The 71,329-nt window shown below is 46.9% G+C and overlaps 3 protein-coding genes across 4 annotated transcripts; 2 read left to right on the forward strand and 1 right to left on the reverse strand.

Annotated features, from left to right (window-relative positions):
* The first annotated feature begins 20,229 nt into the window (after positions 1 to 20,229).
* Positions 20,230 to 38,079, forward strand: LOC123091046 (vacuolar protein sorting-associated protein 51 homolog). The gene is made up of 20 exons (XM_044512437.1): positions 20,230 to 20,556; positions 21,305 to 21,444; positions 21,567 to 21,621; positions 21,692 to 21,799; positions 22,894 to 22,992; positions 23,074 to 23,151; positions 23,785 to 23,862; positions 25,812 to 25,886; positions 26,109 to 26,209; positions 32,673 to 32,740; positions 33,420 to 33,493; positions 34,293 to 34,359; positions 34,534 to 34,646; positions 34,815 to 35,081; positions 35,177 to 35,293; positions 35,975 to 36,046; positions 36,148 to 36,198; positions 36,415 to 36,642; positions 37,354 to 37,530; positions 37,780 to 38,079. The coding sequence occupies exons 1-20, from the start codon at positions 20,344 to 20,346 to the stop codon at positions 37,894 to 37,896; spliced, it is 2,298 nt and encodes a 765-aa protein (XP_044368372.1). The 5' UTR covers positions 20,230 to 20,343; the 3' UTR covers positions 37,897 to 38,079.
* Positions 38,080 to 39,017: 938 nt separating this feature from the next.
* Positions 39,018 to 42,293, reverse strand: LOC123091047 (uncharacterized). Its single transcript, XM_044512439.1, has 9 exons — positions 42,103 to 42,293; positions 41,816 to 41,995; positions 41,610 to 41,707; positions 40,933 to 41,023; positions 40,640 to 40,843; positions 40,290 to 40,546; positions 39,866 to 39,956; positions 39,583 to 39,793; positions 39,018 to 39,496 (listed from the first exon to the last, which is right to left on the reverse strand). Exons 1-9 carry the CDS (start codon positions 42,211 to 42,213, stop codon positions 39,285 to 39,287), a joined length of 1,455 nt encoding a protein of 484 aa, XP_044368374.1. The 5' UTR covers positions 42,214 to 42,293; the 3' UTR covers positions 39,018 to 39,284.
* A 159-nt stretch (positions 42,294 to 42,452) lies between these two features.
* On the forward strand, positions 42,453 to 45,874 carry LOC123091048 (telomerase Cajal body protein 1). Of its 2 annotated transcripts, XM_044512441.1 has the most exons (13): positions 42,453 to 42,798; positions 42,880 to 42,941; positions 43,021 to 43,101; positions 43,194 to 43,267; positions 43,353 to 43,435; positions 43,588 to 43,691; positions 44,316 to 44,455; positions 44,526 to 44,573; positions 44,677 to 44,729; positions 44,917 to 45,001; positions 45,085 to 45,151; positions 45,252 to 45,362; positions 45,463 to 45,874. In XM_044512441.1, exons 1-13 carry the CDS (start codon positions 42,491 to 42,493, stop codon positions 45,513 to 45,515), a joined length of 1,269 nt encoding a protein of 422 aa, XP_044368376.1. In that variant the 5' UTR covers positions 42,453 to 42,490; the 3' UTR covers positions 45,516 to 45,874. The 2 variants fall into 2 exon arrangements, with proteins under 2 accessions (XP_044368376.1, XP_044368375.1); XM_044512440.1 differs by having other exon boundaries at positions 42,455 to 42,941.
* The last annotated feature ends 25,455 nt before the right edge of the window (positions 45,875 to 71,329 follow it).

Consider the following 71,329-nt stretch of genomic DNA (forward strand, 5'->3'; position numbering starts at 1 on the left):
CCTCGCCGTCGTCCACCACCGTGGTGCTCTCGACGCGGCGTGGTCAATGTGGTCAATGACCGACTTCCATCGGAAGAGTACTGTGCGTGGAGAGGCTGACAGTTGGGTCCACAGCCGCAGCAAGGAAGTGCCTCCTTATTACGCGCAAAATAATTATTCCTCCACCTGACAGCGGGGACCCACCAGACGGACCATCGTATTTCATGAAAAAAACCTTTCCCCCTGACTGCTGGGACCCACCAGCTACACCTTCGCACGCAAGGAAGTGTGTCCGGGCAAAAAAACGATTCGCCCCCCTGACTGTTGGGACCCACCAGCTACATCTTTGCACGCAAGGAAGTGCGTCTGGGCAAAAAAACGATTCACCCCCTGACTGCTGGGACCCACCAGCTACATCTTCGCACGCAAGGAAGTGCGTCCGGGTAAAAAAATGATTCGCCCCCCTAACTGCTGGGACCCACCAGCTACATCTTTGCAGGCAAGGAAGTGCCTGACAGTCGGGACCCACCTGGTCGAAGCGTATGTAGCGTTGTCATTCTGGTCGCGAACGTGTACGTACATACTGGTCGATGTAGAGGCGCGCACGTGTCGTAGTAGAGGCGCGCACGTGTCGTAGTAGAGGCGCGCACGTAGCATGTACACGTACGTATAACGGGGAGGGTGCAAGAAATAAAATGCGGCCACGTACGTACATACGGGCAGGGTCTCGAACACCTACCCGCACATACGTACATGGCTGGGTCAGAACGGAGAAACAGAGTCATCGTCGTGTTCATGGGGAGGCAACGGAATGCGTCGTGTTCATGGGGAGGCAACGGAATGTGTCGTGTTCATCGGGAGGCAACGGGACGCGTGGGAGCCAACCGGCTTGGACGGAATAGGCGATGGAAACGAGGCCTGGCGTACCGCAGAACGAAGGAAACGGCCTTGTGTTTGACCGGCCACATTCGGAACAGGGTCCTATTGATCGGGAGGGGTGTGGCGTACCGCAAAACGGAGGAAACGGACCTCCTACGGTCAAAACGGTGGTCCTGTTGATCGGGAGGGGTGTGGCGTACCGCAAAACGGAGGAAACGGACCTCCTACAGTCGAAACGGGGGTCCTGTTAATCTGGAGGGGTGTGGCGTACCGCAAAACGGACGAAACAGACTTGTGTTGGAGCGCTACGGTTGAAACGGGGGTCCTGTTCATCGGGAGGGGTGTGGCGTACTACAAAACGGGACTCCACGGGATACTGTTCATCTCCACCGTCGACCTCCTCCAGCCTCCACGGGCTACCGTTGACCTCCTCCAGCCTCCACGGGCTCCTGTTCATCCAGCCTCCACCACACGCTACTCCACCGGCTACTGTTCAACCACCCCTCCACCGTCTACTGTTCATCCAGCCCTCCATCGTCTACTGTTCATCCGGACCTCCACACCACGGGGTCCTGTTCAACCACCCCTCCACGGCCACCCCTCCATCGTATACTGTTCATCCAGCCCTCCACACCACAGGGTCCTATTCATCCAGAGGCAACGCCACCGCTCACTGTTCATCCACCCCCCCCCCCCCCCGCAACGCTCACTGTTCATCCAATCGATCGTCTTCAGTTAGCAGTAGTAGCGAAGGAATCGCTCCATCGAGTTCAGTTAACAACCATCGATCGATCGCTCGAGTTCAGTAACGCGTAGCCTACAGTGCGATCGCTCGGGTTCAGTTAGAGCCCAACGCCTCGCTCGGGTTCAGTTAGAGCCAACGCCTCGCACACACGCGCGTACGTGTACGAGAGAAACGCGCATCGCTCGGCCCCCGACCTCCCACCGTAACCGGCAACTCCCCAAAATTTTCCTCCCCCTCGCTTCTACCACGGTTTTTTCCGTCATGGACGGCCCAAAGAATGTCATGCAGTTGCGTCTCCGGCCCGCCTAGGACGAAAAGCCCATTTTCTGTCATGATTTTTTGTCACAGAAGTAGGAGCCCACCACATCTATGATGATACTGGGTTTTGTCACAATTATCGTCATAGAAGTGTCATATGTATGACAGAAAAAAATTCGTTCGGGCCAAAATGTCACGGATGTGTCTCTTTTTTGTAGTGGTTGTGGCCAAAAGTAGCGAGCTTACAGGCTAGCGATAGTCTTGTCCCGTCCAACATGGCCACCAAGATCACTTGAATGGAGCTCTCTAACCAGCTTGTCACGTAGAGAACTTCTTGGAATGCACAAACGATCATTTTTTAAGAGATATCCATCTTGCATCAAATAGTCATCACCTAATGGTTGGCCCCTTGCATGCTTTACCCAAACATGGCCAAAGTCTTCATCACCCTCATACAACTTCTTTATTTTATCCATGCCTGGAAGTTCAGCTTCAAAAGAAGTCAAGAGGCATGCACGACGACTCAAAGCATCGGCCACTCTGTTAGTTATTCCGGATTTATGCACGATGAGATAGTTAAACCTCTCCAGATATGCTGCCCATCTTGCTGGCATGCGGTCAACATGCTTTTGATTTCTAAAATGCTTCAAGGATTGATGGTCGCTATAAACAATGAACTCTTTAGGCAACAAATAGACTTCCCAAGTTTTCAACGCTATGAAAAAGGCGTATAATTCTTGCTGATAGGTACTCCATTTCTGTCTAGCTTCACTTAACTTCTCACTAAAGAAAGCAATGGGCTTCCTTTCTTGAGATAGGACAGCTCCAATGCCTACTCCACTTGCATCATAGTCCAACTCAAAAGTCTTGTTGAAATCAGGTAGTACCAAGACAGGAGCTTGTGATAGCTTTTGTTTAATCTCATTGAAGCTAGCTTCAGTTGCTTCTGCCCATTGGAACTTTCCTTTCTTCAAACACTCGGTAATTAGTGCCATGATAGTGCTGAAATTCTTAACAAATCGCCTATAGAAAGTTGCAAGGCCATGAAAGCTTCTTACCTCAGAAATGGTCTTAGGAGTTGGCCATTCTTGGATTGCTTCAACCTTAGAATCATCAACACGAATGTCGTCACATGTTATGACGAATCCTAGGAAACAAAGTTGTGTTTGCAGGAAAACACATTTCTTCAAGTTGACGTAGAGCTCATTTTCCCTTAGTACTTCTAGCACCTTCCGAATGTGATCAAAGTGTCCATCCTCATCCTTGCTATAGATCAAGATGTCATCGAAATAGACCACAACAAAGTGGGATAAGAAGGGTCTAAGCACTTGATTCATTAAGTGCATAAAGGTACTTGGTGCATTTGAGATTCCAAATGGCATGACTAGCCATTCAAACAACCCTTCCTTTGTCTTGAAGGCGGTCTTCCATTCATCCCCGGGTCTTATACGGATTTGATGATATCCACCTCTTAGATCTAGCTTTGTGAACACTCTTGCTACACTAAGCTGATCCAACATATCATCCAGACGGGGAATAGGGAATCTATACCTTACGATGACCTTGTTAACGGCTCTACTGTCCGTACACATGCGCCAAGATCCATCTTTCTTAGAAGCGAGCAGGGTTGGTATAGCACATGGGCTGATACTTTCTCGAATGTGCCCCTTTTGCAGCAATTCCTCCACTTTCTCCTTCAATATATCATGCTCCTTTGGGATCATTTGATAGTGTGGAAGATTAGGAAGATTTGCTCCTAGAATTAAGTCAATTCTATGTTGAATTCCTCTCATCGGTGGCAAGCCTTGTGGCTCTCCAAGTATGTTCTGAAATTCTGCCAATAAACCACGTACCTTTGCTAGAATTTCAACAATCAGGTGCTCTTCTCCTTTTACAACAAGTGTAGCACACAAATCTGCCTCCTTCAAGTCTTCCATAAACTCACGAGAGGTATAGTTAACATAGTTTCCCCCTCCTCAGAGGTATTACCTTCGGTTTTGTTTGGTAAGATAATGATCTTTCTCTTGTTCCAAATGAAAGAGTAAGAATTTTCCTTGCCCTTGTGTGTAGTATCCACATCAAATTGCCAAGGTCTCCCAAGAAGGACATGGCTGGCATCCATGTCAACCACATCACACAACACATTTGAGCGATAATGCTTGCCCAAAGAAAGTGGCAGGTTGCATTGTTTGGTGATCCTCATATTCACTCCTTTCTTGATCCACCCAATAGTGTAGGGTCTGGACGATCATGAATATCAAGCTTTAAATGGTTCACCAACTTCTGGGAGATAAGATTCTCGCAACTGCAACTATCAATCACTAATTTGCATACCTTGCCATTCACCATGCATTTGCTCTCAAATATTTTCTTCCATTGTGTGTTCTCAGGTTGTGGTGTGGAACATAGGAGACGCTGCATCACACATACCACCTCTTCATCTTCTTCTTGACAAACCTCTTGCCCCTCTACATCTTCAGATTTGTATTCTTCCTCATCGCCTTCAGCATCAAGGATAGTTGTGTTAACAAATTTCCTTAGTGGGCAACCGCTGGATATGTGTCCCTCTTTACTACATTTATAGCACTTTGGGCCTTCATTTGCCTTACCATTGCCTCTAGTTTGCTTCGGGATGGGTTGTTTTGTCTTTGGTGGAGTTGTCCTTTCTTCCACTCTATTAGGTTGGCTCCTAGATGAGCCTTCGGTATGAGGATATGGAGGATATGGAGCCTTAATTGTCTTTCTCATCCTCACAAACATCTCGGCCTTTAAGGCTAGAGCTTGTGCTTGATCAACGGACCAAATTTGTTGCATCATCAATTGATCTTGAATAGCATCATTGAGACCATTGATGTACCTTGCAACCTGTTGCTCTTCAGTTTCAGCAAGGTTGCACCTCACTTGTAGCCTTAGAAGCTCCTCCGTGTAATCTGAAACAGTCCTATTTCCTTGAGCAAAATTTTGAAATTGGATAAATAGGATTTGGTCATAATCAGCGGGCAAAAATCTCCCTTTCAAGAGGCCTTCCATTTGTCACCAAGTTCTAACACAAGGTTCTCCTCTCAGCCTGCCCTCCTCTTGAACGCGATGCCACCATGCACCGGCTCCTCCTTTCAGCTTGTATGCGACCAAAGGAACTCTACGATCTTCCGGAACCTCCATGACCTCAAAGAAAGTCTCCACTTCATATAACCAATGCAGGCACCCTTCAATGTCAACATTTCCGTTAAAACTTGGGATCTCAGCTTTCACCTTGTATGTATCTCTTGCATATGTAGGGTTGGGTGCTCTCCGATATGCGTAGGATTTTGTTCTTCAAGGGCATCATCATATTCTTCACCTTCAGAAGCCTCAACATAAATTGGCCTTCTTGAAGCACGTTGAACAACATGTTGTCGTGGCGGTCTTGCTCCAAGATTACCTCTCTTTCTTCCTTGATGAACATCTTCCTCTTCTTTAGATGAATCTCCTTCAATGGTAGCAGGGGGGACACCCTTTCTTATCATCTCAACCAGCTAGTCAAATCTCCTATTAAGATCTTCACGCAGCTCTTTGATTTGTTGTTCAGCAGCATCCATCCTCTTCTCCAATTGCTCCATTGCTTGCTGCAACTTGCTCTTAAAGAGGACAGCAAGAACGATTATGTGTCAACGAGGCTCTGATACCACCTAAAGTTGCACAAAGGTTGTGGAGGAGCAACTCCACCTTGTTGCTACAATGTGTACAACACAATTGTTGAAGGAACAACTTCAACGTGTTGCGCTAGATATCGCTCTAGAGGCAAATGTAGGCTGATAGGACAGCAAGAGTTCAATCCAGAACTCCTAGGGCACAAGATCTACTCCAAGATCTTAGATAAGAACAACAAGTTCTATTATAGGTAGGGGTACATAGTCTGGGTCCAAAGTAGAGGTGAGGACCTCTATTTATAGGGCTTTGGGAAGCCTTCACATACTTCTACTTATAGCTGGAATACTCTAGAAAACATTATGTAAATTTCACCATTCTACTCATAGCTACTCACAACTAGAAGACTCTGGAAAACAGTAGGTAGGATAGAAAAGAAAAGGAAAGAAATACTACACTAGAGTGGAAACATCTAGAAGTAGCCAAACAGATCTGGCATGTGTTTTCTTTCTTCTCATCTAGTGTTCCTCATCACCAAGTACAAGGATGAAGAGGAACGATGGAAGGAAATGGAGGAAGTTCCCAGGACCCGGACATCCGGCTCCTGGCCCGAGCATCCGACCCCTGAAAAACAGCCACACTAGTAGCCCTGTCGAGGAGCATCTCCAGGCACCGGACATCCATCCCGAGCCGTCCGAAAATCCGGCCCCATCCCGGAAATCCACCGCCCTTCACATAACCTTACCAAAGCTGGGCTCTGCCAGCCCAGACATCCAGCCTCCGTGCCCAGACATCCGGCACCTCGGGAAAGCTCGGACATCGGGCTCCTCCTATTTGCGCATAGTGTAATCGGGCCGAAGCCCATGCACCCCTTCGCCCCCTAGACTATATATACTCCTTCTCCCTCACATTTTAGGTGAGCATTGGTTTAGCTCATCTTAGAGATAGAGCTTTGCTCATCCTTGTGGTTCTCCTCCATCAAGAGACCGTGACCTTATGGAGAAGATCCGCGCTTGGATTCAAGACCCCTCATGGGAAGATCCCTCGCGGATTCAAGGCCTCCTCACGGAGATGAACTAGTTACCTTTGTATCTTTTCTTTGTTGTCTTTGGATAGCGTATCTTGTTGTGTGTTCAGATCTAGCACATGTGTGATTGTTTCTTGTTGATTTGAGTGTTTCCTCTCACTCCCCTTATGTTCTTCGTGGGAATTGATACGTCTCCAACGTATCTATAATTTTTTATTGTTCCATGCTATTGTATTGTCTGTTTTTGATGTTTAATGGGCTTTAATATGCTCTTTTATATTATTTTTGGGACTAACCTATTAACCAAAGGCCCAGTGCCAGTTTTCTGTATTTTTTGCCTATTTTAGAGTTTTGCAGAAAAGGAATACCAAACGGAGTCCAAACAGAATGAAACCTTCGCGATGATCTTTCTTGGACCGAAAGCAAACCAGAAGACTTGGAGATGAAGTCGGAGAGGCAACGAGGCATCCACGAGGCAGGAGGGCGCACCTAGGTGGGTAGGCGCGCCCACACCCTCGTGGGCCCCTTGTAGCTCCCCTGGCCTAGTTCCTTCGCCTATATATACTCTTATACCCTAAAAACATCAGGGGGAGCCACGAAACCACTTTTCCACCACCGCACCCTTCTGTACCCGTGAGATCCCATCTTGGGGCCTTTTCCGGCGATCTTCCGGGGGGGGTTCGATCACGGAGGGCTTCTACATCAACACCATTGCCTCTCCGCTGAAGCCTGAGTAGTTTACCACAGACCTTCGGGTCCATAGTTATTAGCTAGATGGCTTCTTCTCTCTCTTTGATTCTCAATACAAAGTTCTCCTCGATGTTCTTGGAGATCTATTCGATGTAATATTCTTTTGCAGTGTGTTTGCCGAGATCCGATGAATTGTGTATTTAAATATTATCTATGAATATTATTTGGTTCTTCTCTGAATTCTTATATGCATGATTTGATATCTTTGCAAGTCTCTTCGAATTTTCGGTTTAGTTTGGCCTACTAGATTGATCTTTCTTGCAATGGGAGAAGTGCTTAGCTTTGGGTTCAATCTTGCGGTGTCCTTTCCCAGTGACAGTAGGGGCCGCAAGGCACGTATTGTATTGTTGCCATTGAGGATAAAAAGATGGGGTTTTCATCATATTGCTTGAGTTAATTCCTCTACATCATGTCATCTTGCTTAATGCGTTACTCCGTTCTTTATGAACTTAATACTCTAGATGCATGCTGGATAGTGGTCGATGTGTGGATGATCATTGCCTTAGATGTCATCATAATTATGCACTTTTCTATCAATTGCTTGGTAGTAATTTGTTCACCCACCATAATATATGCTATCTCGAGAGAAGCCACTAGTGAAACCTATGGCCCCCGGGTCTCTTTTCCATATTATTGAATCTCGTTTACATCTTGCTAGTTTCCGATCTACTAGCAATCTTTACTTTCCAATCTATAAACTAAAAATACCAAAAATATTTACTTTACCATTTATTTATCAGATCTCACTTTTGCGAGTGACCGTGAAGGGATTGACAACCCCTTTATCGCGTTGGTTGCAAGTTCTTGATTGTTTGGTGCAGGTATTCGGTGACTTGTTGTGCGTCGTCTCCTACTGGATTGATACCTTGGTTCTCAAAACTTAGGGAAATACTTACGCTACTTTGCTACATCACCCTTTCCTCTTCAAGGGAAAACCAACGCAAGCTCGAGAGGTAGCAGGAATCACCTCCAATTGTGAAAGGTCGGCCTACACCGGGTTAGCCTCGTATCAGTATATTTCCGTGGTTGTGCAGCAAAAGGAAGATATCATATACCCCATGGAGGATGAGATCAAGTGGTGATTGTCATCAAGATTAACGTGTGCAAGTTCAAGTGGAGCATCACTGAGAGATCATGCTTGAAGCTTGTCGCCCATTGTGGTGATAATGGACTGGCGAAGATGTGCCGAAGAGTAGCTCACCCATGCTAGAGTATGGGGGAGCAATCAACTTGTCTTCATCGAGCCAACGCAATCAAGAAAGGTGGTCCAACTTGAGGAGGTCAAGATCGTCATCATCTAGCTCAAGTGGACTTTGTGCAAGACAAAGGTTTACCCTTGATAGGTTTTCTATTTTATCGGTCTCATGGTGGTAGTTGGGAGACCGTGTTATATAGGATCTGTTGGGGAACGTTGCAGAAAATTAAAATTTTTCCTACGGTTTCACCAAGATCCATCTATGAGTTCATCTAAGCAACGAGTCATGGGAGAGAGATTGCATCTACATACCACTTTGTAGATCACGCGGAAGCGTTCAAAAGAACGGGGTTGAAGTAGTCGTTCTCGTCGTGATCCTATCACCGGAGATCCTAGCGTCGAACGGACGGCATCTCCGCGTTCAACACACGTACGGTCAGCGTAACGTCTCCTCCGTCTTGATCCAGCAAGGGGGAAGGAGAGGTTGATGATGAAAGCTCCAGCAGCAGCACAACGGCGTGGTGGTGGTGGAACTGCAGCACTCCGGCAGGGCTTCGCCAAGCGCGTGACGGAGGAGGAAGAGGTGTAGCAGGGGGAGGGGGAGCCAGAACTTCAGGGTGCAGCTGCCCCCCTCCCCCCTCCCTTTATATAGGCCCCCAGGGGGGCGGCCCTAGGAGATCCAATCTCCCAAGGGGGCGGCGGCCAAGGGGGGTGGAGTGCCCCCCAAGGCAAGTGGGGCGCCCCCCCCCCACCCTAGGGTTTCAACCCTAGGCGCAGGGGGTGGGCCTAGGGGGGCGCACCAGCCCACTATGGGCTGGCTCCCCTCCCCACTTCTGCCCTTGGGGCCCTCCGGGATGGGTGGACCCACCCGGTGGACCCCCGGGACCCTTTCGGTGGTCCCGGTACAATACCAGGTGACCCGGAAACTTTCCCGATGGCCGAAATACCACTTCCTATATAGTTTTCTTTACCTCCGGACCATTCCGGAACTCCTCGTGACGTCCGGGATCTCATCCGGGACTCTGAACAACATTCGGTATACTGCATACTCATATTCATACAACCCTAGCGTCACCAAACCTTAAGTGTGTAGACCCTACGGGTTCGGGAAACACGTAGACATGACCGAGACGGCTCTCGGGCAATAACCAACAGTGGGATCTGGATACCCATGTTGGTTCCCACATGCTCCTCGATGATCTCATCAGATGAACCACGATGTCGAGGATTCGAACAACCCCGTATACAATTCCCTTTGTCAATCGGTACGTTACATGCCCGAGACTCGATCGTCGGTATCCCAATACCTCGTTCAGTCTCGTTACCGGCAAGTCACTTTACTCGTACCGTAATGCATGATCCCGTGACCAAACACTTGGTCACTTTGAGCTCATTATGATGATGCATTACCGAGTGAGCCCAGAGATATCTCTCTGTCATACGGAGTGACAAATCCCAGTCTCGATCCGTGTCAACCCAACAGACACTTTAGGAGATACCTGTAGTGCACCTTTATAGTCACCTAGTTACATTGTGACATTTGGTACACCCAAAGCACTCCTACGGTATCCGGGAGTTACACGATCTCATGGTCTAAGGAAGAGATACTTGACATTGGAAAAGCTCTAGCAAAACGAACTACACGATCTTGTGCTATGCTTAGGATTGGGTCTTGTCCATCACATCATTCTCCTAATGATGTGATCCCGTTGTCAATGACATCTAATGTCCATAGTCAGGAAACCATGACTATCCGTTGACCAACGAGCTAGTCAACTAGAGGCTCACTAGGGACATGTTATGGTCTATGTATTCACACGTGTATTACGATTTCCGGATAATACAGTTATAGCATGAATAAAAGACAATTATCATGAATAAGGAAATATAATAATAACTCTTTTATTATTGCCTCTAGGGCATATTTCCAATAGTCTCCCACTTGCACTAGAGTCAATAATCTAGTTACATTGTGATGAATCGAACACCCATAGAGTTCTGGTGTTGATCATGTTTTGCTCGCGAGAGAGGTTTAGTCAACGGATCTGCGACATTCAGATTCGTATGTACTTTGCAAATTTCTATGTCTCCATCTTGAACATTTTCACGGATGGAGTTGAAGCGGCGCTTGATGTGCCTGGTCTTCTTGTGAAACCTGGGCTCCTTGGCAAGGGCAATAGCTCCAGTGTTGTCACAGAAGAGTTTGATCGGCCCCGACGCATTGGGTATGACTCCTAGGTCGGTGATGAACTCCTTCACCCATATTGCTTCATGCGCTGCCTCCGAGGCTGCCATATACTCCGCTTCACATGTAGATCCCGCCACGACGCTCTGCTTGCAGCTGCACCAGCTTACTGCTCCACCATTCAACATATACACGTATCCGATTTGTGACTTAGAGTCATCCAGATCTGTGTCGAAGCTAGCATCGACGTAACCCTTTACGACGAGCTCTTCGTCACCTCCATAAACGAGAAACATGTCCTTCGTCCTTTTCAGGTACTTCAGGATATTCTTGACCGATGTCCAGTGTTCCTTGCCGGGATTACTTTGGTACCTTCCTACCAAACTTACGGCAAGGTTTACATCAGGTCTGGTACACAGCATGGCATACATAATAGATCCTATGGCTGAAGCATAGGGGATGACACTCATCTCTTATTTATCTTTTGCCGTGGTCGGGCATTGAGCCGAGCTCAATCTCACACCTTGCAATACAGGCAAGAACCCCTTCTTGGACTGATCCATTTTGAACTTCTTCAAAATCTTATCAAGGTATGTGCTTTGTGAAAGACCTATGAGGCGTCTCGATCTATCTCTATAGATCTTGATGCCTAATATATAAGCAGCTTCTCCAAGGTCCTTCATTGAAAAACACTTATTCAAGTAGGCCTTAATGCTGTCCAAAAGTTCTATATCATTTCCCATCAAAAGTAAAACATCTACATATAATATGAGAAATGCTACAGAGCTCCCACTCACTTTCTTGTAAACGCAGGCTTCTCCATAAGTCTGCATAAACCCAAACGCTTTGATCATCTCATCAAAGCGAATGTTCCAACTCCGAGATGCTTGCACCAGCCCATAAATGGATCGCTGGAGCTTGCATACTTTGTTAGCATTCTTAAGATCGACAAAACCCTCCGGCTGCATCATATACAGTTCTTCCTTAAGATGCCCGTTAAGGAATGCCGTTTTGACGTCCATCTGCCATATCTCATAATCATAGTATGCGGCAATTGCTAACATGATTCGGACGGAATTAAGCTTCGCTACGGGAGAGAAAGTCTCATCGTAGTCAATCCCTTGAACTTGCCGATAACCCTTAGCGACAAGTCGAGCTTTATAGATGGTGACATTTCCATCCGCGTCCGTCTTCTTCTTAAAGATCCATTTGTTTTCTATTGCTCGCCGATCATCGGGCAAGTCAGTCAAAGTCCATACTTTGTTTTCATACATGGATTCTATCTCGGATTTCATGGCTTCTAGCCATTTGTTGGAATCTGGGCCCGCCATTGCTTCTTCATAGTTCGAAGGTTCACCGTTGTCCAACAACATGATTTCCAGGACAGGGTTGCCGTACCACTCTGGTGTGGAACGTGTCCTTGTGGACCTACGAAGTTCAGTAGCAACTTGATCCGAAGTACCTTGATCATCATCATTATTTTCCTCTTCAGTTGGTGTAGGCATCACAGGAACATTTTCCTGAGCTGTACTACTATCCCGTTCAAGAGGTAGTACTTCATCGAGTTCTACTTTCCTCCCACTTACTTCTTTCGAGAGAAACTCTTTTTCCAGAAAGGATCCGTTCTTGGCAACAAAGATCTTGCCCTCGGATCTTAAGTAGAAGGTATACCAAATTGTTTCTTTTGGGTATCCTATGAAGACGCATTTTTTTCGAGCTTTTCAGGTTGAAGTTTCTTGACATAAGCATCGCATCCCCAAACTTTTAGAAATGACAGCTTAGGTTTCTTCCCAAACCATAATTCATACGGTGTCATCTCAACGGATTTAGACGGTGCCCTATTTAAAGTGAATGTAGCTGTCTCTAGAGCGTATCCCCAAAATGATAGCGGTAAATCGGTAAGAGACATCATAGATCGCACCATATCCAGTAGAGTGCGATTACGACGTTCGGACACACCGTTACGCTGAGGTGTTCCAGGTGGCGTTAGTTGTGAAACGATTCCACATTTTCTTAAGTGTGTACCAAACTCGTGACTTAAATATTCTCCTCCACGATCCGATCGTAAGAATTTTATCTTTCGGTCACGTTGATTCTCTACTTCATTCTGAAATTCCTTGAACTTTTCAAAGGTCTCAGACTTGTGTTTCATCAAGTAGACATACCCATATCTACTCAAGTCATCAGTGAGAGTGAGAACATAACGATATCCTCCGCGAGCCTCAACGCTCATTAGACCGCACACATCGGTATGTATGATTTCCAACCAGTTGGTTGCTCGCTCCATTGTTCCGGAGAACGGGGTCTTGGTCATTTTGCCCATGAGGCATGGTTCACATGTGTCAAATGATTCATAATCGAGAGACTCTAAAAGTCCATCAGCATGGAGCTTCTTCATGCGCTTGACACCAATGTGACCAAGGCGGCAGTGCCACAAGTATGTGGGACTATCGTTATCAACTTTACATCTTTTGGTATTCACGCTATGAATATGTGTAACATTACGTTCGAGATTCATTAAGAATAAACCATTGACCATCGGGGCATGACCATAAAACATATCTCTCATATAAATAGAACAACCATTATTCTCAGATTTAAATGAGTAGCCATCTCGTATTAAACGAGATCCAGATACAATGTTCATGCTCAAACTTGGCACTAAATAACAATTATTGAGGTTTTAAAACTAATCCCGTAGGTAAATGTAGAGGTAGCGTGCCGACGGCAATCACATCGACCTTGGAACCATTCCCGACGCGCATCGTCACCTCTTCCTTCGCCAGTCTCCGCTTATTCCGCAGCTCCTGCTGTGAGTTACAAATGTGAGCAACGGCACCGGTATCAAATACCCAGGAGTTACTACGAGTACTGGTGAGGTACACATCAATTACATGTATATCAAATATACCTTTAGTGTTGCCGGCCTTCTTGTCCGCTAAGTATTTGGGGCAGTTCCGCTTCCAGTGACCCTTCCCCTTGCAATAAAACCACTCAGTTTCAGGCTTGGGTCCATTCTTTGACTTCTTCCCGGCAACTGGCTTACCGGGCGCGGCAACATCTTTGTCGTCCTTCTTGAAGTTCTTCTTACCCTTGCCCTTCTTGAACTTAGTGGTCTTATTGACCATCAACACTTGATGTTCTTTCTTGATTTCAACCTTTGCTGACTTCAGCATTGAAAATACTTCAGGAATGGTCTTCACCATCCCCTGCATATTGTAGTTCATCACAAAGCTCTTGTAGCTTGGTGGGAACGACTAAAGGATTCTGTGACAGGCCGCCTCATCCGGGAGGTTAATGTCCAGCTGGGACAGGCGGTTGTGCAACCCAGACATTTTGAGTATATGCTCACTGACAGAACTATTTTCCTCCATCTTACAACTATAGAACTTGTCGGAGACTTCATATCTCTCGACCCGGGCATGAGCTTGGAAAAGTAGTTTCAGCTCCTCGAACATCTCATATGCTCCGTGTTGCTCAAAACGCTTTTGGAGCCCCGGTTCTAAGCTGTAAAGCATGCCGCACTGAACGAGGGAGTAATCATCAGCACGAGACTGCCAAGCATTCATAATGTCTTGGTTCTCTGGGACGGGAGCGTCACCTAGCGGTCCTTCTAGGACATATTGTTTCCTGGCAGCTATGAGGATGATCCTCAAGTTCCGGACCCAGTCCGTATAGTTGCTGCCATCATCTTTCAGCTTGGTTTTCTCTAGGAACACGTTGAAGTTCATGTTGACATGAGCGTTGGCCATTTGATCTACAAGACATATTTTGCAAAAAGTTTTAGACTAAGTTCATGATAATTAAGTTCATCTAATCAAATTATTTTGATGAACTCCCACTCAGATTAGACATCCCTCTAGTCATCTAAGTGTTACACGATCCGAGTCGACTAGGCCGTGTCCGATCATCACGTGAGACGGACTAGTCATCATCGGTGAACATCTCCATGTTGATCGTATCTTCCATACGACTCATGTTCGACCTTTCGGTCTCTTGTGTTCCGAGGCCATGTCTGTACATGCTAGGCTCGTCAAGTTAACCCTAAGTGTTCTGCATGTGTAAATCTGTCTTACACCCGTTGTATGTGAACGTAAGGATCTATCACACCCGATCATCACGTGGTGCTTCGAAACGACGAACTTTAGCAACGGTGCACAGTTAGGGGGAACACTTTCTTGAGATTATTATAAGGGATCATCTTATTTACTACCGTCGTTCTAAGTAAACAAGATGCATAAAACATAATAAACATCACATGCAATTATATAAAGTAGTGACATGATATGGCCAATATCATATAGCTCCTTTGATCTTCATCTTCGGGGCTCCATGATCATCTTGTCACCGGCATGACACCATGATCTCCATCATCGTGTCTTCATGAAGTTGTCACGCCAACGACTACTTCTACTTCTATGGCTAACGCATTTAGCAACAAAGTAAAGTAATTTACATGGCGCTCTTCAATGACACGCAGGTCATACAAAAATAAAGACAACTCCTATGGCTCCTGCCGGTTGTCATACTCATCGACATGCAAGTCGTGATTCCTATTACAAGAACATGATCTCATACATCACAATATATCATTCATCATTCTTCACAACTTCTGGCCATATCACATCACATGACAATTGCTGCAAAAACAAGTTAGACGTCCTCTAATTGTTGTTGCATCTTTTACGTGGCTGCAATTGGGTTCTAGCAAGAACGTTTTCTTACCTACGAATAACCACAACGTGATTTTGTCAACTTCTATTTACCCTTCATAAGGACCCTTTTCATCGAATCCGCTCCAACTAAAGTGGGAGAGACAGACACCCGCCAGCCACCTTATGCAACTAGTGCATGTCAGTCGGTGGAACCGGTCTCACGTAAGTGTACGTGTAAGGTTGGTCCGGGCCGCTTCATCCAACAATACCGCTGAAGCAAGATAAGACTAGTAGCGGCAAGCAAGTTGACAAGATCTACGCCCACAACAAAATTGTGTTCTACTCATGCAATAGAGAACTACGCATAGACCTAGCTCATGATGCCACTGTTGGGGAACGTTGCAGAAAATTAAAAATTTTCCTACGGTTTCACCAAGATCCATTTATGAGTTCATCTAAGCAACGAGTCATGGGAGAGAGATTGCATCTACATACCACTTCGTAGATCGCGCGGAAGCGTTCAAAAGAACGGGGTTGAAGTAGTCGTTCTCGTCATGATCCTATCACCGGAGATCCTAGCGCCGAACGGACGGCACCTCCGCATTCAACACACGTACGGTCAGCGTAACGTCTCCTCCGTCTTGATCCAGCAAGGGAGAAGGAGAGGTTGACGATGAAAGCTCCAGCAGCAGCACAACGGCGTGGTGGTGGTGGAACTGCAGCACTCCGGCAGGGCTTCGCCAAGCGCGTGATGGAGGAGGAAGAGGTGTAGCAGGGGGAGGGGGCGCCAGAACTTCAGGGTGCAGCTGGCCCCCTCCCCCCTCCCTTTATATAGGCCCCCAGGGGGGGCGCCGGCCCTGGGAGATCCAATCTCCCAAGGGGGCGGCGGCCAAGGGGGGTGGAGTGCCCCCCAAGGCAAGTGGGGCGCCCCCACCCTAGGGTTTCAACCCTAGGTGCAAAGGGTGGGCCTAGGGGGGTGCACCAGCCCACTATGGGCTGGCTCCCCTCCCCACTTCGGCCCTTGGGGCCCTCCGGGATGGGTGGGCCCACACGGTGGACCCCCGGGACCCTTCCGGTGGTCCCGGTACAATACCGGGTGACCCGGAAACTTTCCCGATGGCCGAAATACCACTTCCTATATAGTTTTCTTTACCTCCGGACCATTCTGGAACTCCTCGTGACGTCCGGGATCTCATCCGAGACTCCGAACAACATTCTGTATACTGCATACTCATATTCATACAACCCTAGCGTCACCGAACCTTAAGTGTGTAGACCCTACGGGTTTGGGAAACACGTAGACATGACCGAGACGGCTCTCGGGCAATAACCAACAGCGGGGTCTGGATACCCATGTTGGTTCCCACATGCTCCTCGATGATCTCATCGGATGAACCACGATGTCGAGGATTCGAACAACCCCGCATACAATTCCCTTTGTCAATCGGTACGTTACATGCCCGAGACTCGATCATCGGTATCCCAATACCTCGTTCAGTCTCGTTACCGGCAAGTCACTTTACTCGTACCGTAATGCATGATCCCGTGACCAAACACTTGGTCACTTTGAGCTCATTATGATGATGCATTACCGAGTGGGCCCAGAGATACCTCTCCATCATACAAATCCCAGTCTCGATCCGTGTCAACCCAGCAGACACTTTCGGAGATACCTGTAGTGCACCTTTATAGTCACCCAGTTACGTTGTGACGTTTGGTACACCCAAAGCACTCCTACGGTATCCGGGAGTTACACGATCTCATGGTCTAAGGAAGAGATACTTGACATTGGAAAAGCTCTAGCAAAACGAACTACACGATCTTGTGTTATGCTTAGGATTGGGTCTTGTCCATCACATCATTCTCCTAATGATGTGATCCCGTTGTCAATGACATCTAATGTCCATAGTCAGGAAACCATGACTATCCGTTGACCAACGAGCTAGTCAACTAGAGGCTCACTAGGGACATGTTATGGTCTATGTATTCACATGTGTATTACGATTTCCAGATAATACAGTTATAGCATGAATAAAAGACAATTATCATGAATAAGGAAATATAATAATAACTCTTTTATTATTGCCTCTAGGGCATATTTCCAACAGGATCGATTGTCATACTATCAAGGGGGGCTCTCAAGTAAGTAGCTTGATCGTATCGTTCATAGAGAGCTCAAACCATTGCATCCTTGCATCATCTTTCTTGGTTCTTGTTTGGTGTTTCTCTTTGTGAGCTTTATAGCTTTTGGTCATCTTCATGACAAGCTCGAGTTCATCAAAAACCGAGTTCATATATGCATCATCTATGATGTTTTCGATGTTGGAGTTTTTGTCGATTCTTCATTCATAGAGATTTCTCATCTCCATATCTTAAGCATACTCCCCATACCACTTCTTACTATAACTAGTCGATGTTTGGATAGTACTCATCGTCATCTATCCAACAATCTTGAGTTTGCTCAATTCGGAGATCATTTGCAGAAGTTACGGTAGTTTAGGCTTTCTTTGCATCCATCTGTTTTGCTTAGTCCTTTTTGTTGCTTTCTAGCGGTAGTACCGCCCTGGGCAGCGGTGGTACCTATCACACGGTACTTCCGCGGTTCCTGTACCACGGACACTAGCGCTTGTTTTTGGGGTTCTGGACTTGTTTTTCTCTGCAGAAGTAGAGCGGCAGTAGTGGACGGTAGTACCACGTTGCTCTACTCTACTACCGCATTTGCACCTGTACTCGCAACACCTAGCGGTAGTATCGCTGGTGGGAGTTGTAGTACCGCTGGTGGGAGTTGTAGTACCGCTCTGGCGGCACTACCGCCCTCTTGAGTTTCTCAGTTGCACGTTACAGCTGAAACTACCGTGCCAGCGGAAGTACCGCTCGCCCGAGCGGTACTACCGCTTATGTGCGCGCTGAGGGCATAACAGTTGGATTTGTGAGTGCCTTTAAAAGGGGTCTTATTCCCCATTGGTTCTAATCACTTGAGCTCATGTTCTTCCCCCATTGTTGACCTTCTTCGAGCTTGTTATCTCTCAATCCCTCTAATGATTCTTGCTAGTTCTTGAGGGAAAAGAGAGAGGAGATCTAGATCCCCATTTCCACCAATCACTTTCTCCTCTAAGTGAGGGGAACCCCTTGGATCTAGATCTTAGAGTTCTTTGTGTTCTCTTCTTCGTTCTTCCTCTCACTTTCTTCCATAACATTAGTTGTTGTGGTGGGATTTGGGAGAGAAGGACTTGGGCACTTTGTGTGCCCTTGCCATTGCATTTGGTGCATAGGTTTGAATTCTCCACGGTGATACGTGAAAGTGAAAGTTGAGAGCTTATTGCTCTTGGGTGTTTGGGCACCCTATAGCTTGTTCCTCTTGGGTGCTTTGGTGCCCTAGACGGCCGGTGCATTTGGAGCTCAATCATTGTGGTGTAAAGCTCCAGGCAAGTGTCGGGGGTCTCCAATTAGGTTGTGGAGATCGCCCCGAGTAATTTGTAAGGGTTCCGGTGACCGCCCCAAGGGTTGCCAAAGTGTACGGTTTTGATTACCGCCCTCAAGGGTCTCCATTTGTATGGGTTCGGTGACTGCCCTCAAGGGTCCTTGGGTGGAATCACAACATCTTGCATTGTGCAAGGGCATGAGGAGATTACGGTGGCCTTAGTGGCTTCTTGGAGAGCATTGTGCCTCCACATCGCTTCAAATGGAGATTAGCATCCGCAAGGGTGTGAACTTTGGGATACATCGTCGTCTCCGTGTGCCTCGATTATCTCTTACCCGATCCCTTTACTTATGCACTTTGCTTTGTGATAGCCATATTGTTTCTTGTCATATATCCTGCTATCACTTAGTTGTTTATCTTGCTTAGATAAGTTGTTGGTGCACATGGGTGAGCCTAGTTATTTTAGATTGTTTGTTTCACAAATTAAACGCTAGTTTTATTCCGCATTTGTTAAAGACTATACCATAATCATTTTAAAACACATATTCACCCCCCTCTAGGCGACATCCACGATCTTTCAGCTAGTGGTTTGCCTGGTGTGTTGGCACGAGATAATAATCTCACAATACAAATAAATAGATCAAAAATTTAACAAAGCTTACTTGTGATTAGAAGGATTGGGCATTACTTCATATGTACAAAATTGTGATCACACCATCCCTTTTGTTCTACAGTAGATGGCGTGGATCAGTCACACATCAACATTCCTTTTGTTCTATAACAAATAGGAAGGGGAGGAAGGGTTGGGCTGGGAGAGGGGGGGAGGCAACGGTGGATGAGCTGGGCTATGGTGGCCGCGCCGCCGTGGATCCCGTTGGGCGCCGCCATGGATCCCACCGCAACGGAGGTGCATGGGACGCGACTAACGAAGGTCGTACATGGAGGAGAAAGGATAGAAGGAGGACATGAGTATACATGTGCCGTCGTGGATCCTATTGGGCGCGACCACGAATTCCTGCCGCTGACCTCCATGAAGGGCGCCACCAGGGATGGGGATGAGGACCGGCGATGGGTATGGGGAGGAGCGTTTCGGAAACGGCAGCCGAGCGAATTGGACGCGGTCGCTCCTCTGGATCCCAAAGCCTGTAGTGGACCTCCTTTAGCGAAGCGCTGGAATGGGCTGGCCGACGACCCAGTGTACCATATGCCTTCGATTCGGCCTCCGAGCAGCAGCCCACAGGACAGTTGGGCCAGTTTAAATAGATTGTGGAACATATTGACTTAGATACGAAATTTGATGGTCAGCAACTCCCAGATCGCGAAAACGGACGGCTGAAAACGTAAATCGCTGTGAGGGCAGAGCTTAGGTGCGGTTATACTGCCCGACCAAAGTGAGCTTTCCTGGCAAGTTCAATGATGCATTTTACTATTTGCAATTCAGACCCTCCTAATGGCTTCGTTTGTTCAGTAGATTAGAATTCCGTCCACTGCAGGGCCAGGGCCGTAAAATTCCAGACGAGCAAAACTTCCCAAAAGAACCCCTCGTCTTTCCCCTCTCCGATCCACTCCTACAACCTCCGATCTCCCCGGCGTCCAAAGCTCCTCTCCAACCTCGGCGCGAAATGGCCACCACCGTCGGCGCCGCGCCGACGGCATTGGACGAGAAGGCCCGGCGCACGCGCGATCTCCTGGCCAGTTTCTACAACACCGACTCCGCGGCCGCCGGCGCGACCGCCGCGTCCCCGGCGCGGCCCTCACCCACCGCCGCCACCGCGTCGCCGCTCGAGTCCATCAACTCCACCTCCTTCAACCCAGATGTCTACATGGACGTCCTGGTTCGCCCACATGCTCCCTGCTCCCTCTATACGTGGTCTCCCAGATCCAGCTCTCCGTGTCTCGGCCGGATCTTATGGCTGGGCATGCTTTAGATAGACTAGCAACTAATACGATTACCTGTAATAGCTGGCAATTGTTAGCCTCTGGTTAAAATTTACCTGATTGATGCACATTGCAGCAACACATTTTGCTCGTCTGGCTATAATTTAAAGCATGGGCTCCTTAAACAGAGTTCTGTTTTCATAATTATTTTGTTGAATGATGCATGTGGATGTAAAATGTGTCTCCCTTCCATTGTAAAACCTCAGTTGAATTTATGTATAAGCTTAATCTGGAGTATGGTATCTAGGTACATGTGATGGTGTTCAGCACAACTACCATAGTTTTTCTGCCAGCATTTTCTGTACTGTAGCTTAGATTGACCGCCATTCTGATAAGTGGAGTTCCTGTACGAGCTACCATAAACTATATTTGAACTGGTGAACAGTATCCCATTCCGTATCAGTACCCCATAACTTGCAATATTCAGTTGAATTGCTCGAGCTATTTCCTTGCAGTGTTGGCTTGCTGTGAATAGTTTTATACGAAAGGCAAAATGGTTTTGAGTGTTTTTTGCGAGACAAACTTTGTCTTTTATGGGTAGTGGTTATTGATTATTAAAACAGCGCAGTAGGACACATGGAACTAGAGTTTAGCTTGGCAGTTCTGAATTTCAGAGGAGAACTCTGACTTCCTTGTGTTCTGTAGGTGCAACAATCAAATCTGGAAGCCCTTCTACAGAGGCATGTGAAGATGGCTGCCGAGATCAAGAACCTGGACACAGACTTACAGATGCTAGTATATGAGAATTATAACAAATTTATAAGTGCAACTGACACTATAAAAAGGTGATGGTATTTCCTTCACTGCGTTAGCTCTCTGCTCTTCCTTCTATTAGTGAGTTTGAGATACTAGTGCTATTACGTGCTATAGTGGTAATGTTCTTTATATACCTATGTTTCTCCTGCAGGATGAAGACTAACATTGCTGGTATGGAGACAAACATGGAACAACTACTTTCAAAGGTTTGCATCATGATGTTGTTGATGTACTTCTTGGGACATGGTTGAACCAATCTGCCTTTATTTTTGCCAGATAACATCAGTGCAGTCAAGAAGTGACACAGTGAACACGTCTCTTTTCAACAAAAGAGAAAACATAGAGAAATTACACCGAACACGCAATCTCCTCCGGAAAGTTCAAGTAAATCCTGTTCTATTTTTGCTATTCTTCTCGAGAACTAATAATAATAATATGCAGAACCGTTTGTGTTGTTGTCCTTGACAAGCAATGATTTATACATACAAGTTAGGCTACGTGATTCCCAGCAATTGCAATTTGTTAAAGCTAGTGATATTCCATTGTTTTCTGTATTTAGCCTAACCTGGCCCATGTTATAGTGGTCCAGTGGACCTATGTATGTTGTTGATTTTGTCCTATGTCTAGAATTGAATGTGACAGTTGGCATAAAACCCAGGGTACTGTATAGTTATTTTAAGTTTTAATTTCTATCCTACCCCAACTTGTTTGTGACTAAAGGCTTTGTTGTTGTTGTTTGTTTGTACTGTATAGTTATTTTAAGTTTTAACTTCTGTGTGAAGCAAGTACAACATAACACATAAGTTGTTGTGCATTTTGTAGTTTTTTTAGGGGAGTGCATGTTGTAGCTTATTTCATTTGGAAGTTGGGTTATGATTATTACATTACAGCATCTCCAACAGGCGCCCAAAAACTGCTCCGCGCGCTAAAAACCGTCCTTTTTGGGCGCCGGAGACGCTCCAGCAGATGCTGCAAAATAGTGCACGCGCTTAAAAACGCTATCGCACGCTGCAAATATTGGGCGCCGGACCGCGCGCGCTTCATAATTTGCACTGCGTGTTTTTTGGGCCACGCGTTTTTGGGCATGTGGAAAACCAATATTGGTCGCGGCGCGCTAAAAGTACTACAGTGACGCTGTAAAACTATTTTAGCGCTCCGCCTCTGTTGGAGATGCTCTTACTTGTGTATCTGTGTGGTTGTGTCTCATATTTCATCCAAAATGGACCATTCACAACTTTTCCGAAATCAAGTTACTTTAGATTACATAGAAACTATGTTGTGCTTGACCACCATGAGTTTTTGTCTTAGTTGAAGACATGCTATGTAGATGCTTGTTCAGGACTGCTCTTTCACATATTTGCTCCATGAGCTCTAATATTCTATTCAGAGTATTAACACTACCCGTGAGTTCTGATTGCTGAAGATATGCAGAGGGCAACAAACTTAAGATGATGCCAATTTCAATATTTTGTTTGCAGTTCATATACGATCTGCCAACTCGGCTCAACAAATGCATCAAGGCAGAAGCATATGCGGACGCAGTCAGATTTTTTACTGGAGCAAAACCCATTTTTGAGGTTCAGTCCAGCTATTTCCCTGCCTTAGAAACTTTCCTAACACATTTTTAGCATTATCTGTATAATTTTTCTTTATGGTAGGCCTATGGTGATACATCCTTTCAAGACTGTAAAAAAGCATCTGAGGAGGCAATGGATTTGGTTATACAACAGCTTCAGGTAATTGTCTACATTTTGGCTCAGATTTGAGATTTGTATGGAAGAGCTTAATGTTAATCCTCTATTCCTAAGTAGTTGGAACCCACAATCTATTTTTCCTCTACACGCAGCCATGCCACATTAGCAAGTTATGCATGCCTGCACGTCATCAGCCCCACTAGCAAACATTAATAGCTATATTTTTGTGTTCTTGCAATGCACATCATCAACGTTGATGTAGCCACTGGATCTGCTATCTTGATCTATCAACATCCGTGTGATCTAGACATAGAAAGAGCCTCTGTACCATGTAGCACGCATTAGTGCAGTCTCAGTGGGATTTATAATCTTTTATCTTAAGATTTTTGTTTTTGTTTGTTTTGCTAAAATTTCCCACATGCTTTGAATCTTAATGAATGGATTTACATTCTATACGTTATTTAGTAATCTTTAATTCCGCAGTAATGCGCGGGGTATCATCTAGTTTGACAGCAATGATGTAAAATTTCAGTCTTCAGGGTGTTTTCCCCTTGCTACAAGGCATATAATGAGGCATATAATGTGTTCCATTGCTTTGTTAAATAATTGTGCTATCCTAATCGTATCATCATGTTTACTGCTGTTACTCTTTACTTATTTTAAGTAAATTTGCAGGCAAAGTTGTATTCAGATTCTGAACCTATTGAAGCAAGAGCAGAAGCTGTGGTGCTTCTTAAGCAACTTAATTTTCCTGTATGTATTTTTCTATCTCTTCATTATTTACATGCCAATTTTGTTCCAGTAAGGATGGCGATGGATATTTGCGGGTACCTGGGCAGGGTTTGGATATTTTTTGCACCCATGGGCAGCGCCCGAACCTGAACCAACTAGTCTTCGGTAGGGCATGGACATAATTCTATACATGTGGGTATGCCCGAACCCGACCCAGTAGTCTGACTTGTAGGGCAATATTCTCTGATCCACCATACTATCGTTTCCCCCATAGTAAAAATTTTATCTAAAAAAGCAAAGAAAAATTCAGCATCGTAACTTACTCCGCCGACTTTTAAAGTTGTGCTATGTCATTTTGTGAGAATCTTTGATGTTGTGCCATGTCATTTCATGTGCAACTTAGATTGAGAATGGATGCATTGTGACTTGTGCTTATTTGATATTGTCTGAAGTGCTGATCTTAAAATTGGCAAGCGTTTTTGTTGTTTCCTGAGGTCTCGCGTATACATGTTGAGAGGAGAGGACCCAATGGATATCCATACCCGATTGTTATCCATTCCATCGGGTTTTGACACAGGCATGATTTTCTGCGTGTGCTTCTTTTTTGGGCAGACAGAGTGTTAAGGAGTATTAGTATTAGGTCTAGGAGTCTTATTAGGCTATGTTTACTTTCCTTGTACCCCAAGTTTTGTGTAATATATATATGCCCTTTGGGTCTTGCAATACAATCAAGTTGCATCCATAACATGGCATTGGAGCCTAGGTTTAGGTCTCCTTTGGGCGCCGCAACTCGTCCCCTCTCCTGATTCCTGATCCTGATCTTCCTTTCCGGTCTCTTGTCTCGATCCAAGATCCAATCTTGCATCAGCAGTCGCTGCTGCCTCCCCCCCCCCCCCCCCCCCCCCCACCGCGTTGATCGGCTCTGTATGACTTGTCCGCCTGCCAGCGCGTGACTCTCTGGATTGAGCAGCTCACCTGCCTTCCCATGTATGCACCACAGCCTTTCCGCGTGTGTGCCACCTCCTGTTAATATCGTTCCAGCCCACTGCGTTGACGAGCTTAATACAGAGAATGGCTTCATGGATTTGACATCGGTTCAACCCGAGCCGAACCCGACCCATTGCCATCCTTTCCAAGCAGCTCTCGGTTTGGTCTTCTTATTAACAAAAACTTAATAGCTTTGCTCTTCTTTCCAACTCTCTTCACCTGTCCACACTCCTGACTTGAAGGATGAGTACTGGATGGTGAGAGAAACATCTGTAAATTGCATAAAATACAAAACACATGTATCATAGCCAGTGGTCACTACTCTTTTCGCACTTGACACACAATTTGTTCCTAACAGTGTGTGCTCTCTTAATTATCACTATTTGACCCTCAGACATGAACTGGCTAGTGGTCATAATGTCTAGTGCTTTTACAGTTTGCACACATAAGAACCCTATCAGATAGCCTTGTGGAATTTCCAAACTTAATGATTGTTGAATCGGAAGCTTCCCTCTTGTATCTCTACTAGGCAGCGGGTGTGATTTATTCGGAGCACAGGTAAATGCAATCTGTTAGTCAAAGTCCAATTTAGTATGATTACTGAGCCATTCCATAAAACATTTCTCTGATGCAAATAATGTTGGCTTGTCATGTTAAACAACTATCATTTTCTCTATCCATCACTTTCAATCACTCAAACGAGGCATTGCAAATACATTGAATCACTGTTTATAGAACGTGCTGGAACTATGTGTATGATATGGGCATGTGGCTTGACAGTGAATTACTGAAAATAATATGGTACAGCCTCATGATCTTTTTATGCAAATAATAATTGGGACTAGTTGTGTTATTATGATGTGCATATTGAAGTCAGAGTTTGTGCTCATATTGTGCTGATAAATAGTTGTCACACTATTTGCATATGTTGCCATTTGCTCTGTAAATCTTGTCATACTATTTTATGTTGTATCTATGAACAGGTCGACAACCTTAAGTCAAACCTACTTGAGAAGCTCGAAGATTGCCTTTTAAATTTGCAGACCGAGCCCACACAGGTATATATCAGAAATATTAGAACAAATAAACAACTTGCATTTTATTTTGGGTGGAAATTCTGCAATCCACCTAGCTTGTGTTGCCTATATTGTGATTTTGACATGCATTAAATCATCTAGTATAGTTAACACCCTACAGATCTTGTCTATTTGTAGCACTTTACTTCCCTTTTTGCCAACTCATATATATATCATAATGCTATTTTGTATGTTCTGTCGCAGGCTTCAGTTGGTGATATTTCAAAGACATTCCGGGCTTATCTCATAATATTTCCTGATTCAGAAAGTCGTCTCATTGAACTTGCACATGCTTTGTTCACAAAGTAAGCATCACATACTTTATGCAATTTTACAAGTGGACCATTAGCTATTTTTGAATCATGAATGACTATGTCGTCGTCCTGTCCATTGTACTTGCCATTATGGAACCAAGAATACTGACCAAGGCAATTACCATTGTAAAAAATGAAGTCGTACACTAAATCCTGTTTGCTAAAACAGGAAGTAATTTGCCTTTGAACAGTGGAACCTGAAGTAGTGTGTCATAACATATTATATCTCCAGTTCTCAATGCACTTTTAGCGTGTATTTTTTTGTGTGCTGATTGATGTGCAAAGCCTCTCTTTCTCTGAATGTTGCGGTGAATTTGTGTTCATTTTTCTTGGAAGATCTCTTCCTTTGCTACCAAATCCAACAATTGGCTTGAACATTCTACTTGAGTCACTTAACTTTATTTTTTGCTTAAGTATTCTCTAAGCTTACGCATTCAGAAAAAAAACTGATATCTCAAAGTACTATGGCACATCGCCAAACTAAAATCATGCAACTGACAGAACTTTGAAGGTATAGCTGAGATGGTCAAATTCCTCTATTTTCTTAAATCTTTTCTTTCTTCAATCTTCATTGATGTTCATTCTTGACATGATCGAAACAGCTTAAGCGGGCTATGAAAATTGTTCTTCCTTCTAGTGATCGAGAGTTATACTATTGCTTTGCTTTGCACTGCTGGCATAATATTTTTTGAAAACTTTAAGGGAAGTCCTGGCAGTCCCAAATTTGTGCCCACTAGAACTTTTACCCAGACGGTTGGATTGTACATCCTCTCCCCCAACCAAGTGAGCCAGGCTCACTTCCTCTGCTGTCATGATATTGAGGTCGGAGGTGCCAGAATGGCGAAAGGGCCATATCTGGGGCTCTGGTGTAAAGTCCATGGACAACCTGGTGCATGTTCTTTACTTTTTTTCGAGAAAACGCAAAGGACCTTTGCATTTCATTTCATGGAAAAGGTAGAACAATCCTCCTAGGAGGTGAGCAGTACATAGAAAAGCACAAAATCAGTGGACATCCCAGGTTGTGGGCAGAACAACCCGAAATCCCTGGGCTCCTGCTTTAGCCCAACACGGGCCTCGTCCTTGATCCTATCCACTAGTGATTCAATGGATGGCGTGGCGTTGTCGAAGACACACGCGTTCCTGTGCTTCCATAGCATCCAGGGCACAAGAAGCGCGATGGATTTGAGGGCCTTCCGATGCGCCGGCGGCGCGAGCTCTTTCGCGCTCAGCCACCACTCCGTGACCGTGTGCTCCTGATCAGGGATTTGGACCGGAATATGCAACCAATCAAGGACAATGTGCCAGGTCTGCGTGCAAAGGGGCAGGTCAGCAGCAGGTGCTGGATAGTTTCCAAGGCCTGGTCGCAAAGGAGGCATCGAGGGTGATGCTGCAAGCCACGTCGCGCAAGCCTTTCAGCAGTCCAGCAGCGATCCTGGGAGGCGCCCAACTCTTCCATACCAGCTTCCAAGAATGGCACCGTGTGGATCCCTGAAAACTGGCCGCATGACATGAGCGCGCCGAGTAGATGCCATTGGTCCGTCCACCTCCAGAGCAGGCGATCCGGCTCGTTCGTCAGGATGGTGTGTCACACAGCCTGCCATAGCAGTAGGTATTGTCCGATCTCGTGCAGACCCAGGACCCCTTGTATATCATGTGCCCAAGAGTTACCCGCCAGCCCTTCTGCCACCGTCCTGGCCTTGCGTCGACGTTTGGGAATGCATTGGTAGAGTAGGGGAGCTATCTCACCGACAGACTGCCCGCCAATCCAGCGATCTTCCCAAAAAAGCGCCGTCGAGCCATTTCCAATGATCATGGTAGTGGAGGCGAAGAAGAGAGCGCGCTCCTCGTGTGAGAACTGCAGATCGAGACCTTGCCAAGCACGGTCCGGATCGACGCGGGCGAACCACAGCCATCGCAAGCGTAGCGCGAGGCCAGCGCGCTCCAGGTCTCGGACTCCCAGCCCACCATACGCGATAGGTCGGCACACACGGCTCCAGTTGACATGGCAATGGCCACCGTTGGCCACGGCCCGCCCAGCCCACAAGAAGCCTCGCTGGATCTTCGCCAATTGTTTGAGCATCTTCTTCGGGGGAGCGAACGCGTGCAACTGCTGCACTAGTATTGCATTGAGGACCTATTTGACAAGGGCAAGATGCCCGGCTTTGTTCATGAGCCACGCCTTCCAGGTAGGAAGCCGGGCAGCCACCGTATCAACGAGGGGCTGCAACTGGGCGGCGGAAGGCCGTCGCGTCGACAACGGGATGCCCAGGTAAGTGATGGGAAGCTGCACCACCGGGCAACCCAATTGGGCGATCACCTCGTGTCCCTGCATGTCACCGTGCAGGACGGTGGCAGAGCTCTTCGCATAGTTAACCAGCAGCCCGCTCGCTTTGCCGAACAGGGTCAAGATACCCTTGATGGCAGCAACGTCCTCCGGCGTGGCATGACAGAATAGCATCACATCGTCAGCATAGAGGGAGATCGCCGTGATCGGGCGTCGAGGATGCAACTGCTGCAGTATGCCGGCATCGAGCGCGCGGCGCATCAGCCGCCCAAGCGTGTCCACAGCGAGAACGAACAGCTGGGGGGACATGGAGTTGCCCTGTCGCAGGCCACAGCGGTGCCAGATCGGGGGGCCCGGCTCGCCGTTCATCATGACACGGGTGCTGGACGTCGATAGCAGGATCGCAAGCCATTCCCGAAATCTGTCCCCGAACCCATATTGGCGCAAAACCTCAAAGAGGAATGGCCAAGATATGGAGTCAAAGGCGCGCGTGAGGTCTAGCTTGAGCATGATCCGCGGAGCTCTGAGTTGGTGCAACATTTTGAGAGATTGCCTCACGAGGATGAAGTTATCGTGGAGGCTCCGGCCGGTGATTAACGCGTTCTGGTTGCGACTGACCAAGCTATCCAATCTGGGGGCAAGCCGCAGAGACAGGACCTTGGTGAATATCTTGGCCACGATATGAATCAAGCAGATCGGGCGGTAGTCGCGGAGCTGCTCGGCGTCGGCGCGCTTGGGCAGTAGGGTCATGAGGGCTTGGTTGAGCTTGCCAAAGCCACGGCCCCGCATCTCGAACAGCTGCTGGAAGACATCCATAAGGTCCCGTCGAACGATGGTCCAGCAAGCTCGCAGAAACTCCACGGTGAAGCCGTCAGGCCCAGGTGCCTTGCAAGCGGGGAGGCGCTTGATCGCGTCCCATACCTCCTCCACGCTGAAGGGAGCGTCCAGGCTCGCCAGATCGCAAGGCTCAATGAGCCCCTCCAGGTTGAGCGTAAGGTCGCGGTCGACGACCGTGCCCAGGATCTCGTCAAAGTGCTCAAAAGCAGCCTGCGCCATCGCGTCCTGGTCGGTGAGCGTGTGCCCATCCACGGCCAGGCTGAAGATCCGATTCTTCTGACGACGAAAGGAGCATTGCCGGTGGAAGAATCCCGTGCCAGCGTCGCCGTCCTTGAGCGTGGCGATGCGGGCGCGCTGCCTGGCGATGGTGCGCTCCAACGAAGCGAGGCCAAGGTACGAGACCTTGAGGCGCTTTCGCAGCCAATCCTCCTCCGGAGTGAGAGCTCGATCCTCCTGGGCCTTGCCAAAGCGCGATATGAGCTCCCGAGAGATGGCCAACTTGTCGCGGATACTGCCTGTCGTCTTGGCACTCCAACTGGTAAGCCTGCGCGCCGTGGCCTGGAAGCGCAACATCAATCGATGGAAGGGGTTAGGGTCATGGACCGAGCCCCAGGCCGCAGCCACCGTGTCATGGAACCCATCAAGCCTCAACCAGAAGTCCTCAAAATGAAATCGCCTATGCGCCGTGGGCATGGGGGAGCAGTCCAGCAGCAGGGGGGAGTGGTCCGAGATGACCGACGCAAGGCAGCGAAGGTGACATTCGCCGTGTGCATCCTCCCAGTCCGAGGTGCAGAGCACACGATCCAGGTGCACAAGAGTGGGAGGGGACTGCTCGTTCGACCACATGAAGCGACGCCCGTTGAGGTAGACGTCCTTAAGCGCAAGGTCATTGACGAGGCGGCGGAATCTGCCCATCATACGACGATTTAAGTTGCCGTTGTTCTTGTCCTCGTCGCGCATGATGAGGTTGAAGTCTCCGCAAAGCATCCATGGCCCGGGACAGGCCGCACGAATCTCCCGCAGGTCAAGCAAGAACGCAATTTTGTCCACGTCGTCCTGAGGTCCATACACTACAGAGAGCCACCAAGGGATGCCCGAGGCCGTGGTCACTCTGGCCGAGAGGGCATTCGCGGTGAACAACGGGTCCGTGATAGTCACGGCCCTGCTCTTCCAAGCCAGTAAGATGCCGCCCGCGTGCCAAGAGCCGGGAGGTATGTATAGTCATCGAACTCTGAACCGAGGGTGTCAAGAACAGTAGACGAACAAAGCAACTCCATCTTAGTTTCCTGCAAGCATACAATGGAGGCAGCAGTGGTGTCCAACAGCGAGCGAATGGCGGTGCGCCGGCTCCGTGAATTCAGGCCGCGCACATTCCATACAGCAATCTTAAGGCCGTGATCCATGGACAGTGGATCGACGGGGAGCGGGCAGGTGCCGCCTAGGTTGTGCAGGCGACCTCGACATGTGCTGGCGCGATCGGCGGGCAGGATAGACATGCTGGGATCTCGCGATCGACCAACGCGGCCATGGCCTTGAGCACCTCGAGTGGGATGGGCATCGCAAACATGCCGTCGTAGGCCTTCATCTCGGCGGGGGTGATCTTCTGATTCGTCCCAATGATCCCCAGGGTGCGCAGGATTTGGACCTGCGCACGTCTCTCGGCTGTGGGTGGCGCCGCCGCCTGGTGGGCAGCGGCCGCGACGGGGGGAGAAGTTCAGGGGCCTGCGCGGCCTCCTCCCAGGCGTCGGCAGGGCCGCAGCGATGTGCTTGGTGGCGGCGGCCAGAAATTCCCACAACGTTAGGGAACTTGGCGCAGCGGGACGAGCGCGGGATCGGCGCATGGTGATCGGCGGGGATGCGAAGCGCTCGGCAGCAGGCAGATTCGTCCCCTGTTGGGCTTGCGCAGGCGTGCGGGCCTCCATGTTGGGTCCCGTTGCGGTGATCGGGGTTTGTGGCCTCTGCAGAATAGTCACCTGGGGCGAGAGCCCAGGGTCCTCGATGGGCTAGGCCTGGGGCGGTAGAGAGGCCCTGGCCTGGGGGACCGGGCACGAGGTGGGGCGCTCCTCTCCTCCAACCACGGCGCACGCATGGGGCCCGGAGGACCGGTCAGCGGGGACAAGGCCGTCGTCAGGTGGGAGGGCAGGCGAGACGCCGCTTTGCCCCGACAAGCAGGCCGGCACAGGTTGTGAGGCTGGTCCCACGTGCATATCGGGCAGGTCCCGACAATTCCTCGGATCAGGAGCATCAGAAGCAGGGCCCATGCTATCCGCCTCGGGGGCATCCGATGGTGCAGAGATTCAAATCTCGGGATCCTTCCGGAGTGTTCTCCACGAATGGGGGCGTGCCACTTGGCCTGTGGCCTGGCTCCGCGCTGGGGATTGGAGCAGCCGAGGGGCCAGGCGGGGGGCCACCGACAGGCGTCCTTCGCGCATCTCCGTCATCTCCTGCAGCAACAGAGGCCCTGCCCGTCTGGGCTACCGCCAAAGCTTGCTTTGGCTTTCTTTTGCGCCTCCCTTTTCTAGGGTGGCCACGCATGTTGGTGGGGCCATGCTGATCGTGCTGCTGCTCCAGCTGACCACGCAGCCTAGGCCAGGACTCCATGGTGCAGCCGCGGAGGGCGGCGCGGGCCATGCGGACGCGACGGACAGGCCATCGGTGCGCGCAGCGCGGTTCCCGGCCCGCCACCCCAGGGAGTCGACGACCATGCCATCAGCCCGGCCGGCCGGCGGCGCCTCCATGCGTCGACGTTTGCGGCCGCGGCGACGCGCACGGCCTGGCCCCTGCCACGAGCTGGGTCATCGCCATCACCGGCGCCACCGTCGGCCGGTCCGTCGCCAGCACCAGCATGTGGAGCTGGGGCGCCGTTCCTCTCCGCACGGTCTTTACTACCAATTACTCCCTCGGTTCCTAAATATAAGTCTTTCTAGAGATTTCAATACGGACTAGATACAGAGCAAACTGAGTGAATCTACACTCAAAATATGTCTATATACATCCGTATGTAGCTTTTATTGAAATCTCTACAAAGACTTATATTTAGGAACGGAGGAAGTACAACACAGAAGGAAATGCGAAGTGGAATATTTTCCTATCTCTTGGGCATCATGTTACCTGTACATATGCTTGATTTGTAGTGTGCCAATACATATTTTATGTGGTGGAACTTGGACACAAAAATTGCTTCAATCTGAGGTGGCCTCAGACGAACTGAAACCAGTCTTTCTATTAAGCTCCCCTTTTGGCTTTTGCTTCTTGTTTATCTTAAATTTATACTATTAGAAATTCAACCCATATACTTTTGTCTTATTTCTATTTGTGCTATTTTGCGTGAAGCCGTTATGAAACAGTCAGAGAGGCTCTGAAGGAAAGAATTCCATCAACAGATCTGCTGGCAATGCTACGTAAGAGCTTTATCTATGATACAATGCTATCGTAAATGTGTTTCCATTATATCAAGAATAATAGTGTAAAGCTCTACATGTTCCTTTTTCTTTTCTTGCCAAGACATGAATAAGTCGTGTTCCATTTAGATCTTTTAGTCATTAGTCGATACAAACTTACAAAGGACATTTTGCACAAATACCATGGTGATTTGCCTTATGAATGATGATCGAAAGTAAGTTTTGTCCAATCATTCCATAATATTTTACTTTGTTTCCTTGTTATGCTGAGTATAATGTAAGAATTGTTATGCTGTACTATAATGGAAGGATTGTTGTGCTGTACTATGTATAATGGAAGAATGACTGCAAAGCAGTGGTCTTCAAATTCAGGATGAACTTTGGTTGAGTTCTGAAGAAACTAACTATTAAAATTTGAATTGGTATCAACTCAGTTCAGTAGTGGATATTTAACTCCTACCTTGAGAAAATTCTTATGTTTCATCTATTATCAGAGCCCTTAATGTCAATATTTTTGTTGTTCTTGAGAGTGCTGGTGGTGCCTTTACCATTAATAGCCATGCATGTTAAGTTATTTTAACCTTCAGTGTCCATGTATCTTAATACGATATTACTGTGGGTTTTGAAAGACCATTGTATTTCTTTTTGACTTAATCCTTCTATGATACGATGATCGCAGGAGGTTTATGGGAGGATGCAACTGCCATCGATGAAGTTATATCAGAGGCTGCACTGCCAGCTTTTTCATTGGAGGTTTAGTCTTCACCCTGTAACAGTCGCATTCACGTTTCAAATCATGATATGCTCCACCTTTTAAGACACAAATGATATATTTTTCTTCGTGTTTTATAAATCCGATACTAACAGATTTCATATTGTGTCACCCAGTTGATTTGTTTTGCCTAGAATCAAGTAGAAACTACATGCTAAATATGCATAATTTTCTCCATGCGTTAGCGTTATGTGATCCTTTCTGGTCGTTTCTTACTTCAGAATATTGGTTGAAACAATACTGCCTTTTCCACTTACCACAAAGCGATTAGTGTTGGAACGAGGGACACTGTTGGTGGAGGCAAATCATATTAGCTGCTAATTCCGTCCCATTTTTGAAGGCAAGACGGCCAGGGAGTGCACCTTAAAATTGATAGCCCTAATTATCCAAATTTAATTATGATAGACTGGAAACAGAAGCTTGCCCAGTATACGCTGGTTTCCTTTCTCAGTTGTATTGTGGTCGGTTAGTGCTGAGTACTATACGAGCACTGGTTGCTAAGGTGACCTATGAGATATCTTATCTTGACAACTCATGTGAATTCACAAAAGAACAAATTTCTTTTTGTAAGATAAGCTAAATTTCTCAAGTTTTTTTTAATTAAGATTAAGATCTGCTAATTTCCTTTCGTCCCTTGTATGTTCTTATTCAGGGATATAATGAATGTTATTCAATCCCCTTCTGTAGTTGCTTATTTGGGACATCCATGTCTAAAGAGCTGTGTATTATTCTCGATGCTGATTTAATATGTAATAAGCAATTATTTCTTTGCTGTGTCAGACTACTCGAGACATTATTAAGCAACACATAGCAACTGCCTTTCTTCATCTTCAAACTGAAATATCAGGTTACTCCCCTCCCACTCAGTTTGCTTTCATTTGCAGTTTTTGTACATAACTGATTGTACCTCTCGATTACGGATTTCATTTGACAGCAACTTATTTATTATTTATTTTGTAATAGTACAAGTATATTGGAAAACAAGAAAGTAAACTTACATCTATTGGGCATGGCTGAGCAGATGTACTGGTCACACACTCAACATCAAACGAGAAGTTAGAAGAGTCACAGCTGCAAACTGCCATGGAAAAAAGCAAAATTAAAGTATCCCAAGGGTGTATAGATCTCCTGCAGGTAAATGTCTGGAAGCACTAAAAATCATGTGATCATTCATTTCCATTGTTACTATGTTGAATAATGTAAAATAGTTCTGCCCAAGTACTAAATTGCTCATGCTTGTGTTGGAGAAACCTTATACAGTTTGTAGCATATTTGGTCTCATTTTGACTATGGTGCTTTTAGGAATTCCGTCATCTTATAGATGGGAATACAGAGTTGCTAGTGAAGCTGAAAGATTTGATTATTGATTGGGTACAAGAAGGTTTTCAAGATTTCTTTCAGAAACTTGATGGGCATTTTCATCTGCTTTCTGGGAGAAGCACGGGTTTCTCTCAAGAGTCAAGTACTGTGGATTTTGTGCAAATTGACAAGGTTCCAACAGTGTTGGTGCTCATGCTTGCGCAGCTTTGTGTTTTCATAGAACAGACAACGATTCCTAAAGTTACAGAGGTATATTTCTTCACTTGCTGACAGCCTTTCTTACATTTGAGAAACTGGACAGGTGAATATGTGCTTAATGATTCTGAACTTTGTTATTTTTCTAGGACTTGGCTGATTCTTTCTCTGGAGGGGGAGCACGTAGCTCTGAATATGGACCACCTTTTGTACCTGGGGAGATATGTCGTCTATATCGTTCATCTGGGGAGAAATTCTTACAACATGTAGGCAGAGACATTTTCCGTACCTCTCTTTCCCTTTCATTCTATTAATTTGAATTCTTAGTTGATATTTTTTCTGTATGGTGGTATGCTCCCCGTGTGCCATACAGTGAAACTGTTCATATTGAAAAGAAAGAAGGTTTATATGACTTGGTCGACTAGGGCTTTCTATTATTTTTCTGGATAATTACAGCATAGTAGCATGCACTATTATAACTGACAATCATGTGATGGGTGTACTCAAATCTATTCTGAATTTTCCGAGAATTTTTTGACCGTTTTTTTGCAGCTCTGTGAGTAATGTAACTCATGCAGAATGTTGAGCATGTCAAGTTAGGTCCAAAAATAGCATCACGAGCATTAGATGCTAAAGGAGCTTAGAATAACCATGTGTCATGAAAAACTGTCAGTCATAATATTCTTATTGGTCTAGAATGTTGAACTAATAAACATCTTCAGTAATAATGACGTACTCCGTCCGTTCCATATTAAGTGTTGCTGATTTAGTACAAGTTGTACTAAATCAGCGACACTTAATATGGAACAGAGGGAGTAGTTTACATGTGGTGGAACTGTTGCTTTTGCCGAGAGATAGTTGGGAACATTTTTTTAATTCAAGTTTTCACTTTGAAGTACATTTTCTTATCATCTGGCTGTAGCTGAATATTGTTTTTCTGGATTCAGTACATAAATATAAAGACTCAGAAGATTTCCAAACTTCTTAATAAGCGATTTTCGACACCGGTCTGGCTAAAGGTTAGCTATCCTATCCAACATGAACTATTTTTCGTTCATTGGTCATTCTGCTAATTCTATTTTTTGCTCACGTTTGTGTTCTGTATATTCAACCAAAACAGCACAAGGAACCACGGGAAGTTAACATGTTTGTTGATCTACTTCTCCTAGAGGTCTGTTCCGTTTCTTATCCTATTATATACTCCCTCCGTCCCGAATTACTTGTCTTTGTGTTAGATACATCCATGCGACTCTACTTCATCTTAAAACCGAATTCTTACATTTCACGTCACTACTGCATATTACTGCCATCTGCTTTTCAAGAACATGAGCTCATGCTGGAAGGGTTTCTCTTACTAATACAATAATAAATGTTTCTTACCCTGCAGTTCAATGGCGTAGTATCTGAAGTCAAGCAGATCTTACCTGGTTTAATCCGGCGGCATCGGCATTCTGATAGCACTGGCAGCACCACTTCCTCTAGAAGCAATCCGATGCGAGAAGACATGTTGAACCGATCAAACACAAACCGGAGTAGAAGTCAATTTCTAGAAAATCATCTAGCAAAATTATTCGAACAGAAAATGGAAATATTCACCAAACTTGAATACACACAGGTGGAGATCTGCTTCACTTTCCTCTTATATAACTTTTGATACTGCCTGTTTCCCTTTTTGTTTTACAAAATGCGTGATACCCTTAGGATGTTTTCCATCCCTTGTTGATTAGAAGTCCTTTCCCTTGCTAGTATAAACATATTGAGTTGAAACCATTGATCTTATAATCTATTCAGTATTTGGATTGGGGATCCATAATGCAACTGTCAACCAGAGTTAGGGCAGAAGTTAGTGACTGCTCCTTCTAGGCATATGAGCTTGTCACAGTAGGAGTGTCATGGTCAGTTTCTAGCCATGGACCAGAGGTTATCTTTTTGACTACCTAGAATGGTCACATGAAAAAATGAGCACATATTCCTGGACTCGTCATAAAAACAACTTTCATATCGTTACACTCTTCGAAGTACACCACGGCATAAATTGATGGACAAATTTTCACTTTAGAACACAAAAATACGTCAAGAATATTTCAAAAGAATAATAATTGTTTTTTAGAAAGCCACCGCAGTCCAAATGCAGCACAAGTCAGAGTGTGTCTTCTGAAAGAGGTCATGTGTCTTACTGATTGAATCTAGTGGGCTTGTTGCAGCAGTAATTTTATAGTTCAAATTTAGGATTAACTTGCTAGGTGATCATGTAGAATTTTCTTTTATTTACATTTACACCATATATCCATTCTGACAGTAATTTCTTGTGTGACATAAATTTCAGGAATCTGTAATTTCTACTGTCCTCAAGCTTTGCCTGAAAAGTTTGCAAGAAATTGTCCGGCTTCAGACCTTCAACAGAAGTGGATTTCAGCAGATTCAGTTGGATATGGAATTTCTGAAGAGCTCCCTCAAGGAGTTTATTGATGATGAAGCAGCCATAAGCTTTTTACTTAAAGAGGTTAGACATTACCTAACATTGAAATTTGAATCACAATCCAAAAGATTTAGTAGTTTATTGAGTTTTCCCATACTATGCCTGCTTGTATCTAGGTCTTTACATAAACACTAGGCAAGCATCTGTACACATCGCATGTCAATAAGAGCTGGTATCTTTTGTGTGAAAGGGAACCGTTGCATATTTAGTTTTCTCTTGTGAACCTGTCTCTGGAAGATGTTTGAACATTGTTTATTTCCCCCTCCTTTGCAGGTGAACAATGCTGCACACGAGAGATGTCTTGACCCGATACCTCTTGAGGCCCCAATATTAGATAAACTCATAAATGCAAAACTGGCAAAAATCAAAGAGCAAAGCGCGAATATGTAGTAGCTACCCACACATTGTATCTCTCAGCAGCATTCAGTTTTACTCCATTTAATACATAGTGTTCAAGCTATGTGCATATAGTTGTGGGCTTGTGGCATGCCACCATCTGTAATATGTAAATCAGAGGTCAAAACACTCGAACTGAATCGACAATGCCTGAAATGTATACTTCTTGACCTCTCAGTGTCCCATTCTGCCATTGTATTGTCATGAGTCTTGACTCCAGAGTTGAGGTAAATTGTGAGCAACCTAAGGCCAGAAGGCGGAAGGAGAACTGTGTTATGCTATGCATATAATTGAGTGGACATTTAGAAGCTGTTGAATGCAGAAAAAAGATGCAATACTGGGCCGCACCTCATGGAGAAATTATGAGGTACTACAGACTGTATCCCATGCCACAATATGTTGTTGACTTGATAATACACGTGCGAGCTTAATGACATACGCTTTTCTTTATTAGCAGCCTGATTACTATGATTACTGAAATCTATCCACTCCACAACCCTATCTGGATTCACACTGGAATTTTGCACGTCTTGATTGTGATTTTCGCTGTATGTTACCATTGGTTGCTTAGACTTGTACCATTTACGTTCCCAACTATAGTGATCTGAAGGATATATTTCTTTACAGAGGGAGTATATTTTGACAATTTTGGCCTACAATATGTATATGTACCCAGTAAGATGATACAACCGGAGTAATTGTTGGTTTTGAGATGCAGTAATGTGGGGAAGTATAAGCGTAAATAAGGCATCAACATTCGATGCCACCCGCAAAGAAATGTCTTTGAAAAAGAGATTTTTTTTTTTTAGAATCTTGGAAAGAGATGATTTGACTGATTTTGCTCAACTTATTTTGTTCATGGGCTCTTAATGACACATAGTTGCTTCGCTTGCAAAGTGCCCACTTCAAGAAATCATCATGCCAGGTCAATGTAAACGGGTTTTGATCAAAGAACATGCCAAATCACAATAATATGTTATCCTTTCTCAATAGTATCTCATGTGCCAAATCACAATAATATGTTCTCCTTTCTCAATAGTATCTCACGTGCGACAAAATAAATAAATAAGAAACAACTAACATTGTGTATATATATGTAATACAAAATGCGGCACTTCGGTAAACTTCTATCTCAATTGCATATATCAGTAATTCTCATTGTTCTCAGGAAAAAGTAGAGAGCAACAATCTGCCATGTGCCAAGAAATACAAATGAGACACAGCCAATTACTGATTTCACGACGCTTGAACAAACACACCACAAGACAACCAGTGTAGCTTTCATAACTAGCTAGAGGCCCTAACTCTGCCAACCCGCGCACACAAAATGTACAGGAAGAGGTGGTTAACAATAACAACAGCAAGGAGGAGGCACTCCAGGACTAAACACTTGGCATCGAGGTGCAGACAACGACGTATGCGAGGTACTGGAGGGCGTCTTGTAACTTGCTGACGGCACTCGTCTGGTCGGATTTCAAATGGCTGGATATGTCCTTGGCTTTCTCCTGCACCGACTGATGTGGGACATCGCCCTGCTTGTCTGCCAGAGCATTCTGTATCGCTGCTGTGTAAGCTTCAGCAACATCTGAGATGCCTACGGATTTCAAAAAGCAAAATTAAGTTTGCGCGTCCAACATTCAAGTGCACGAGGCAAAAAAATAGATTGTTTTCATGGTCCACCTGTAGCAAAACTTGTAGCGACCTTCTCGATATCCACAGCGATGGATTGCGCCCTCCATCTGATGATTTCTGCCTTCGAGATGAGATCTTCAGGCCAATCGATTTTCACATCACTTTCATCTTCGTCATTTGATTTGTTGGCAGCAGAGATAACTGATTTCCCAAGCACCAGAAGCTGAGAAACTGCAAGGCAGCACATCTCTGACAATCTCTGCAGGACGACAGTTTATCAGAGACATTATTACAATTTTAGGAGAAACAGCATTATATAATGTGGACCTACATGAACGCCCTCTGAGTGAATGGTCTCTAGCCTATCTGTAGTTCGTTTGATGATATCACTCGGAGAAAGTCCACCCAAGCCAGTTGCGAACCTGCAAAGGCGATTAGTGTAACCATGTAAGATGTTTAAAGAAATGAGTGCCAAAATATGAAGCTCAAATGCTTGAAGAATTCTACAGGAGTAAAACTGGAATGAGCTTATTGGCGGACAGAAAAAATGGGGTAACCCTAGTAGTTTCATATCTCTGTCAGGTCAGTCAGAATGTGCAATCATGTTCATTGTCTATTTAAGTTTCATAACCACATGCTAACATGGGTTTTTATACATGAACAATATCCCACTAATTGCATCATAACCTGACAAAACCAGACAACAATATTAACATAATAATTTTGAATTTACAGGGTGAACAAGTAATGCCTACCCCGCAGCCATTTTAGCAGCCTTGCTAACACTCGAGTCACATAACTTCTTCATTTCTGCATCACCATCAGTATCAGCTGCTTCAATCTTCTTCCCTTTGTCAGAGTCTGGCCCATCTTCCTCATCCTTGGTACTAAGAGTAAATAGCTGCTGTATTTCTTTGATCTTTCCATCATAATAAGTTTTCTGCTCAGCGACAAGTTTTGTTTTCTTCCTATTAAATAGCAGTGCATAGTGGCTTGACAGGGATTCCAGTTCCTAGTATAGAAAAGACCACAAATTAAGAAGGGTGGAGAGTCAGAGAGACTGATAATCCAGCACACAAAGAAAATGTGAAAACAGAAGCCACACCTCCAACTGATCAGGTCCTCCATAAATGTAGAAACATCTGTCGAATGATACTTCTTCAGACTGTTCCTCTTCTGTTTGCTGGTCACCTTCACCAGTACCTTCTTTTTCAATTTCCATACCAGTCTCTTCAATGATCAACTCCATTGTCTCTTTTCCAACACGCTCAAGCATTTCCATTCCTTTGGCTGTAAATGACTTCCCTGTCTGTGGTTATCAAGGTTTTAATATCAAAATATTTTCACAAATGGGTAGAACAGTAGAAGAAAAAAATAATACTAAATTCTAGGGTTCACCTCCAAAATGGTTGGTGCTATTTCAGATGCTTTGGCAGGTAGCTCTCCTTGTTGAATGGTTTCAGCAAGGCTTGAAGCAGAAGTTTCCAATCTAAGAAAGTAACCACATCAAATTAGAGTTCCTTTTTCAAGCAAAGGAGAAATAATTGCAGGTTTATTGGCACTCAAAACATCATTAAATGTCCAGCAGTAACACAAAAGATAACTTGACATATTAACACCGCAAAACGACCCATTAACAGAATTATAATTTAAAACAGTAAAGCGGCGTCTGGATGAAGTGATGCTTTTAGAATCCCATCAATGCTACATAAAACAGCTAGTTAATGGCGCATCATTCACATTGACCATAAGCTGAATGCAAGGATTAACCTACCAACAGGCAGGACATCATTATACTAATTCTGCAACCAACAAAGGGAAAAGAATAGCATCATATCACCAGCTTTCTCTTATTTTTAATTCATGAAAATTATAATCATAATCAGCATTCTGAGTGGACAGCTAATTATTCATATCATCCGAGGATTTGATCATAGACTCATAGGTGCTTCCACTGTTCCATGTACTGCAGGTTCAGCAATTCAGTATACACATGCAATATACTAAAACCAAACACTAAGCAACCCAGGGAATCAGAGCAGAAAGAGAAAATGTAGATCAAAAGGGGGCTATACTTCTGAACAATCAGTGAGCCACTCCTCCATGCACTTCCAAGCGCCTGCCACGTCCCGGTCGTGATGCTCTCCACCGAGGTATCGAAGACCTTGAGCCCCTGCAGAACCCCAACACGCAAGTCACAAACAACATTTCACCAATCCATGGACCACATTCACTGGCATTGCCAAAAACAGCGAGAGGGAGCGGCGAGGTAGGTGCTAGCCTGGCCCAGGAGCGAGTCCTCGCCGGCGTTCTCCAGCTTATCCAGCGCCGCCTTGCGGCGCTCGTCCTCCTCCTCCCCCTCCGGCTCATTACTCCCCTTGTCTTCCCCCTCTCCGGGGCCCGCCTCCTGCTCCGGCGGCTGCTGGATGTCGGCGATGGCGCTCTTGGCGACCTCCACCGCCTGCGCAGACGCACCGCATCACATCATCAGAACCCTAGCCGTCCACCAACAAACAAACGAACAAAAAAAGTGCGAACGCGCGGAAAGGGGCCGGAGGGAGCTCGCACGCTGCGGGAGATCTCGGAGAACACGGAGAGGCCCCAGCCTCCCCACCCTCCGCCGTCCTGCTCGTCTTGCTGGGTCTTCTCCGCGGCCGTCGCCGGCGATTCGTCGGACATGGCGCTTGCCGTGGGGGTTACTGCTGCTCTCGCCTCGCCGGATCTACCACTGCAATGCAACCACCGGTGGGAAGTGGTGGGTTAGAGTTTTTTTTTTTGGGTGCGTGCGTGCCGTGCACGTGGGGTTGCGGAGGGTGCCCGACGCGTCACGGCCCAATGGCTAACACCGGGCCAGGCCCACGAGGGCACGAGCCGCTCCAAAACCCTCGAGAAACCCCAGGCCCGGCCCGGGCAAGCAGTCTGGTCGCTTTGCCGGAGAGGAGAGAGAGTTCCAGCGATGGAAGAAGCGGCGGAGGAGCAAGCGGCCGCGCCGGTCGCCGGCGACTTCGAGGATGCGGCGGAGAACGGGACGGGGGAGGAGGAGGGAGGCTCTGCTGCCGCGGCAGAGGAGGACGCTGCGGCGGCGTACTCGTGGCCTGAGCTCCGCTTCGATCTCCCGCCGCGCCGCCGGTACCACTTCGCCGACCAGTTCCGCTCCCCTTGCTCCTCCTCCGCCGGTAACTTCCTCAAGGGCGTCAAGTGGTCGCCCGACGGCTCCTCCTTCCTCACCAGCTCCGACGACAACTCCCTCCGCATGTTCTACCTGTACGCGCGCGCGCCTCTCCTTCTTCCTTCCCGTACCTTCTTATGCCCTCGACTAACGCTCCTTGTTCCTTTCTCGGCCAGGCCGGAGGACGCGTACGGTGCTGCGGCGGAGGACACTGCAGAGGCCGCCGTCGGAGGCCAAGGTGCCGCCTGTTTTATAGCTTGAATGGCTGCCGTTTTTAGTCATTTCTCCTGTGTTTGAGTTTTGCATTTTAACTGCAGACTCCTATGGTGCAAGCCTCCAGGTGAACGAGGGCGAGCCCGTGTACGACTTCTGCTGGTACCCCTACATGTCCGTGTCTGGTGAGTGGATTGCTTCCTTTGCAATGTCACGGCGGGTTGCATTGCAAGCTGTGCAGCTTTGGTGAATGCAAATGTGCTGTGTTGTTTTGCAGATCCGGCCACCTGTGTATTTGCTAGCACCAGTCGCGATCATCCGATACACCTCTGGGACGCCACCACGGGAGAGGTAGGGTTGGTTGCTTAGGCTTTGTTGCGTTTGGTGTATGGATAATGAAAGGTCCATTTCTGATGATTCATTGTGGTAACTGCAGCTTCGATGCACTTACAGAGCATACGACGCCATGGACGAGATAACGGCTGCACTTTCAATATCGTTTAATTCTACAGGATCCAAGTATGTGCAATGGACTCTACCATGTGATCTGCATTTGTGTTACAAATAGAAAAATGCTGAAATTGTGACGGCCGTGCAAGTTTGCAACCACACTGAAGCACAATCTTTTTTACTGCTTATGCTTTACTCAACATGGATATGGTGGTATGTAGGCTTTTTGCTGGATATAACAAAGCAATCAGAGTGTTTGATGTTCATCGGCCTGGTAGAGATTTTGAGCAATACTCTTTGCTTAAAGGGGGTGAAGGGCCAACTGGTAAGTGAAAGTTCCACTGGTTTACTTAGTACTACTTACTATGCTTCAAGACAGCATATGATTTCAGTTGGGGTTTGAAAACAGAGAAATGCGCTAATGTTGATTTAGTCTGCATGCAACTTTGGTTGTCTGTTTAAGGATTCACCAAGAAAGAAAGAAATTACTTTCCATCACATGAATTAAATGTTAATGTCATGACTTGTTAAGTTTACCAATGATTTTTTGTGAGTAACAATGTCAGTTTATTACCACAATACTAATGAATGGAATCTTGAGATAATATCAGTTTCATTATTATTTTTGCATAATCAAACTCCAAAGTAACTTTGTGCCAGGACCTTGTTGTTCCTCTTATCTTATTTTTCTAAAGAACTTCGCATTAGAACTTTGGAAGGATTTTCACTATAAAAAATCAGGATATAAATTGCGACTAGGACTAGTAGTTTAAACATAAATACATGTTTCATGCACAGACTGAAAGATTCTGCATGAATGCTTATTGTAGATATCTTGACAGGTTTTTATCAGTTCAAGTTTTGGCTAATATTGATGAATATGCTTTATTATCATGTTCCCATGACTTAAAACAGTCGTGGATGCTTTTGACCTCCTTGTTTCCAACAGGTATAATATCTTCAATCTCGTTCTCTCCTCAAAATGGGATGCTCGCAGTTGGCTCGTATAGCCAGACAACAGCTGTTTATGCGGAGGGCAACATGGAGCCATTATATGTTCTACATGGCCAGCTTGGGGGTGTTACACAGGTTTGTAAAGCAACACTACTTGCTTAGCTTTTGCTGTATAGATAGCAAATAACAGTGATGCAAATCTCAGGTGCTTTTTTCGAAAGATGGAAATTATTTATATACTGGAGGGCGGAAGGTAACTAAAACTCCTCGTATTTTCAATAATTGATCTCAAGCTTCTTCATCACATATATCTTGGGACGATACAAACAACTGACCTGGCCATGATTTCTTGTTAGGATCCATACATATTATGTTGGGATATTCGGAACACCGTGGACATTGTTTACAAGTAAGTATTTAAACACACTCTAGTTTACTTCCAAAATTCAACATACTGCTTGGAATAAGTACAATTAGTCTGTTGGATTTGGGAAGTGGAATTGATAGGTTAATCTGTCTTTTTTTATATAGGAATCATATTCTTCTGACTTTTGTCAAACTCTTCCCTTTTTTTGTGTGTGGAATCCCTTCATTAGGTTGTACAGATCGTGTGATACTACTAATCAAAGAGTACAATTTGATATTGAGCCCTGTGGCAAGCATCTTGCCACTGGTGGGCAGGTTTGCTTCTCATGTTTTCGGTTCATTCTTGTTCTTATTCCAAACCATTGAACCTTTGAAACATGATTTTTGTGTTTCGACAGGACGGCATGGTCCATATTTACGACCTTCAAGGTGGCCAATGGGTGACAGGCTTCCAAGCAGCTGCTGGTATGTGTTTCTAAATTTTTTGTCTATAGAGAAGTTTACGTAACATATATGCAATTCTTTTATGGTACAGTCCATGTGATCTTTATCTCCTTGATGTTAGATACTGTCAACGGTTTCTCCTTCCATCCATACCTTCCTCTTGCTACAACATCATCTGGGCACAGAAGATTTGGTATGGAAGATGAATTTGAAGAGGAATCGAGTTTGGCAGGTGTGTGTCAATGTTCTAGACTTCAAGCATTTGTAATGTGTTTATTTTGCTTGAATGGCAGGTGCTACACACTTATTTATTATTTATTTTGCACATTTAGGCGATGAGAACTGCTGCTCTGTCTGGAAGTTTTCTTGCTCACAAGAATCTTGAAACAACATCAAACCCTAAGCTGTGGAGGGACAGGTGAACATTTTGGACAGCAGATGCTGGAAGTGCATGGTGTAATGAGATCGGGCTATAGCTGTGGGTGAGCAAGAACTGGATGCAGACCGCTAAAATGCACACTGTACCGATGAGTTATCAGAGAATTTGCCGGCTTATCCTGTTCCAGGCACACAACTTTGCCGGGCTGGGTAACAAGCTGGTGAACCATGATAGTACGATTGTTTCTTGGTGGGTATGAGCTGGTTTTTTTTATTATGGCATGTACCGATGGGATTTCCGTGTATAAACACCTTGTATGTTGGTCAATTATAGGCCCCCATTCAATGCAAAGTGTTATTTACCAATGTCTTGTCATTTGCAAGTTTTCGCTGGGAACTTTGTTTGCTCTAACTTCCCATATGCCCATGGCCCACCTATGATCTTGTGTATACATTATGAATTTGGTTTTCTTTCAAGTTCCATGGCCGCAATACTACTTTGCGTTTACTAGAACACCCATGACTCGAGCATAACTGCAACACATTTACTAGAACACCAACTATCATGTTCTCAGCCCCAACTCCATGAACAACTTGTAGAACAAAAATGGCATCAACATTTTGCTAAAATGGCACACCTTCAAAGATCACATTTCAGGCTTAGTCGAGTGCAATTCTAGGGACCAATATTTTCAAAATTACCAGGCAACTAAAATTTAGCAAAATCGTATTTTTATAGCTGGACAGTAAGATAGAAAGTTCCCTAACGGTAGAGTCAGGGGGTGTTTGTTTCCAGGGACTTTTTGGTGTAGGGACTAGAAAAAATCCCTAGCAAACCAAACAGGGTGGGACTTTTTTAGGACTTTTTGCTAAAAGTCCTTAGAAGCACCTCCTTGAGAGTCTTTTCCAAAAAGTCCCAGGGACTAGAAAAACAAACACCACCTCAGTCATTGAATTTTGGAGATCTTTATGTCAATCCATAGTCAATAAAACAATGCAGAAATCCAAATGTTTTATAAGCTCACTCCATATATAGATTATCTGCAAAAGGTAACCTTCATATGTAAAATTTGTTATTCAATGAGATGGCATGCAACAACACGACTTTTGACCTTTGAGATTTCAGTCCTCTTTGTTCTTGTTTAGTGGTTCTACTCTTCTTTTTCCGAAAAAATGAAGGACTTCCTCCTAGCATCCCCATCTTCGGATGCACAAGTCCATGCCTTAATTGCTGCAAAACATGAAGACATAATTAATAGGTTGAAAAAACACGAGACCAACATATGATCTCATGACAACCGACATCTAGAAATGCTGCCACAAACCTATCAGTAGAAAAACCCCACCGACGGAACTCCGAAGCCTAACAAAGGTAGCACTAAAGGACAACAACTTAAATATGTAATCGTGTTTGTACACCGATGTAAACAGCGGTTGGTGTTCCACTAGCTAGACATTTCAACTAGCCTTCACTATCTTGCTTAAATCACAACAAAAATGATCATCAATAGAGATTTGACATGAATATCAATAGAAACCAATAGCTAGACAATAAACAATTTGACATATATCTTTGCTGGATCTCTCAATTCTGATAGCAATTAAAAAAGAATGTGTTAATCTAATTGGTCAGATTAAGCCAAATCTTAAAATAAAAAAATCAATACAGTTTCGAGAAATGTCTAACAGCTCCCGGGTGCCCCTACACCCTCATGAACAGTACATTCATAAAAAAATGAAACAACAACAACAACAAAGCCTTTAGTCCCAAACAAGTTGGGGTAGGCTAGAGGTGAAACCCATAAGATCTCGCAACCAACTCATGGCTATGGCACATGGATAGCAAGCTTCCACGCACCCCTGTCCATAGCTAGCTCTTTGTCGATACTCCAATCCTTCAGGTCTCTCTTAACGGACTCCTCCCATGTCAAAATCGGTCGACCCCGCCCTCTCTTGACATTCTCCGCACGCTTTAGCCGTCCGCTATGCACTGGAGCTTCTGGAGGCCTGCGCTGAATATGCCCAAACCATCTCAAACGATGTTGGACTTGGGTTTCATCTCCATAAGAGTGGCTGAGTTTTTACGTTGGCTCGCCAAGCCTATCACAACCCTCCTTCTTTACCCGGGCTTGGGACCGGCTATGTTGAGACAACATAGGCGGAGTTCATAAAAAAATGAAAAAAAATAAAAAAAATCTGAAACTTTCAGGGATCAAAGAGTATTAAAGGTTTGATGTTCCTGCAAAGTTTCAGCAACAAATAACCTTCGGGGAGCCCTCACAAAAAAAAAATCACTGCTAAAAAATGTACTCCTATTTGAGTGCTCATCGAATGTTATTTTTAGCTAAAACTTTGCAAGATCATCAAAAGTTTCATGATGGTCGATGTCCCAAAATTTCAGATTTTTTTGAATTTTTTTGAGTTTGTTTTGAATTTACTGTTCATAGAGGGTGTAGGGGCACCCGGGTGCTGAAAATCCTGTCTCCTACAATTTCTGAAATGTAGTGCACTATTGGTGATAGTGCAAAATGGTCTTCAGACCAAACATAACCGATGCATGTAACGCTCCATAAAAGAAAGGTAAAGCCTTATAATCAATGTATGATGTTATTTGTTTTCCTTGAGAAATCATGTACTGTCCTGCTGCGAAAAAACTCCAACATGTGAGTAGCAGATACTTCATCCTACGCAGTTCCTTGATATCAGAATTTAATTTATGGTTACAATCAATAAGAAGAGATGGTTTCACAATTAAAAGAACCTGAACTATTTCTGGTTTTACAGTATTAGCAGCTGATTGACCAAAAGTTTGTTAGTTATTCCTAGGAATATCTATGTCAGAACACCTAGAGTCCACTGCCTAGAAGCAAGAAATCGGGACTGGAGTGAGCAAGGGGAGAAGACTGAACTTGTGCAGAGAAAAGGTAAAAGTGGTGCATATCTTGCCATGGGAAGGACATAGTAGCACAAAGGAAATGAGGATGATCCTGTTCGGACAACTGTTTTTCCTGTAGGAACCTACGGCGGGAAATAGCTGGTCTGAAGCATTTTCAGGGCAAAATAAAAAATTAAACTCAAAGGAATTTAACAAGCAATCACGAGGTCATGGAAGTTATTATGACTACTGTTATGAACGGCGTCACTTATAGCGCGAGAAGGCCCAATGGGCACGTCTAGTTAGGGGCTTAGCCCAATTTATCTTATTTTTATTAGCAGCAAGGATTATATAAACAGTTGTAAGGCCATCTTTTGAAATTAAGCAATAAGTCATAACTATTGCCCCCTAAACCCTAGCCGCCTCTCTCTCACTGCCGCCTCCTCCTCGCGCGAACACGGCGCCGTCGGCCGCGCTCAACCTCTCGCCATCCACCCCTACAACCTACGGTATAGGCCTGATAAAACCCTAGTTCCTACCAATCTGGTATCAGGTTGGTTCGATCATGTCCGCGCCGCAGCCCACCCCGTCCCTCCCACTGCCAACCACATCGGCGTCTCCACTGACCACCACGGCCGCCGCCCCGCTTCTGCCCGCGCTGGTCTCCTCCGGCGCGCCCGCCCCCGCCGTCCTCACACCGGAGGAGGTGTCCAGGGCGTTGCGGGATCTCGCCCAGGCGGTCAAGGGCATCCGGCTGTACCTGGCCGGGCCCTAAGGGCCGCAACCAGCCGCGCCGCCCGTCGCCACCACCGGGCCGCCGTGGCTGCCGCCGCCCCTGGCGGTCTCCGCCGCGCCGCTGCAGCTGCCGCTGCGCCGCCACCACCTGCCAGCTCCGGGCCGGCCCTTACTGCAGCGGCGGGGGTTCCGATCCAGCAAGTCAGGATTCCCCCCTCGCCGTCACCGTTATCGGCCTGGTTGGCCAGGTCTTCGTAGCCGGTCTACACGATGGCTTCGGGGCCGCCGCATGTCCAGTCACCGCCGGCGCCACCCCTTAAGTAATGCGGGCCCTCCAGCTTCGCCGGCCCTTCCGCCGGCCTCGACGGTCCTCCGTTCCAGGGGGGCCCTCCATGGCCACCGACCCAGCGCCGCCCCCCTCGCCGCTCCGCGCCGACGAGGCCACGGCGACCATAACCACACGCCGCCGCGCTTCGCCAAGCCCGACTTCGCCACCTACGACGGCACCGAGGACCCCCTGAGTTGGCTTAATCAATGTGACCAGTTTTTCCGGGGGCAACGCAACGCTCGCGTCGTATCACCTCCGAGGCGCCGCACAGACTTGTTATTACGCTCTCGAGCAGGACGAGGGCGGCATGCCCCCATGGTAGCGTTTTCGCGAGCTCTGCCTCTTACGCTTCGGGTCGCCGATACGCTGGAGCTGACTGGCGGAGCTTGGCCGCCTACCCTTCACCTCCACGGTGCAGGACTTCGCCAACCGCTTCCATGCCCTGGCGTGCCATGCGCCCGGCGTGACGGCTCACCAGCGGGCCGAGCTCTTCGTGGGCGGTCTGCCGGATCATATTCGCGTGGATGTGGAGCTGCGGGGACCTCAGGACCTCCAGACGGCCATGTATTATCCCGCGCGTCGAGCGTCGCGCGCAGGCCTTGCAGCAGGCGTCGCCGGCTCGGGGCGCCCGCCGGCCAGCCAGGCCGCCCCTGACACCACCAGTGACGGGGCGTCCGCCTCCGTCCTCTGCAGCGACCAACACCCCGGCCGCGACACGGCCCTTCCGCCGGCTCACCCCGGCCGAGCAGCTCGAGCGTCGTCGCCAGGGGCTATGCTATAACTGCAACTAGCCCTACATGTCGGGCCACATTTGCCCACGGCTCTTCTACTTGGAGGCGGCCGACTACATCGAGGAGGACATCGCCGCCGACGGGCTCGGCGACTTGCCCGCCCCAGCTGCTGTGGAGGTCGCACCGGTGCCCGCTTCGGTGACAGCTCTCGTGGTCTCCCTTCATGCCCTCGCGGGTATACGTGCGGAGCAGACTATGCTCCTGCCGGTGATGATCAACGGCGAGCGCCTCGTGGCCCTCCTGGATACGGGCTCCACCCATAACTTCCTGCCTGAGTCGACCATGCGCCGCTTGGCACTTCACCCGACGGGCGGGGAGCAGCTCCAGGTCACCGTGGCTAACGGCTACCGCCTCCGATGTCATGGGATTGCGCGAAACGTCCCCATCACCATCGGCGACGAGCACTTCACCATCACGTGCGCCGGCATCGACTTGGGCTGCTTCGACTTCATCCTCGGCGTCCACTTCTTGCGGACCCTGGGTCCCATCCTCTGGGACTTCGACGCCATGACGATGACCTTATGGCGCCTGGGTCACCGCGTTCGGTGGGAGGGCGTGGGTGGCGCCTCACCAGCGCCGCCGCATCTGCAGCTGGCGGCGACTGCTGCAGGGCCTGAGCACCCCATGTTGGATCATCTCTTGCAGCAGCACCGCGACCTCTTCGACGAGCCCCAGGGCCTTCCGCCAGCTCGGGAGTACGACCACCGCATTCACCTACTGCCGGGCACAGCCCCTATGGCGGTGCGCCCTTACCACTACCCTCAGTTGCAGAAGGACGAGCTGGAGCGGCAGCGCGCAGTCATGCTCGCCTTGGGCATCATCCGAATCTCTACCTCGCCGTTTTCGGCGCTGGTCCTCCTCATCCGCAATGCGGTTGCGGACTGGCACGTGGCGTTTCTGCATCGACTACCATGCTCTTAACGCCCAGACGCTAAGGACAAATTTCCCATTCCGGTCGTCGACGAGCTTGTGGACGAGCTACATGGGGCGCGCTTCTTCACGAAGCTCGACCTCTGTTCATGCTACCACCAGGTGCGGATGCACCCGGACGATGTCGCGAAGACGACGTTTCGGACTCATCACGACCACTTCGAGTTCTTGGTGATGCCTTTTGGTCTCTCCAACGCCCCGGCGACCTTTCAGGCCTTGATGAACGATGTTCTCCGCCACTACTTGTGCTGGTTTGTGCTCGTTTTCTTTGATGACATTCTTATCTATAGTGCCTCATGGGCGGAGCACCTTCAGCACGTCGCCATCGTCTTCAACGAGTTTCGAGCGCACCATCTTCACCTCAAGCGTTCGAAGTGCTCGTTCGGCACGCCTTCGGTCGCCTACCTCGGCCACGTCATCTCGGCCGAGGGTGTCGCTATGGATGCTGAAAAGGTGGAAGTTGTCGCGGCCTGGCCGATGACGCACTCGTCGCGGGCCCTATGAGGCTTCCTGGGCCTCACGAGGTACTACCGGAAATTTATCCGGGAGTTCGGCGTCATCGCATCCCCGCTCACACGCCTGTTGCGCTGCGACGCCTTCGCCTGGGATGCTGAGGCGACCAAGCGTTCGAGGGCCTCAAGTGGGCCCTCACTACGGGTCCGGTCCTCCAGGTGCCCGACTTCGACAAGCCGTTCATGGTGGACTGCGACGCCTCGGGCGTGGGGTTTGGCGCCGTCCTTCATCAGGGCGACGGGCCGCTTGCGTTCTTCAGCAAGCCCTTCGCCGCGCGCCATCATAAGCTCGTGGCCTATGAGAGAGAGCTCATTGGCTTGGTGCAGGCCGTGCGCCACTGGCGGCCGTATCTCTGGGGGAGGCCGTTCCGTATCCGCACGGATCACTACAGCCTCAAGTTCTTATTGGACCAGAGGCTTTACACCATGCCGCAGCATTAGTGGATCAACAAGCCCACCGTCGAGTATCGCCCGGGCCGCCTCAACACCGTGGCCGACGCACTGTCCCGCCGCGACGCCGACCCCGACTCGGACGCCGTCGACTCCGCAGGGGCGGCCCTTTGCATTCGCTCGGGGCCCTCCTTCGCCCTCATTGACGACATCCGCAGGGCCACCGCGGACGCTCAACCCCTTCGATAGCACCTCGACGTTGGCGACCTGGAGGAGCCGTGGCGCTTGGCGGATGGCTTGCTCCTGCATGGGCGTCGGCTCTTCGTGCCGGATCACGGCGACCTCCGTCACCAGGTCCTGCTGCTGGCACACTCAGCCGGCCACGAGGGCGTGCAAAAGACCCTCCACCTTCTCCACGGCGATTTCTACATCCCCAGAGACCGGGCCCTGGTACGAGATTGGGTGCGTTCTTGCCTAACGTGCCAGCGCAACAAGACGGAGACGTTGCGACCGGCCGGGCTGCTCCAGCCCCTAGAGGTTCCCTCTCAGGTATGGGCCGACATCTCCATGGATTTCATCGAGGGCCTTCCCAAGGTGGGCGGCAAGTCCGTCATCCTTACGGTGGTCGACCGCTTCTCCAAGTACGCGCACTTCATCGCGCTCGGCCATCCCTACACTGCCGCCTCCGTGGCGCATGCCTTCTTTGATGGCATCGTCTGCCTCCACGGGTTCCCCTCTTCGATTGTCAGCGACCGGGACCCGGTGTTCACGGGGCATGTCTGGCACGATCCCTTCCGGATGGCGGGTGTGAAGCTACGCCTGAGTACGACCTTCCATCCTCAGACGGACAGCCAATCTGAGGTGGTCAACAAGGTGATTGTCATGTATTTGCATTGTGCTACAGGTGATCGTCCCCGTGCTTGGGTGGACTGGCTCGCATGGGCGAAGTAATGCTACAACACTTCATACCACTCCGCCCTGCACGCCATGCCTTTTGAGGTGGTCTATGGCCGCCTGCCCCCGCCCATCGTACCGGTTGACCCCGAGACGGCGAGGACGGAGGCGACGGGCGACCTTCTTCGCAGCAAGGACGAGATCCTTGCGGAGGTGCGCCAACGACTTCTCCAGGCCCAGCAGCTGTCCAAGAAATACTACGACGGCTACCACCGCGAGGCGGAGTTTGCGGTGGGCGACTGGTTGTGGCTGCGCCTCCTTCACCGCTCCACGCAGTCACTCGACCCGCACGCGAAGCGCAAGCTGGGCTCTCGCTACGCCGGGCCATTTTCCGTGCTGGAACGCATCGGAAAGGTTGCCTACCGCCTTCAACTCCCGGTCGGTGCCCGCATCCATGACGTCTTCCATGTGGGGTTGCTGAAGCCCTTCCGCGGGGAACCGCCGGCGACCACGCCGGTGCTTCCTCCAACCTCCGACGGGCGCCTTCTACCAGGACCGGCGAAGGTGTTGCAGTCCAGCAGCATCGCGGGGTGTGGCATTTGTTGATCCAGTGGCAAGGACTTCCGGAGGAGGACGCCACTTGGGAGCAGCTTGAGGAGTTCCGCCAACATTTTCCAGACTTCCAGCTTGAGGACGAGTTGTTTGCGCAAGCGGGAGAGAGATGTTATGACCGGCGTCGCTTATAGCCGGAGAAGGCCCCATGGGCGCGTCTAGTTAGGGGCTTAGCCCAACTTACCTTATTTTTATTAGCAACAAGGATTATATAAACAGTTGTAAGGCCACCTTTTGAAATTAAGCAATAAGTCATAACTATTGCCCGGCTCCCCTTAGGAGTCGGAACCCTAAACCCTAGCCGCCTCTCTCTCACCGCCGCCTCCTCCTCCTCGCGCGAACACGGCGCCGTCGCGCCGCTGGCCGCGCCCAACCTCTCGCCATCCACCCTTCCACCCCTAGAACCTATGGTCTAGGCCTGGTAGAACCCTAGTTCCTACCAACTACACTATGTTTACATTTTACGATCCTCGATGCCTTCTTATTTTATCCAGCCATGACTTTTAAGGTTTAACTTTCCCTTTGAATTTGATCAATTGAACTTGCACTACAACTTATTTCCCAAATCAGAGAACTTAAGCTTGAGCAGCCTATTCAAGTCATTTCTCTCTGACCTACTATAATTATGTAGAGCATTGCGGTTTCTAAGTTTTCACATGCAGAATTGTCAGATGCAGGATGCCCGATCACCTCGACCTGAGAGGCGTATATGTGTGCATTAATTAAGCGCTTATGTGGAAGAAAAGTTAAACTGGTAAAGCAAACCTACAGTTGAGAACATAAATTGAATCCCCGTTCCCTTTCTGTACCCAAAAAGACTCTTTCATCCAAGGAGATATAGGAACAAAATTTATCCTGATTAACGGGGAAGTCTATGTAAATAGAAAGACAGATTTATGGTAAACAGTAACACTGGACACATGTTGTCAGGACCCAAACATCATCTTTATTCAGTAAAGTGGCTACATGACAAATCAAAGGCAAGAATCTAATGGGCCATCAGACTCAACTGCATAGGGAAAAAAACATGGACACCCATATTTATATTCCATTGAACATTAAAAATAGCAACAGGACGCCATCAAAATTATTATGACTTCACTATGCATAGAAAAGGAACATCAAAAAAAAATCAAGAAAAACCGCAGCCCAAGATATCACTTAAACTTGCATCCCAACCAAAAAAGAGATGAATTATAGCATGCCAAACCTCCACATCATTAATTTGTTCAGACGGTGGTGCTTCAAAAAAAAGGAGGGAAATATATATCCATGTTTTGTTTGGTTCACAAAACTTGGCACCATATTGCTAGATTATTCTCTGTCAAGATTACATCGCACACAATTTGAAATGAACATTCATTGTGTGCCTTTGGGTATTGCAGAGATTGATCTAATGAAATTGATCACCTTAAATCTGATTTAAAGCTAACAAAAATCACAATAACATAACAGAACATAAGTTAGTGTGTCCCTGATTAACTTAGAAACAAACCTCAATGACCAGATCCATTTTTTGTATTTTTAGTACAGTAATAATAGCCACAGCACAAACACCAAAAAGGGTAGTTCTGGAAAGGCTTTCTAAGAATCAGAATTGTTTGGGAAACACCAAAATCTTTTTTTGGCTCAATTTTTTTCTCAAATCTTTAATAGACGTGTACTTTTCACCTTTTTTTAAGGAATTCATATTTGTAGTACAGCAGTAGTCACAGCCAAACAGCGAGCCAGTCATTATCAGAATATTCAGTCTTACACTACTTTGTAGAAGCAAAATTTCACCCATTTGGTAACTTATCGACTTTAATAAATGAATTGGACTCTGTCCTACAAGAACATGGCCCATCACTTGGCATAAACACATCGAAATAGTTCTGGGCTGATTCGACTTGAACCGGAAGATAAACAGAGGAGAGGAGGAATTCTTTCTACAAGACTTGGAAGATTCAACTAGATGACAGCGAGGTAGAAGAACTCCTGGCCATCAGCACCTCATCTTCCCTGGCTTCGCCTTCCATGTGTGATTTAGCAAGAGTCGAGCGAAGGATCTGGTGTTTACAGAGCAGACGAGGTGAAAGGAGAGGTTTTTCAGTCTGCCGATGAACTGTTCATATCGTGCCAAGGCGCAAAGACGAGAGCAAAAAACATAAAGCTAAGGAAAGCCTTTAGTCCCAAACAAGTTGGGGTAGGCTAGAGGTGAAACCCATAAGATCTCGCAACCAACTCGTGGTTCTGGAAACAATGCAAGATAGGGAAAACTATGGTTTTATTCATATCGTGCCGCCCTCCACCCACTCTCCGGCTTACATACTGCCGTGAGCCACGATATTACAGGAAACAACTATAGTACTAAGTACTCTCTTTGTAAACTTTTGTTATAAGATCGTTTAGATCACTAAAGTAACAATCTTATAAAAGTTTACAGAGGGAGTACTAACTGACATGACCATTGCTAGCTAAACTCACATTCCAGCACATCCGGCCTCTTGACTTGTAATTTGATTACTTCATATGACGCCTCCTCAACTTCTTGTAGCGTCCCCTCCTCGACACCCCAAGGTGCTCCAACATTGACATAAAAAAGAAGAGAGAAGAGGTTATTCATATGGTCTAGAAAGAAAAGACTCTGCAATAGATGGACACAACGGGAGCAGAAACACTGAACCTTTTTCAGACATTTGCACAAGCAGGCCTGGCGATTTTAGATGGTTGGATTGTTGGATTAGAGTACTGTCCAGTAGACCAGCTCCTCAACAGAGGAAGCCTTGATCTCCGGTGCAGCTAGCTGGGCGCCTTCGATTTCTCCCAGCACAACCTGCTGAACCGCCTCCTCGGCACGGCAGTCCGGCCCCTCCGTCACCACGATGCAGCCGCGGCGGCAGGAAGAGGAAGCCGGACCTCGCCGGCGGCGCAGGGCGAGCCTGCGGTCGGAGACCGCCGAAGACCATCCACTGGCCTCGGACTCGTCGGCGAGGACAAGATTCTCGTCGGCGGATCTCTTCTTCACGGCGTGCGACAGCTGGTCCACCAACGTGAGCGTCACGCTCATGCCATGGATGTCGACGCACGCCATATCCGGCACCGGCGGATGAATCGGCGAAATCGAAGACCTAAATCGAGCGAAAATCTTTGGAGCAGCAAGGACGCGGGAAGAAGAAAGAGCGCAGGGAAAGGGGATTAGGTTATTAGGGATTTGGGATTTATCGATCTGAAATACGCCTCTTGCGTAGAATACAAGCTAAATACGACTTCGTTATGCCGTATAAATTACGCGTCGAATACAACTTCGTTTTTTTTTTGGTACGCGCGTGAGGCTTATCCGCAGCCAATCCTATAGGCCGCCCGTAGTTGGGCTGGCCCATGTAGGATTCGCTGTTTCTTCGATTTCTCTTTTTTCTTTCGTTCGCTTTTTCTTTTCTTTTTTATTTTCTTTTTTATTGTATATTAAGAGAATGTTGACCGTATATTAAAAAAAGTTCACCGTGTATTATAAAAAATGTTCATCGTATACTAAGAAATTCTCCAACAAATTCTACAAAATAGGTCAATCTGCATTTTGAAAATGCTATCATACACTAAAATTGTTCAGCATATTTCACAAAAGGTTCAAAGCATATTTTAAAATGTTCAGCGTACATTACAAAAATGTTCACTGTACACCATATATTTAAGCATGCACTTGCTGGTTCGGTCAATGTATAGTGGCTGGGACCTGGACTAGTTCGGTTTTCCTTGGGGTTTTCTCCATTTTATTACATGTTTTCCTTGGTGTTCTTTGATTTTCTTGTTTTTCTTTATTTCTTCATCGGTTTTTCAACTTTCTTTGTTTTTTGTTTTTCTTGGCTACATTTTTAATACATATTGTACAGTTCTGGTAATACATCATGGACATTTATTTATACATGTTTAACATTTTTTAAAATACATGATTAATATTTTTTTAAATATATGTTTTCATGTCTACTATTTTTAGCACACATATACATGTTTTACACATAATACATTTTTTGTATACATAAGAATAAACTATACAAGTTTATCATTTTAAAAATACATGTTTGAAATATATGTTATGGTTTCTACTTCTTTTTCATACATATTTCGTAAATTTTATATACATATCAACCATTTTTATACAATGTTAACATTTTTCAAATGCATGTTTACTAGGTCTTTGGAACGTATGTTCCGATGTCTACTTTTTTCATATACATTGTATATGTTTCATATACACCTGATACATTTTTTATGCACATTAAATATTTTTCAATACATAATTAACATTTTTCTTCAAGTACATGGTTTTAAGTTTTGGTTTGAATACGATTAAACATTTTTTCAAATACATGTTGGAATATATTTTTGTATGAGATCAAGTTTTTTCAGACTATCCTAACAGTTTGTATTGCATTAACATTTTTTCAAATATATTTGTTGATGTCTATTTATTTATATAGGCTATACATTTTTCGTATACATCAGAAACAGTTTTATATATACATGTTTAACATTTTTAAATGCATGATTAACATTTTTTGCAAACTATATATTTTTCAATATGTGTTACTTTTTTCTTCAAATTCAGGGTTTTATTTATTTCAAGTAATTTTACGTTTAAAAAACTATGAACAAAAGAAAAAACTTCTGTAGTTACACACCTGATGTATACATGTGTTCACTTGGATTTAGCTACGCATTGGAGGAGGGCGAGCCGCGAGTGAGGGAGCTGCCAGTGTTTTTGAACCGGGGCTATGTGTTGTACGGTTCAGGCGAGCGCCTCTTCCAACTCGCGTGAAGCGATATATAGGCATGCGCATACCTGTGCCGCTCTACGATTCCGCAACCAAGTGAGACGGGCTGGCAAGATGGGTCGCGACTGGTCCAAGATGCAACACGAGCATATATAAAAAGTAGAAAAACAAATCAGGCATCCACCCGTCATGGACATTTCAGCCGGATCACCCGGGTTGAGTCGTTCGGGCAGATCGGAAGGCCCGAAGCCACCTCGAGGCTCCCGCAGCTAGCCATCCGGCAACGGATGGCAAGGAGGCTCTGCTCGCGCGTGGAGAGCCCAGGGAGGCGGGTACTCAACCATCCTTTATAGGAGTAATGCATTTCTGTTATGAGGTTCATAAGTTAAATAGAACATGATACTATATGATCCTGGAGTACAAGAGATACGACAAGAGGCTAATCTTGTTTTTAGCCTACATTTGTGATAATTCTATACGGGTTTTATTCTAAGATAAAGCTTGTGAAGATGTGATAAAAGGATATGATAAGAGCATATGTTACTAGAGGAGGATCGAATCGAGTGAAGTTATTAGTGGGGTAAACGTTTACTCCGCTATAGGTGGCCGTACCTAGCTGATTTCCTAAACTTAGTGAAGTAAAAATAATTGCATAGGTCAATCACTTCACAATATATATCATAAAACAATCATCGCCGCAAGTTCTTCTTTGTATGTGCCACCGTATGCAGTTCTCTTCTTTCTCTCTTTTGCAATTTTGTTCCCTTCCAGTCTATTGTTGGCCTCTTGTGACGCCCCCGATTCAATCGTACACTAATCATACATGCAAATATGTACGATCAAGACCAGGGACTCACGGGAAGATATCACAACACAACTCTAAAAACAAAATAAGTCATACAAGCATCATATTACAAGCCAGGGGCCTTGAGGGCTCGAATACAAGTGTTTGAACATAAATGAGTCAGCGGAAGCAACAATATCTGAGTACAAACATAAGTTAAATAAGGTGCCATAAGATGGCTAGCACAAATTGAGATACAGATTGAAAGAGGCGTAGGCCTCCTGCCTGGGATCCTCCTAAACTACCTGGTCATCGACGGCCTGAACGTAGTAGTAGGCACCCTCGATCTAGTAGGGGTCATCGTTGACAGTGGCGTCTGGCTCTTGGGCTCTAACATCTGGTTGTGACGTCCGAGAAGAACGGAAAGGGGGGAAAGAGGGAGCAAAGTAGCCGCGAGTACTCATCCAAAGTACTCGCAAGCAAGAATCTACACTACATATGCATGGGTATTTGTGTAAAGGGCCAATATCGATGGACTGAACTGCAGAATGCTAGAATAAGAGGGGATAGCTAGTCCTGTCGAAGATTACGCTTCTCGCGGCCTCCATCTTGCAGCATGTAGAAGAGAGTAGATGGTAAGTTAACCAGTATCATCACATAGCATAATCCTACCCGGCGATCCTCTCCTCGTCGCCCTGTGAGAGAGCAATCACCGAGTTGTATCTGGCACTTGAAATAGTGTGTTTTATTAAGTATCCGATTCTAGTTGTCATAAGGTCGAAGTACAACTCCGGGTTGTCCTGTTATCGTGGACACGACTATTCGAATAGATCAACTTCCCTGTAGGGGTGCACCACATTACCCGACACGCTCGATCCCTCTGCCCGGGCACACTTTACTAGGTCATGTCCGGCCTCGGGAGATCAACACGTCGCATCGCTACCTAGGCCTAACAGAGAGGTCAGCACGCCGGTCTAAATCCTATGCGTGCAGGGGTCTGGGCCCATCGCCCATTGCGTACCTGCACATTGCGAGGGCGACCGGTGAGCAGACCTAGCAACCTCCATTACAAAGGAAGTTGCGTTACGCGGTCCAACCCGGCGTGCTCCGCTCAGTTGTTGACGTCAAGAAGGCTTCAGCTGATACCACATGAAAAAATCGATATAGTTGACTAGAGGGGGGGGGGGTGAATAGGCAACTAACAATTTTTAGCTTTTCTTTACCAAATTAAACTTTGCATCAAAGTAGGTTGTCTAGATATGCAACTAGATGAGCAACCTATATGATGCAACAACAACAAGCACACAAGCAAGCAAGGATACAACACACTATAAGCTTGCACAAGTAAAGGTGAGAGATAACCAAGTGTGGAGTCAGTGGAGACGAGGATGTGTTGCCGAAGTTCCTTCCCTTTGAGAGGAAGTACATCTTCGTTGGAGCGGTGTGGAGGCACAATGCTCCCCAAGAAGACACTAAGGCCACCGTATTCTCCTCACGCCCTCACACAATGCGAGATCCCGTGATTCCACTATTGGTGCCCTTGGAGGCGGCGACCGAACCTTTACAAACAAGGTTGGGGCAATCTCCACAACTTAATTGGAGGCTCCCAACGACACCACGAAGCTTCACCACGATGGAATATGGCTCCGCGGTGACCTCAACTGTCTAGGGTGCTCAAACACCCAAGAGTAACAAGATCCGCAAGGGATTAGTGGGGGGAATCAAATTTCTCTTGGTGGAAGTGTAGATTGGGTCCTTCTCAACCAATCCCTAGAGAATCAACAAGTTTGATTGGCTAGGGAGAGAGATCGGGCGAAAATGGAGCTTGGAGCAACAATGGAGATTAGGGATGGAAGAGGTAGTCAACTTGGAGAAGAAGACCCCCCTTATATAGTGAGAGGAAAAATCCAACCGTTACCCACTCACTCAACCCGCGACATGCGGTACTACCGCACAACCATGCGGTACTACCGCGCAGGCCTGCGGTAGTACCGCAAGGCACTACGGTATACCGCATGCACGGCATGAGCCAAACGAGGCCCTGTTGCGTTGTGCAAGTAGACGGCCGATCGGTGTCTTACCTGGAAGTTTCTCAGGATGGGTGTAGCATATATCGTGCTCGCTGTCGATGGTTGGTATGAACAAATCGATGAGAGGGTGAGATCTCGTGCTGTCAGCACTCACTTTGGCCTCAAGGTGCTCGATCAACTCCTGATCCATGGGATCGAACTTGACGCCAGCCGGCAGCACCAGCCAATCCTTCTTGGACTTTGCAGGATCGGAAGTATGTCTAGAGGGGGGGGGGGTGATTAGACTACTTGACCAATTAAAAACTTATCCTTTTCCCAATTTTAGTCTTTGGCAGATTTTAGCTATCTTAGCACAAGTCAAACAATCTTCACACAATTCAAGCAAGCATGCAAAGAGTATATGAGCAGCGGAAAGTAAAGCATGCAACTTGCAAGAATGTAAAGAGAAGGGATTGGAGGATTCAAACGCAATTGGATACACAGATGTTTTTGTCGTGGTTCTGATAGGTGGTGCTATCATACATCCACGTTGATGGAGACTTCAACCCACGAAGGGTAACGGCTGCGCGAGTCCACGGAGGGCTCCACCCAAGAAGGGTCCACGAATAAGCAACCTTGTCTATCCCACCATGGCCGTCGCCCACGAAGGACTTGCCTCACTAGCGGTAGATCTTCACGAAGTAGGCGATCTCCTTGCCCTTACAAACTCCTTGGTTCAACTCCACAATCTTGTCGGAGGCTCCCAAGTGACACCTAGCCAATCTAAGAGACACCACTCTCCAAGAAGTAACAAATGGTGTGTTGATGATGAACTCCTTGCTCTTGTGCTTCAAATGATAGTCTCCCCAACACTCAACTCTCTCTCTCGGGATTTGGATTTGGTGGAAAGAAGATTTGAGTGTAAAGCAACTTGGGGAAGGCTAGAGATCAAGATTCATATGGTAGGAATAGAATATCTTGGCCTCAACACATGAGTAGGTGGTTCTCTCTCAGAAATTTTAAGTTGGAAGTGTAGGTTTGTTCTGATGGCTCTCTTCACAAATGAAGAGGAGGTGGAGGGGTATATATAGCCTCCACACAAAATCTAACCGTTACACACAATTTACCAATCTTGGTGGGACCGAATCAACAAACTCGGTCAGACCGATTTAGTAAACCTAGTGACCGTTAGGGTTTTCGGTGGGACCGACATGCAACTCGGTAGGACCGATATGGTTAGGGTTAGGGCATAACGTATTCTCGATGAGACCGATTACACAAACTCGGTGAGACCGATTTTGGTAATAAGCTAACAAGAGAGTTGGTCAGGTAAACTCGGTGGGACCGGTTCGCTCATTTCGGTGAGACCGAAACGTTACGAAGAGGAAACAGAGAGTTTACATTGCAATCTCGGTGGGACCGATCGCTCATATCGGTGAGACCGAAACGTTACGAAGGGAAACAAAGAGATTACAATCCCATCTCGGTGAGACCGAGATCCCTATCGGTGAGACCATTTGCCTAGGGTTTGTGGCCGTGGCTATGACATCTGAACTCGATGGCTCTGGGTAGAAAGAATCGGTGGGGCCGAGTTTGACTTTTGGTTTGGGTCATATGTGGATATGAGAAAGTAGTTGAGGGTTTTTGGAGCATATCACTAAGCACTGTGAAGCAAGAGACTCATTAAACAACACCTCATCCCTCCTTGATAGTATTGGCTTTTCCTATAGACTCAATGTGATCTTGGATCACTGAAATATAAAATGTAGAGTCTTGAGCTTTTGAGCTTGAGCCAATCCTTTTATCCTTAGTATTTTGAGGGATCCACTTTCCTTATCCATGCCATGCCATTCATTGAGCTTTTCCTGAAATGTTCATCTTGGAATGATGTTAGCTCAATGAGCTATATGTTGTTAGGAATTACCAAAACCACCTAGGGATAGTTGCACTTTCAGACTTGCATCGGTTAATTCCAGTTATATGGTACTCAATGTATGATCAATCAGCTATTTTAAGTGAATGATGAAAGATTTCGACAGATAAGTGGTACTCCAAATCTGAAGTCCAGAATACCTGAACACACCGCTGGGATTCTTGTGTCACCTCACGTGCAGCGTGTTGTCACGTCAATTCAATGTGTGGACATGATGAATAATTTGACCGATGTATACTAATACTGCTACTGTACTACTCCCTTCATTCCAAAATAGATGACCCAACTTTGTACTAAACTTGGTATACAGTTGAGTCATCTATTTTGGAACGGAGGGAGTACTTACTAGTCGTATTTAGTGTCACATTTTAACCATAGGTTTAACTAACAAGTAGGCACTTGAAGTCTAATTGATACATCCTACACAGGTGAAGGATGCACTTGATCCCAGAAAGGTATCTATCCTTCAAACTAGAGTGCTTCAAATTAACAACAGTACATAACATCCAACAAAAGAGGGTCGTGCTACACTAGCAGAATACATGGCTCAGTCTAGATATCAGTACGAATCAAGTTGTGCATATTTGCTGTTGGCATGAACCACATCGCCGCATGTCGGGTTTGCAAAAGCCATCCATCGCATGGAGGCTTGATGCCTTTCACACACTGAAGATTATCTGGCAACAAGTTGTGTCAACGAATATCTGGATATGGTGATTCATGAAACTCATGGTATGATGTGTAAACACAGTCCCCCCTGGCGAATGGAAGTTGCATAGCACGATAATTATCGGTGTCAAAACCGACGGATCTTGGGTAGGGGGTCCCGAACTGTGCGTCTTAGGCTAATGGTAACAGGAGGCGGGGGACACAATGTTTACCCAGGTTCGGGCCCTCTCTATGGAGGTAATACCCTACTTCCTTCTTGATTGATCTTGATGAATATGAGTATTACAAGAGTTGATCTACCATGAGATTGTAATGGCTAAACCCTAGAATCCTAGCCTATGATTATGATTGTTGTTGCCCTACGGACTAAACCCTCCAGTTTATATAGACACCGAAAGGGCCTAGGGTTACACAAAGTCGGTTACAGAGAAAGGAATCTACATATCCGAGTCACCAAGCTTGCCTTCCATGCAAAGGAGAGTCCCATCCGGACACGGGGAGAAGTCTTCTATCTTTTATCTTCATAGCCCAACAGTCCGGCACATGTATATAGTCCGGCTGTCCGAGGACCCCTTAGTCCATGACTCCCTCAGTAGCCCCCGAACTAGGCTTCAATGATGATGAGTCCGGCGCGCATATTGTCTTCGGCATTGCAAGGCGGGTTCCTTCTTCGAACACTTCAAAGTACCTATCTTAAAGAGCAGTGTTCGGCTTTCCATTTAATGTCGCGCTCATTGGCTTCTGCACCTTCACGATTTCAGCTTCCACGTGTCGAGCAAATGCAAGCGGTCAGGGCATTTTTGCACTTACCATCCTGACCATGTGAGAGAATTGTCTATTTAAAGAGACAGGGATCTTCAGATCTAATCCACACCATCTCCCCCGAACAAGGAATCCTCGGAGCTTGCCCGCAGAAATAACCCCAACATGGCTAGCGCTCCTAGCTCTTACTCATGCTCTCACGGCCCCAAACAGGGTGATTGGGAAAAGTTTTCCGTATCGCACGGCCAACAGGTGAAGCTGCAGGCCCAGGGGTTTCTTCCCCCTGCAGATCTAGTCCCCGTTAGAGCCGGATTGGCTTCCTTTGACGGTGGGGAGCAGGCGGAGAAGTTCCCCAACCCATCCAGGGGGGACGAGTATGCTTTTTTCCCTACTTGTTGAGAGGCATTGGGTTTCCAATCCATCTGTTCCTCCGAGGGCTTCTAGAGTACTATGGCCTCCAACTGCACAACTTCACACCTGCCTCTATCCTGCACATCGCAGGTTACGTTGCTATTTGCAAGCTATTTTTGGGTTGTGAGGCCCATTTCGAGTTATGGAAGAAGTTGTTTTGCCTCGTCCCCCGTAATCAAGAGGGATCAATATTCCAAGTTGGTGGAGCCGAGATATGGCGCATCGCCGGGACCAGATACCTATCCGGCACGCCAAAGAAGGCATCTGAAGAATGGCCTTCCTAATGGTTCTATGTCGATGACGTATCCCTTCCTGACCCAATCCGATTGGGTCTTCCTGAATTTTCAAGTGCTCCATTGAAGAAACGCCTCAACTGGCGTCCCCAGAGCCTCAGGGAGGAAGATAGCACGGAAGTCCACCAATTGATGAGCAAGATAAAGATGCTTTCTCAATTTGGACTGTCAATAGTCGAGGTTATGGTGATATCCATAATGCGAGGGGTTCAGCCGCTCCAATACCAAGGGGTGACCTATGTGGCACTTCAATGGAGAAGATGATGTCACCTGCTGCCATCGGAAGGGTCCATACACTCCCGCCGCTTTGACGAAAATACTGTCTGGATTATACAAAGGGGAGAAAGAGGAGTTCATCCGCATTAAGCCCAGAGATGGATTTTCCATGTACAACCTGAAGGAAATATGCCCTAGAGGCAATAATAAAGTTATTATTTATTTCCTTATATCATGATAAATATTTATTATTCATGCTAGAATTGTATTAACCGGAAACATGATACATGTGTGAATACATAGACAAACTTAATGTCACTAGTATGCCTCTACTTGACTAGCTCATTAATCAAAGATGGTTATGTTTCCTGACCATAGACATGAGTTGTCATTTGATTAATGGGATCACATCATTAGGAGAATGATGTGATTGACTTGACCCATTCCGTTAGCTTAGCACTTGATCGTTTAGTATGTTGCTATTGCTCTCTTCATGACTTATACATGTTCCTACAACTATGAGGTTATGCAACTCCCGTTTACCAGAGGAACACTTTGTGTGCTACCAAACGTCACAACGTAACTAGGTGATTATAAAGGAGCTCTACAGGTGTCTCCAAAGGTACATGTTGAGTTGGCATATTTCGAGATTAGGTTTTGTCACTCCGATTGCCGGAGAGGTATCTCTGGGCCCTTTCGGTAATGCACATCACTATAAGCCTTGCAAGCAATATAACTAATGAGTTAGTTACAGAATGATGCATTACATAACGAGTAAAGAGACTTGCCGGTAACGACATTGAACTAGGTATTGAGATACCGACGATCGAATCTCGGGCAAGTAACATACTGATGACAAAGGGAACAATGTATGTTGTTATGCGGTTTGACCGATAAAGATCTTCGTAGAATATGTGGGAGCCAATATGAGCATCCAGGTTCTGCTATTGGTTATTGACCGGAGACGTGTCTCGGTCATGTCTACATAGTTCTCGAACCCGTAGGGTTCGCACGCTTAAAGTTTGATGACAGTTATATTATGAGTTTATGTGTTTTGATGTACCGAAGGAGTTCGGAGTCCCGGATGAGATCGGGGACATGACGAGGAGTCTCGAAATGGTTGAGATGTAAAGATTGATATATTGGACGACTATATTTGGACATCGGAAAGGTTCCGAGTGATTCGGGTATTTTTTGGAGTACCGAAGAGTTACGGGAATTCGTATTGGGCCTTAATGGGCCATACGGGAAAGGAGAGAAAGGCTCCAAAGGGTGGCCGCACCCCTCCCCGTTGACTAGTCCGAATTGGACTAGGGAGGGGGGCGCCCCCTTCCTTCCTTCTCCTTCTCCCTTCCCTTTCTCCTACTCCAACTTGGAAGGGGGGGAATCCTACTCCCGGTGGGAGTAGGACTCCCCTATGGCGCGCCTAAGAGAGGGCCGGCCCTCCCCTCCTCTACTCCTTTATATACGGGGAGGGGGCACCCCATGGAGACACAACAATTGATCCCTTGGATCTCTTAGTCGTGTGCGGTGCCCCCCTCCACCATAGTCCTCCTCGATAATATTGTAGCGGTGCTTAGGCGAAGCCCTGCGACGGTAGAACATCAAGATCGTCACCACACTGTCGTGCTGACAGAACTCTCCCTCGACACTCGGCTGGATCAGAGTTCGAGGGACGTCATCAAGCTGAACATGTGCTAGAACTCGGAGGTGCCGTAGTTTCGGTGCTTGATCGGCCGGGCCGTGAAGACGTACGACTACATCAACCGCGTTGTTCTAACGCTTCCATTTTCGGTCTACGAGGGTACGTGGACAACACTCTCCCTCTCGTTGCTATGCATCACCATGATCTTGCGTGTGCGTAGGAATTTTTTTGAAATTACTACGTTCCCAACAGTGGCATCCGAGCCAGGTTTTATGCGTAGATGTTATATGCACGAGTAGAACACAAGTGAGTTGTGGGCGATACAAGTCATACTGCTTACCAGCATGTCATACTTTGATTCGACGGTATTGTTGGATGAAGCAGCCCGGACCGACATTACGCGTACGTTTACGCGAGACTGGTTCTACCGACGTGCTTTGCACACAGGTGGCTAGCGGGTGTCAGTTTCTCCAACTTTAGTTGAACCGAGTGTGGCTACACCCGGTCCTTGAGAAGGTTAAAACAACACTAACTTGACAAACTATCGCTGTGGTGTTAATGCGTCGATAAGAACGGTTCTTGCTCAGCCCGTAGCAGCCACGTAAAACTTGCAACAACAAAGTAGAGGATGTCTAACTTGTTTTTGCAGGGCATGTTGTGATGTGATATGGTCAAGACGTGATAGATATAAGTTGTTGTATGAGATGATCATGTTTTGTTGAAGTTATCGGCAACTGACAGAAGCCCTATGGTTGTCTCTTTGTTGCATAAGATGCAAGCGCCCAATAATTGCTTTACTTTATCGCTATGCGATAGCAATAGTTGCAAGAGTAATAGTTGGCGAGACGATCATGTGACGACACATTGATATAGATCAAGATGATGGAGATCATGGTGTCATGCCGGTGACGATGGAGATCATGACGATGCTTTGGAGATGGAGATCAAAGGCACAAGATGATGATGGCCATATCATGTCACATATTTTTTGATTACATGTGATGTTTATCTTTTATGCATCTTATCTTGCTTTGATTGATGGTAGCTTTATAAGATGATCTCTCACTAAATTTCAAGGTATAAGTGTTCTCCCTGAGTATGCACCGTTGTGAAAGTTCTTCGTGCTGAGACACCATGTGATGACCGGGTGTGATAGGCTCTACATTCAAATACAACGGGTGCAAAACGGTTGCACACGCAGAATACTTAGGTTAAACTTGACGAGCCTAGCATATACAGATATGGCCTCGGAACACTGGAGACTGAAAGGTCGAGCGTGAATCATATAGTAGATATGATCAACATAGTGATGTTCACCATTGAAAACTACTCCATCTCACGTGATGATCGGACATGGTTTAGTTGATTTGGATCACGTGATCACTTAGATGATTAGAGGGATGTCTATCTAAGTGGGAGTTCTTAAGTAATATGATTAATTGAACTTTAATTTATCATGAATTTAGTCCTAGTAGTATTTTGCAAATTATGTTGTAGATTAATAGCTTGCTGAGGGAGTCCTGGATTAGGGGGTGTCCGGATGGCCGGACTATGACCTTTGGCCGGACTCCCGGACTATGAAGATACAAGATTGAAGACTCCGTCCCGTATCCGGATGGGACTTTCCTTGGCGTGGAAGGCAAGCTTGGCAATACGATATGAAGATCTCCTCCCATTGTAACCGACTCTGTGTAACCCTAGCCCTCTCCGGTGTCTATATAAACCGGAGAGTTTTAGTCCGTAGGACGGACAACAATCATACCATAGGCTAGCTTCTAGGGTTTAGCCTCTCTGATCTCGTGGTAGATCCACTCTTGTACTACCCATATCATCAATATTAATCAAGCAGGAGTAGGGTTTTACCTCCATCGAGAGGGCCCGAACTTGGGTAAAAACATCGTGTCCCTTGTCTCATGTTACCATCCGCCTAGACGCACAGTTCGGGACCCCCTACCCGAGATCCGCCGGTTTTGACACCAACATTGGTGCTTTCATTGAGAGTTCCTCTGTGTCGTCACCTTTAGGCCCGATGGCTTCTTCGATCGTCAACCACGACGCGGTCCAGGGTGAGACTTTTCTCCCCGGACAGATCTTCGTATTCGGCGGCTTCGCACTGCGGGCCAACTCGCTTGGCCATCTGGAGCAGATCGAAAGCTACGCCCCTGGCCATCAGGTCAGGTTTGGAAGCTTAAATTACACGGCCGATATCCGCGGGGACTCGATCTTCGACAGATTCGAGCCACGGCCGAGCGTGCCGCACTGTCCCGATGGGCATGATCTAACTCTGCCGCCGGACAGCGCCCAGAGTGCCGCTCGGGTGTCCGCTCTGATCATTAGCTCGGAGCCGACTGCGCCAGTCGGGGATGGACGGTTGGACGCCGCCCCGGAAGCCGCAATCTCTACAGCGATAGAGCCGAATACCAGCCCAGTCCTTTGCAAGGCCCGTGACTCCAAGGTGCCGGACTCCGAATCTCCTGCGCCCCTTCCGACCGAACCCGATTGGGCTCTGATCATGAAGTTCACCGCCGCGGACGTCTTTCAGCACTCGCCCTTTGGCGATATCCTGAACTCCCTAAAGTCTCTCTCTTTGTCAGGAGAGCCCTGGCCGGACTATGGTCAGCAGGGTTGGGATGCGGACGACGAAGAAATTCGAAACCCACCCACCACCCACTTTGTAGCCACTGTCGACGATCTAACCGACATGCTCGACTTCGACTCCGAAGACATCGATGGTATGGACGCCGATGAAGGAAACGACCAAGAACCAGCACCTATAGGGCACTGGAAAGCCTCCTCATCATATGATGTATACATGGTGGACACACCTAAAAGAAATGACAACGAGGATCAAAAGGGCGCAACCAGGGATCGCTCCCTTGAAAAACAATCAAAGCAGCGGCGTAAGCGCCACGCCAAGCCCCACCTCAACAAAGACCCAGCCATAGAGCAGGGCGAATCAACGGAAGACGAACATGCCATCGAGCAACCGTCCAAACAGGGCGGACAATCCGAACAACCCATCCCCGGGAAAAATAATAGTCCGGACGACCTCACGCCGGACAAATTGCTAGAACATCAGAACCTCCACCAAAGGCTCGTTGCCACTGCACGCAGCCTGAAAAAGCAGAAGCGGAGGCTCAAAACAGCGGAAGATGCACTCAGGATCAGATGGGGCAAAGTACTCAATACCGCACACAAGTACGGCAACAGTCGTCACACAAAGAGCTATCCGAAGCGGAAACTACTACCGGAATTTGATGAAGAGGCCATAGAGCCCCCATAGTCAAAAAATAAGGAAGCCACAAGGTCGGATAGATGACCCCACGATTGATCTCAATCGACAAAGGGCGCCGCACTCAATACGGCGCGCGATCCGCCCAAGGATTCGCATCAAAAAACTGGCCCAACCAGATCCATCTATGGGCCAAGAAAGCAAGCTCCAGTGAGCAATGCAATGCAAAAAATATCCGAACATCGCGGCACACCTACATACAGGGGCGCCGCACATCCCCTATGTTTTACCGATGAGGTGCTGGATCATGAATTTCCAGCGGGATTCAAGCCCGTGAACATAGAAGCATACGACGGAACAACAGACCCTGGAGTCTGGATCGAGGATTATATCCTCCACATACACATGGCCAGAGGAGATGACCTCCACGCCATAAAATACTTACCCCTTAAGCTCAAAGGGCCAGCCCGGCATTGGCTTAAAAGCCTTCCCGAAAACACCATGGGAAGTTGGGAAGCGCTCGAGGATGCTTTCCGGGCAAATTTTCAAGGGACCTATGTCCGACCTCCGGATGCAGATGATCTGAGTCATATAACTCAGCAGCCCGGAGAGTCAGCCCGGAAACTCTGGAACAGATTCCTTACTAAAAAGAATCAGATAGTCGACTGTCCGGACGCCGAGGCCCTAGCAGCTTTCAAACATAGCGTCCGAGACGAATGGCTCGCCAGACACCTCGGCCAAGAAAAGCCAAAAACAATGGCCGCATTAACAAGCCTCATGACCCGCTTTTGCACAGGAGAGGATAGCTGGTTGGCAAGAAGTAGCACCAGCGGCCCGAGCACATCCAAACTCAGAGATGGAAACGGGAAACCGCGCCGTAACAAAGAACAACGCCGAATCAAGGATAACAGCCCGATGAGCACGACAGTCAATGCCGGATTCAAAATCTCTTGGCAAAATCAGAAAAAGCCGCCACCCAAAGATGACAGGGACGACCTGTCTAACCTCAACAAAATCCTGGACAAAATATGTCAAATCCATAGTACTCC

Source organism: Triticum aestivum, chromosome 4B, assembly GCF_018294505.1.
Source record: "Triticum aestivum cultivar Chinese Spring chromosome 4B, IWGSC CS RefSeq v2.1, whole genome shotgun sequence".
In the NCBI taxonomy this organism is placed as follows: Eukaryota; Viridiplantae; Streptophyta; class Magnoliopsida; order Poales; family Poaceae; genus Triticum; species Triticum aestivum.

Excerpts from the sequence above, each read along its gene's own strand:
- LOC123091047 (XM_044512439.1), bottom strand. The coding sequence starts at position 42,213 with ATGTCCGACGAATCGCCGGCGACGGCCGCGGAGAAGACCCAGCAAGAC. Across the intron at positions 39,957-40,289 it reads GCTGCTAAAATGGCTGCGGG|GTTCGCAACTGGCTTGGGTG; the intron begins GTAGGCATTACT and ends TCGCCTTTGCAG. Across the intron at positions 39,794-39,865 it reads TTCACTCAGAGGGCGTTCAT|AGATTGTCAGAGATGTGCTG; the intron begins GTAGGTCCACAT and ends GTCGTCCTGCAG.
- LOC123091046 (XM_044512437.1), top strand. The coding sequence starts at position 20,344 with ATGGCCACCACCGTCGGCGCCGCGCCGACGGCATTGGACGAGAAGGCC. Across the intron at positions 34,647-34,814 it reads GGTGTATAGATCTCCTGCAG|GAATTCCGTCATCTTATAGA; the intron begins GTAAATGTCTGG and ends TGGTGCTTTTAG. Across the intron at positions 36,047-36,147 it reads CGACACCGGTCTGGCTAAAG|CACAAGGAACCACGGGAAGT; the intron begins GTTAGCTATCCT and ends CAACCAAAACAG.
- LOC123091048 (XM_044512440.1), top strand. The coding sequence starts at position 42,491 with ATGGAAGAAGCGGCGGAGGAGCAAGCGGCCGCGCCGGTCGCCGGCGAC. Across the intron at positions 43,436-43,587 it reads TTTAATTCTACAGGATCCAA|GCTTTTTGCTGGATATAACA; the intron begins GTATGTGCAATG and ends GGTGGTATGTAG. Across the intron at positions 45,152-45,251 it reads AGGCTTCCAAGCAGCTGCTG|ATACTGTCAACGGTTTCTCC; the intron begins GTATGTGTTTCT and ends CCTTGATGTTAG.